This window comes from Garra rufa, chromosome 14, assembly GCF_049309525.1.
Source record: "Garra rufa chromosome 14, GarRuf1.0, whole genome shotgun sequence".
Classification (NCBI taxonomy): Eukaryota; Metazoa; Chordata; class Actinopteri; order Cypriniformes; family Cyprinidae; genus Garra; species Garra rufa.
The window spans coordinates 24,034,987-24,107,075 of NC_133374.1; the positions used below are offsets into that span (position 1 = coordinate 24,034,987).

General features: G+C 38.9%; 2 protein-coding genes across 2 annotated transcripts; both read right to left on the reverse strand.

Moving 5' to 3' along the window:
* Positions 1 to 16,019: 16,019 nt before the first annotated feature.
* On the reverse strand, positions 16,020 to 22,805 carry LOC141284662 (uncharacterized). The gene is made up of 4 exons (XM_073817654.1): positions 22,580 to 22,805; positions 20,896 to 22,435; positions 19,728 to 20,799; positions 16,020 to 18,853 (listed from the first exon to the last, which is right to left on the reverse strand). Exons 1-4 carry the CDS (start codon positions 22,781 to 22,783, stop codon positions 16,990 to 16,992), a joined length of 4,680 nt encoding a protein of 1,559 aa, XP_073673755.1. The 5' UTR covers positions 22,784 to 22,805; the 3' UTR covers positions 16,020 to 16,989.
* A 2,057-nt stretch (positions 22,806 to 24,862) lies between these two features.
* Positions 24,863 to 51,179, reverse strand: plekhg2 (pleckstrin homology domain containing, family G (with RhoGef domain) member 2). The gene is made up of 14 exons (XM_073817341.1): positions 50,780 to 51,179; positions 40,630 to 40,730; positions 32,860 to 32,926; positions 31,123 to 31,169; positions 28,778 to 28,928; positions 28,443 to 28,574; positions 26,175 to 26,357; positions 25,958 to 26,050; positions 25,763 to 25,849; positions 25,589 to 25,622; positions 25,395 to 25,487; positions 25,199 to 25,297; positions 24,943 to 24,981; positions 24,863 to 24,879 (listed from the first exon to the last, which is right to left on the reverse strand). Exons 1-14 carry the CDS (start codon positions 51,134 to 51,136, stop codon positions 24,863 to 24,865), a joined length of 1,500 nt encoding a protein of 499 aa, XP_073673442.1. The 5' UTR covers positions 51,137 to 51,179.
* Between the last annotated feature and the right edge of the window lie 20,910 nt (positions 51,180 to 72,089).

Genomic DNA, 72,089 nt, shown 5'->3' on the forward strand with positions numbered 1-72,089 from the left:
TGGTCTCTGACAGGGGACCCCAATTTGTATCCAAATTTTGGAAAGAGTTTTGTAAATTACTGGGGGCCACTGTTAGTCTCTCTTCGGGGTTCCATTCTCAAAGCAATGGTCAAACTGAGAGAGCCAACCAAGATTTGGAGAGAACGTTGCGATGTATGGTCACTAGAAACCCTTCCTCCTGGAGCCAACAACTCTCAATGGTGGAGTACGCCCACAATTCGTTACCAGTATCTTCCACGGGCCTATCCCCATTTGAAGGTAGTATAGGGTACCAGCCACCAGTTTTTCCCAGTCTGGAATCCAAAGTCGCGGTCCCCTCTGCCCACGCCTTTGTCCAGAGGTGCCATCGCACTTGGACTAGAGCCCGTGAGACTCTGCTCCAAGTGAGAGAGCGCACCAAGGCTAAAGCCGATCGCCACCGGTCTAAGCCTCCCGTATACGTCGTCGGTTCCAAAGTGTGGCTTTCTACCAAGAACATTCCTCTGCGTTCCGTCTCGAATAAACTTGCTCCCAAATTTATTGGCCCGTTTGCTGTCACCAAGATCATTAGTCCGGTGGCAGTCCGCCTCAAACTTCCTCCAGTGTACAGGAGAATTCATCCCGTGTTTCATGTTTCCAAAATTAAACCTGTTTTTTTTGCACGTATTAATCCGCCTGCCCCGGTTCCTCCACCGCCGCGGCTCGTAGACGGGGAACCCACTTATTCGGTTAATCGCATTCTGGACTCGAGACGGAGGGGACGCGGATTTCAGTACTTGGTGGACTGGGAAGGTTACGGTCCGGAGGAGAGAAGTTGGGTGCCTGCCAGAGACATCCTGGATCACTCTCTTATTGATGAATTTAATCAACAGGTGCAGGAGGCTGGGAACGTCAGGAGACGTTCTTAGGAGAGGGGGTACTGTCACGGTACATGCATCTGTTGTGTTTTTCTCTGTCTCGTGATCATGTGGTGTGTGTGTGTGTTACGTCATGCTCCCCAGCACGCTGCCAATCAGTCCTCCACAGGTGCATCTTATCATCTCCAGCTATATATACTCACCTCGTTTTCATCTCCCCTGTCGATAGTTCATTCTGGATTGGGTTCGTGTCAGGATTGTGTTGGTCGTGTCTTCGTCTCCTTGGATGTGTATTTCGTCAGTGTTCATCTGGATTTACTCACCTTCACGGGATCATCACGCCAAGTCACTGCAGTCATCAAGCCCCTGTGTCACCCAGCCGAGAGATCTCACCACGTTGCAGTTTGTTCACCTTGTTTGTCTCAAATAAACATTCCGTTTCACTGCATTTGCTTCCTCGTCTCTGTTTGCACCGTCACACTCACAGCAGGTTTGGAGATTGAGTTTATCTGTTCATGTGAGATGCAAATGCCAAAAATTAGCGGGAGCGTCACGCGTACGCGTGTATTAAAAAAATACACGTCTCCACCATTAATACATAGAGGCAAACGGAACATGCAGGATTCATATTAAACGGTCTTTTTACCTTTCAGTTTTCACAGACACTAGTCCATATCGCGATTTGAATTAAGTGACAGACCAACTTTTGATTTATCAATCCAAAAATCGACGTATTACGTGGCATTCCGCGCCATAGTAAATTCGGTTTTTATGAATGGAGTCCGCGATCCAGTCCGTGTTTTTGCGGAGGAGGCATTGTAAACGCTTGACTATGTAGAGACAGCCTGACTGCATCACATGCATTTTCAAACGTACACACACGTACATGAATATCTGGACCACGGCCAATCAGAGGGGGCGCGGGATCTGTCCTGTCTTCATCTCTGATTGCTTTAGACCACAATATGGGTCTAATGTGTGTCTGTTGCTGAGCAACAGGGAGACTTTAAGAGTGATGGAGTTTTGTTTTTTCCCCCTCGAACGGCTGGTCGCACCGGTGCAACCTTTGATTTTTTTTAGTCGCACCATTGAGAAATTAGGTCGCACTCTAGAGCCCTGACTGGCTGACACTAGTATTGTAAAGTCCATGAATTTGGTTCCGTCTGAATGGAGTGGACATGGATCTCTAAGCTGACTCCTCTGCTATATGCTAAAGTGCCAGATAAAGTGTCTTTGAACAATGATGCACCATACTAGACGTCTGAAGCACACCACTCAAAGTCTTTTGCAGTTCTGCAGTGAGAAGTTGCAGCTGTTGATGCTGACCCTCCTCCTGCTCTGGCTATCTGCCACAGGGGACACTGTCTGAGTCAGGCTCACTTGTGCATTACTAAAAGATGCTATCCTCCCACTCCCAGCTGCAAGCTGACGGTGGTTAGGCGCCAGGGCCATATACAGATTTCTTAAAAGATTTCTGACCTATTGGTTAATTTTGATAAAGCATTAATTGTTGGAAATTTTAACATCCATGTTGATAATGCAAATGATGTGTTAGGACTTGCATTTACTGACCTAATAAACTCTTTTGGAGTCAAGCAAAATGTCACCGGGCCCACTCATCGTTTTAATCTGTCACAAACTGGGACGACTGAGAGTGGGGATCCAAATGCAAGGCTTTATTATGACGATCGTAGACAGGCAGACAGGGTCAATCACCAGCGAACAACAACAGCAGAGATAATCCAGGAGCGTAATCCAACAAGACAGGCGTGGGTCAAAACCAGGTGGGCAGTCCAAAGGAAACAATGAAATGAAAACAAGAAACTAGAAAACTATGGCTAAGACTGGGAAAACAAAAACAGAACTATGGCTAGGGAAAACAACAAGGAGACTAGGAGAACCTGGGAGCAAGGAAAACGCTTGGTAATGTCCGCAACAGCAAATCAATACTTCGCAGTGTGTAAGTGTGTTGGGCTGGCTTTTATGGCAGATAGACAGGAAGCTACCATAGAGGCAGCAGAGGGAGCAGCAACAGTCAGTGGGGGTAAGGGCTCCCTCTGCTGGCCTGGCGTAACATAGCCCCCCCCCCAAGGAGCGGCTTCCAGACGCTCCAAAAAACAACAGGAAGAAACAGTCCAGGGGAGCGGTGGGGGGGCCAGGAGACTGAGGCAGAACAGGTTGGGCAAAGGCCCTCCAGAGCAGAGCAGGAGATTCAGGAGCCCTCCAGGGCAGAGCTGGAGGCAGAGCAGTCCTCCGAGGCGGAGCGGCCCTCCGGGGAGGAGCAGGAGGCGCAGGAACCCTCCAGGGCGGAGCAGGAGGCGGAGCGGCCCTCCGGGGCGGAACAGGAGGCGCAGGAACCCTACAGGGCGGAGCAGGAGGCGGAGCGGCCCTCCAGGGCGGAGCAGGAGGCGCAGGAACCCTCCAGGGCAGAGCAGGAGGCGGAGCGACCCTCCAGGGCAGAGCAGGAGGCGCAGGAACCCTCCAGGGCGGAGCAGGAGGCGCAGAAGCCCTCCAGGGCGGAACAGGAGGCGCAGAAGCCCTCCAGGGCGGAACAGGAGGCGCAGGAGCCCTCCAGGGCGGAACAGGCGGCCGCATCATGGACTGGGACCTGGGGAGAGCAGAGACAGAGGAGGCAGACAGAGCAAGGAGAGAGGTAGAGAGTTCGTAGGAGTACGCTGCCTCCATGGCCATGACTGGGCAGACAGGAACTTCAGGAACGGCTGTCGTGGTCGTGTCAGAGACGACAAGGAGCCTAGGCGGTGCAGGCAGAGCATGGAATCTTGGCGGAGCAGGCAGAGCAAGGAGTCTAGGTGGAACAGGCAGAGCAGGGAATCTAGGCAGAGCGGGCAGAGCAGGGAATCTTGGCGGCACAGGCAGAGCCAGGAACCTTGGCGGAGCAGGTAGAGCAGGGAACCCTGATGGTGCTGGCAGAGCAGGGAGCACAGGTGGTGCAGGCAGAGCGTGAAGCCTTGGCAGTGCGGGCAGAGCGTGAAGCCTTGGCGGAGCGGGCAGAGCGTGGAGTTCCGCTATGCACGCCACCTCCGAAAGAGGTATAGGCGCAGTGGACATGCGTGCAGATGAGGCCTCCAGAGCAAACTTGTGGACAGACTCATGGGCTGAAGAGGTCACTGGGGCGCAGTGTGCAGCCCACACACTCAAAATGGCGATTGCCATAACAGGTAACGCAGTTGGCAGATGAATGCCCACCGGGTCAGTGGGCGTGAGGCTTGGGAGCATTGGCTCTGCGGGACTTGGGAGCGTTGGCTCTGCATGGCTTTGGAGCGTTGGTTTTGCATGGCTTGGAACCGACGGCCTGGGTGAGACCTGACATGGCTCTGGATGCTCGGGTGAGTCCTTGCTTGACATTGAAGGCTCAGCTGTGACTTGACTTGGTGTGACTGGGACCGTTGTGACCTGACTAGGCTTTAGTGGAATAGCCGTAACTGGGCTTGGCGTTAGTGGAGCAGCAGTGACTGGACATGGCTTGACTGGACTTGATTCAGGAGGTGAAGTGGTGTCTTGATTTGATTCAGGAAGTGAAGTTGCTTGACTTAATTCAGGAAGTGAAGTTGCTTGTCTTGATTCAGGAACCTCAGCCATTACGTGATCAGACTTTGCAGGAGTAGCAGCTGTGGTGTGCTCAGGAGAAGCAGACACGACGTTCACCAGCTGTGGTTTGATTGACGTGACGTGAGTGGGCTCTGGCTTGGCAGATGTGACATTGGCGGACGCTGGTTTGGCAGACGTGATGTTAGCGGGCGCTGGCTTGGCAGACATGACGTTAGCAGGTGCTGACTTGGCAGACGTGACGTTGGCGGATGCTGGCTTGGCAGACGTGACGTTAGCGGGCGCTGGCTGGGCAGATATGACGTTAGCGGATGCTAGCTTGGCTGACGTAGCATATGCAGTCGCTGGTTTGGCTGACGTAGCATTAGCAGTTGCTGGCCTGGCTGATGTAGCTTTAGCCATCGCTGGCTTGGCTGTTTGTGCTGACAGCAGTGGTGGGTCCTCTAAGCTTGATATTAGCCGCTGATAAGCCATGAAGATGTGAGGGTGTGATGCTACCGCCCCCATTTTGACGACAGGCTCTGGCGTGGCGGCCATCTTTGCAGCAGGCTCTGGCGTGGCAGCCATATTTGCAGCAGGCTCTGGCGTGGCGGCCATCTTGACCGGGAACTCAGGAACGGAAGCCATCTTGTGAACGGACTCTGGGACGGTGGCCATCTTGGGAACTGTCTCTGGAAGGGCGGCCATCTTGTGAACAGGCTCAGGAAGGGCGGCCATCTTGTGAGCTGACTCAGGAAGGACAGCCATCTTGTGAACAGGCTCTGGATGGGCAGCCATCTTGTGAAGGGGCTCTTGAAGGGCGGCCATCTTGTGAACTGGCTCTGGAAGGACAGCTGTCTTGTGAACAGGCTTTGAAATGGCGGCCATCTTGTGAACGGGCTTTGGGATGGCAGCCATCTTGTGCTGTAGCTCTAGGCTGGCAGACATCTTGTGCTGAGGCTCGGGGCTAGCAGACATCTTGTGCTGTGGCTCAGGACTAGCAGACATCTTGTGCTGTGGCTCAGGACTAGCAGACATCTTGTGCTGTGGCTCAGGGTTAGCAGACATCTTGTGCTGAGGCTCTAGGCTGGCAGACATTTTGTGCTGTGGCTCTAGGCTGGCAGACATTTTGTGCTGTGGCTCTGTGAGTTCCATCATACACGGAGAACCAGATAACAACAGTGCATAATCAAAAAAGTCCTTCAGTGTACATCTGAATTCCCCTCCAGGCAGCATTGATTTTGTTGGTTCATTCAGTCCCATACGGAATAAGTCCTTGAAGTAAACCTCATCAAAAAATGGTATTTTATGCAACAACTCACAGAAACGGTGAACATATTCCTCGACGGGGCGATCTTCTTGTCGGAGGAGCAGAAGTTGGTCGAACGGGTCCATGTTGTGATGCTGGTGGTGAATAAAGCCGCTGGATCCAGGTGAGGCGAAGTATTCTGTCACAAACTGGGACGACTGAGAGTGGGGATCCAAATGCAAGGCTTTATTATGACGATCGTAGACAGGCAGACAGGGTCAATCACCAGCGAACAACAACAGCAGAGATAATCCAGGAGCGTAATCCAACAAGACAGGTGTGGGTCAAAACCAGGTGGGCAGTCCAAAGGAAACAATGAAATGAAAACAAGAAACTAGAAAACTATGGCTAAGACTGGGAAAACAAAAACAGAACTATGGCTAGGGAAAACAACAAGGAGACTAGGAGAACCTGGGAGCAAGGAAAACGCTTGGTAATGTCCGCAACAGCAAATCAATACTTCGCAGTGTGTAAGTGTGTTGGGCTGGCTTTTATGGCAGATAGACAGGAAGCTACCATAGAGGCAGCAGAGGGAGCAGCAACAGTCAGTGGGGGTAAGGGCTCCCTCTGCTGGCCTGGCGTAACATAATCATACACTAGATTTAATTATATCGCACGGACTTGATCTTACTGATATAGATATCGTACCTCAAAGCGATGATGTTACCGATCATTTCCTTGTATCGTGCATGCTGCGTATTACTGATATTAAGTATATAGCTCTGCGCTATCGTCTGGGCCGAACTATTGTTCCTGCTACCAAAGATAGGTTCACCTGCCTGATTTATCTCAACTGCTCTGTGTACCCATAAATACACATGAACTAGACAAAATGACTAGTAACATGGGCACTATCTTCTCTAATACATTAGAAGCTGTTGCCCCCGTCAAGCTAAAAAAGGTTAGAGAAAAACGTACTGTGCCATGTGTAACAGGGAGTCAGACTGAGACGTGCGGATCCATTTGCAGCATTTTATTGTCAAGATCGTAGTCGGGGCAAACAGGGTCAACACCAGCAAACAACAACAGCGAAGATAATCCAGAGAGTAAACCAGTAACCAAGCGTGAGTCAAAAACCAAATGGGCAGTCCAAAGTAACAACAGAAACAAACATAGAAAACAAGGCAAAACAGGAAACAAAACCAGGAATAAACTAGGAAACTCTGAAAACACGGAGACTAGGAAACTGGGGAAATGCTTAGAAATGCAGCCGGGGCAATACAAGACTTCGCGAAGAGCTGTGTGTGTGAGTGGCTTAAATGCATGAGAGTCAATGTGAAACAGATGTGTGCAGCAATCAGTGCAGTGGGAAACGAGGAGCAGGTGTGTGCAGTGATTGGTGCAGTGGCTTATGGGGATTGCAGTCCAGAATGTGTGTGCAAGAGTTCATGAAGACAGGATGGACCACATACGCTCTAACCACCTAATACAACCTGGAGGGTGGTGGAGCGGAGGCGGAACAGGGGGAGGGATGGAGGGCCAGGTCCATGTAGGGGTACTGGAACTATGAACTGAGGCGGAGCCGACGGAGGGAGAAGCCATGGCGGAGGAAGGGTTGGCTCCTGCATGGGGCCGACCGACGGAGGTGGAGCCGGTGGAGCCCGAGGGAGAACCGGAGAGTCGACGGTCCTAGGTGACACAGAGGATCCGGAGGGCCAAGGCGGAACCCAAGGCTCTGGCGACCCCGGCGGAGATGGAGGTCCGGAGGTACGCAGCGGAGCCGGAGTGACAGAGGATCGAGGCTGTGCCCACGGGAGGGAGGAGGTCCACAGAGCCGGCAGGACGGAGTGACGAGGCGCAGCCGGAGGAGTAGAGTCCAGAGGCGAAGGTGGGGCGACGACTGACCGGGGCGGAGCCGGAGAGACGATGGAGCCCGGAGGAGCTGGTGGGCCGACGGCCGACAACGGAGACGAGGGAGCACAGAGCCGGGTTGGAGCCGCAGGGTCGGAGGGCCGAGGTGGAGTCCAGGACTCTGAGACTGGAGGTGATGGTGAGGGATCCTTCAGTCTGGACACCGATGGAGACTGGCAGTCCCACGGCAAGTCCTCTGCACCGAAGGTGGGATGTGGGTGAGCAGAGGGACTGTCAGGAGACAGAGGTGGCGGGACTGGAGCAGCAGGGAGGGTGGGTGGGCATGGCCTCCGTGACCAGAACCGGGCAGACAGGAATCTCAGGACGACTGGATGGGACCAGCGGAGGCTCTGAAAGACTGGGCTGAACCAGCGGAGGCTCTGGAAGGCTGGGCGGAACCAGCGGAGGCTCTGGAAGGCTGGGCGGGACCAGCGGAGGCTCTGGAAGGCCGGGCGGGACCAGCGGAGACTCTGGAAGGCCGGGCGGGACCAGCGGAGACTCTGGAAGGCCGGGCGGGACCAGCGGAGACTCTGGAAGGCCGGGCGGGACCAGCGGAGGCTCTGGAAGTTACTATTAGTGTTCATCATCTGTTTGATTACACCATTACTGATTTTAACATTTATATCATATGTACATCAACTTGACATACAGTAGTCACCACTAATAAGCTACTAAATATATTGTAGTATCCTACATTTTGTACAGCTGCTTTGCAACGATTTGTATCATGAAAAGCGCTATACAAATAAACTTGAATTGAATTGAATTTTATAATGATCCTAAAGACAATAGCTGTGTACCAAAGTGAAGTGCGCACACTTCGAAATGCGTATTTGAAGTGCGATTGTGTCACAGCGGCGTGACACAGGCTGTCCCAATGTGAAGACAACAACACTATGTAACTTTAAGACCCAACAAGGGGAGTGACAAACAAAGGACTATTTAAACACTAATAAAGGGGCGTGGCAACTAAACAAGACAGGTGTACATAATCGAGGATAACGAGGGGGAAGTACAAATAAGGGCAAGGCAAAACCAAATAAACACTGAACAAAGGGGGAGACAAAGGAACAAACCAAATCAATGGGAACACAGGGGGGAAAACACTAGGAAAACACTACAAAACAGACTACAATACTGACAAAAAGCCAGTATTTTTTTTTTTTACACAAAGCCCACAAACAGTAAGACAATCATTATATAAAGCAATAGTCTTTCCCTATATCCCTAGATTTGTCCACAAAGGTTTTAACCAAACTTGAGCACTTCAGTATTTTGTATGCATGTTCTGCGGTGTCATACAGGTCCTTCTCAAAAAATTAGCATATTGTGATAAAGTTCATTATTTTCTGTAATGTACTGATAAACATTAGACTTTCATATATTTTAGATTCATTACACACAACTGAAGTAGTTCAAGCCTTTTATTGTTTTAATATTGATGATTTTGGCATACAGCTCATGAAAACCCAAAATTCCTATCTCAAAAAATTAGCATATCATGAAAACGAGCTATTAACCTAATCATCTGAATCAACTAATTAACTCTAAACACCTGCAAAAGATTCCTGAGGCTTTTAAAAACTCCCAGCTTGGTTCATTACTCAAAACCGCAATCATGGGTAAGACTGCCGACCTGACTGCTGTCCAGAAGGCCATCATTGACACCCTCAAGCAAGAGGGTAAGACACAGAAAGAAATTTCTGAACGAATAGGCTGTTCCCAGAGTGCTGTATCAAGGCACCTCAGTGGGAAGTCTGTGGGAAGGAAAAAGTGTGGCAGAAAACGCTGCACAACGAGAAGAGGTGACCGGACCCTGAGGAAGATTGTGGAGAAGGACCAATTCCAGACCTTGGGGGACCTGCGGAAGCAGTGGACTGAGTCTGGAGTAGAAACATCCAGAGCCACAGTGTACAAGCGTGTGCAGGAAATGGGCTACAGGTGCCGCATTCCCCAGGTCAAGCCACTTTTGAACCAGAAACAGCGGCAGAAGCGCCTGACCTGGGCTACAGAGAAGCAGCACTGGACTGTTGCTCAGTGGTCCAAAGTACTTTTTTCGGATGAAAGCAAATTTTGCATGTCATTCGGAAATCAGTGCCAGAGTCTGGAGGAAGACTGGGGAGAGGGAAATGCCAAAATGCCTGAAGTCCAGTGTCAAGTACCCACAGTCAGTGATGGTCTGGGGTGCCATGTCAGCTGCTGGTGTTGGTCCACTGTGTTTTATCAAGGGCAGGGTCAATGCAGCTAGCTATCAGGAGATTTTGGAGCACTTCATGCTTCCATCTGCTGAAAAGCTTTATGGAGATGAAGATTTCATTTTTCAGCACGACCTGGCACCTGCTCACAGTGCCAAAACCACTGGTAAATGGTTTACTGACCATGGTATTACTGTGCTCAATTGGCCTGCCAACTCTCCTGACCTGAACCCCATAGAGAATCTGTGGGATATTGTGAAGAGAAAGTTGAGAGACGCAAGACCCAACACTCTGGATGAGCTTAAGGCCGCTATCGAAGCATCCTGGGCCTCCATAACACCTCAGCAGTGCCACAGGCTGATTGCCTCCATGCCACGCCGCATTGAAGCAGTCATTTCTGCAAAAGGATTCCCGACCAAGTATTGAGTGCATAACTGAACATAATTATTTGAAGGTTGACTTTTTTGTATTAAAAACACTTTTCTTTTATTGGTCGGATGAAATATGCTAATTTTTTGAGATAGGAATTTTGGGTTTTCATGAGCTGTATGCCAAAATCATCAATATTAAAACAATAAAAGGCTTGAACTACTTCAGTTGTGTGTAATGAATATAAAATATATGAAAGTCTAATGTTTATCAGTACATTACAGAAAATAATGAACTTTATCACAATATGCTAATTTTTTGAGAAGGACCTGTATTTTCTAATGTTAAGATTGCACAACTGTCTTAATATTTTTCATTAGTGTTTCAGTTTTCTCTTGTTTTAGGACTATTCTGAATCTGGGGAAAATTGACCTGCTGGGAAAGGACTTAAAAAAACACAAGCAAGCAAATTAAATACACATTTTTTGCTGAAATTCATTGTGCTGTTTTTGTTAACAGGCATGGTTTATTTGCTCTGCCTTATCATTGTAAGTGTCCGGGACAGCTGAGGAAGTGAGTGAGATCTGGTGGAGCTACTCAGGGAGGATATCAAATTCCAGAGAGAGAGACAGAGGAGAGAAGAGCACAGGAGAGCAGGAAGAATGGTTAACGAATAAATTAACTATTCTCTCAAAGAAGAGACAACAGTGCGTACATTACATTTTTCAATGGCTTTTTTTTTAAATGTCACTTTGTCAATAAAACAGCCCAATTTCTGCAGTTTATTTTTGTGATGCAAGTAAAAAAAAAAAAGAAATGAATATGTGGCATTTTTGTCATTTATTTGTAACTGAGCTAAGTATATTGTTAATTTTTGCAGCTTATAATTTTTACACAAATTCTTTTATACATTTTTTTTTGTCCTTTAAATACTTTTTACACATTAAAACAAATCATTCTATACATTACTCAAAATACTTTTTACAACAACTTAGGTTTAACATCAGAAAAACAACATCAATTTTAAGCCCAGCCCTGCAAACCCACGGCAAACTGCCAAAACTGTCACTTGGGGGCGACTGGCCAGCACCTCCTCAGCGACTCAGGGGACAATGGGGTGGACAGTGGAACAAGGCATGTCAAACACTCTGGAGACCACTGTTAGGGTTTACGTGCTGGATGGACGAGACAAGATGCGAAGTACTATATTTAATAATCTTCTGACAGGAACAAGGCAAGAACACGGAGGACTTCCACACACGAACATACGTTAAAGACCGACGATTAACTGAAAACAGAGACTGACTTATAGGGTGAACTGATAATTACAGACAGGTGCAGGGAATCACAGAAACGAGGGCTAAACCAAATCACATAGATGAACAGGGGGAGACAACGAGAGAAACCAATGATCAAAACAGACATGACTGTGACATTACACCCCCCTCCGAATAGGTGCGTCCTCGCGCCATAGAATAAGAAAAACAAAACAGAAAAGAGGGGCGGAAAACCATAAAAACAGAGTCCAGGATGGAGGAGGCTTCGGCGGAGGACGCAACCCAAGGAGGGGGACTGAAACAAAAGTCCAAATAGCAGAACAGACAGTCCAAGGGGGCGACGATGGTGGGAGGAGCCAGGGAGGACACAGGAGTGACCCGGTGCAGGAGGAAATAAGCAGGACCCAGACCACAGCCATGATGATGGCCCACGGTGGAGCCGACGGAGGGAGGAGCCATGGTGGTGGAAAGAATGCCGACTCCAGGGGGCCGACCGACAGAGGCGGAGCAGCTGGCAGAGGAGCCCGAGGCGGAGACCTGGACTCGGAGGCTGGAGGCGGAGCAGAGGGATCCTCCAGCCGAGACGCCGATGGAAGCTGGCAGCCCCGCGGCGAGCCCACTGCACAGGTGTTGGGCTGAGGGTGAGCTGAGGGGCTGTCAGGGGACAGCGGCGGCCAGGCAGACATGGATGTGGATGACAGAGGGTGGGTGCGTGGGAATTCCAGGCAGACATGAAGATCGGGACAGAAGGATATTTCCGTGAAAAAGTCAATAAGATCCCCAGAATCTTGCTCAATCTCACCCCCAGCAGTGGGCAGGGCTCTCTATCGCCCTCTCTTGCTCCACGTCACAATCCACCGTCACGGATGTTGATGCCGGCTCTCGCACCTGGTCAGACGGGTCAGGCTCTGGCTCTGTCGCTCTCGGCTCTGGCTCCCCATCTGCGGTGGGCGCGGGCTCCAACTCCGCTTGTCAGGGTGATGGTTGGCTGGGTTCTGGGTCTGGAGTGGGGCTGACGTCCTCTTCGACAAAGTCGATGGTCCATGACGATTTGCAGGATGCCAGCACCCACTCGATGTAATCCGGCAGGCTCTCTTGAGGACCCTCCCCGGATAGCAGCGCCTTGGTGGTAGAATTCAGTCCGATGTGGTAGTCGCATAGGCTGCTATCCGGGAAGTGTGACTGGTTTGCCAGGAAGAGAAACTCATGTGCGTGGTCCTCAAGAGAGCGTTCCCCCTGCCTCAGGAGGATCAGGAGAACAGTAGGGTCCATAATAAACTGAAAAAAACAAACACTGAGAAAAAACGGAAAAGAAACGCAGGTAAAGGTGCCGGATATAAACTGTTTCGGTCGGTCTTTTCTGTTATGATTTACGTGCTGGATGGACGAGACGAGATGCGAAGTACAATAAGAACAATATTTTTAATAATCTTCTGACAGGAACAAGGCAAGAACACGGAGGACTTCCACACACGAACATACAACGTTAAAGACAGACGATTAACTGAAAACAGAGACTGACTTATAAAGGGTGAACTGATAATTACAGACAGGTGCAGGGAATCACAGAAACGAGGGCTAAACCAAATCACATAGATGAACAGGGGGAGACAACGGGAGAAACCAATGATCAAAACAGACATGACTGTGACAACCACTCTGTATGATGTTCCACTGGCCAGACACTTCTCAGAAGATCCAGCAGCACTGTCATGTCCTCCCTACTCAGACAAAAACATTACAAAACCTGTCCAGCACTGGCACATTCAGCTTTATCCTGCAGTACAGGGGTGCAATCTGATTTAGGGAAAGAAGGAAAAGAGAAATTGTTTAGAGCTATGAAAGTGATTGGTAGAAGAAATATTGAAAAACTTTAGTGAACTTGTAGTAACTACACAATGGGGAAAAGCTACTAGCCATATTTAAAACCTTAGTTAAAGGGATAGCTTATGCAAAAATGAAAATTCCAAACCTGGAACAACTTGAGGGTGAGTAAATGATTACAGAATTTTCATTTTTGGTGAACTATCCTTTAAGTAAAAGTGTTTTATTGCAAATCCCTGTTGAAAAAAAAAAAAAAAAAACAGAATATGCTGGTAAGGTAGGTTTTGGTGCTGGGATGCTGGTTTTAGCTGGTCCTGAGCTGGTCATGTGCTGGTCCTGAGCAGGAGGGACCAGCACATGACCAGCTAAGGACCAGCTTAAATCAGCTAAAACCAGCATCAAAACCTACCTAACCTAACTTTTTAAGTTGATTGCTTCATATACTGTTGGGTAGTTTAATCTACAACAATGCATCATGCTGTAAAATACTTTTCAGGATTTCTCTCCATAGAGTGGACTACTATGGTGCCCCGAGTTTAAACTTTCAAAATGCAGTTTAAATGCAGCTTCAAATGATTCCAGCCTAAGAAGAAGGATCTTATCCAGCAAAACTATCGCTAATAACTTGTCATTTTTAAATGACAATTTATTAGGGATGGGACGATAAATTGTTGCAACACGAATCGATAAATGATTTAGCATTGATTGAGATTTCTGAAAATGTCGCAATTTGTTCTCAAATCAATTCTGAGCTTAATTTTGAACAGCAGATGGCACTGCTTGATTTAGAAACAGCGGTGCTCTGCTTGTTTCCAAATCCTCAAATGCACTTAATCCTAAAATAACCATTCATACAATTCGAAAAAGTTAAAACAAATTACAAGGGTGTTCACAGTGGGGTGTGTTTACATTAATCTCACGTCAAAGCATTCGGAGGCGAGGTGAAATTACACAACTCATCTGAATGCACAAGTGCTTAGCACTCTTCTATGTGAGCGCTTAAGTGTGCAGATAAAAACTAGATTACAGACTGGTAAAATCTAAACTCAGAATGGACTCCAAAGAGAAACGCGATGAAATCGGAAGATCTTCGAATCGATCAGCGAATCGATTTACCATTCCATCCCTACTATTTAGATACTTTTTAAACTCAAACACTAGTCTTGTCTTGCCTTTTTTTCTGGTCATTTTATGTTCTCCCTCAACTTCAAAAATCTTTTTTTAAAATCACCCTACATCGCTGCAGAAGTAGCCTACCGACACAGTGTTTGAAAAGTTAACATGCAAAGAAGAACAAACACCCTTAACAAAGAAGGTAAAACAGCGATGTAGGATGCTTTTGAATTTGAGGGAGAAAATAAGATTTGAGTTTTTCGACATACCCTAACAGTCTTGAACCTGAGAAAAGCAGAGTTCAGGCAGAGCAAGACAAGATGAGCTTTTGAGGTTAAAAAGTATATAAATTGTAATAAAAAAAAAAATAAAAAAACCCGAATCGTTTCGCTAGATAAGATGCTTCTTCCTCGGCTCGAACTTCTTTAAAGAAAAACATGAATATCTTGGATGACAAGGGGGTGCGTACATTATCTGTAAATTTTTGTTCTGGAAGTGAACTTCTCCTTTAACAAATGTACTTCCTTACAGTCCACAAATTGTTGCTAACTATATCAAAGGCTACACCCAAAGGACTTGGACCGGTGTTACGGTTTAACTGGTTACCATGTTATCTGGTGACCAACTTCTGCGCCAGATGTGAAGGACCGAACGCTGCAGATTCGCCGATTCTGAAAGCACAAACTGACGTGATATTAAGCTGTCTAATAAACGCACACTTGCTCATTACATGATTTTGGTATTCTTGTAAAGATACAAATCATTGATATGATCGCCCGTAGCGGCTGAAATACGGAAAATAAACAAAAAAATATTTTTAGCACGGGTTTCAAACACGCGCTAAAAACAGTTGCGCTGTCTATTTGAGTCACATGTTTCCAAAGTATTTCTACGAGAAAAACGGCAAAAACAACGTGTAAATAACGTCATTTTTTATATTTATCAAACGAGACATCAGCTAGTCTCTGAAGAAAATGTACCATGTTTTTACTATAGTAAATAGCGATAGCGTTAATTAAACCACAGTATCCTCAAATTTACATATGTCTGGGACTCCATGAAATGTACTTCAACATAACAAACCATAAATGGTAATATCCTTATACTATAATATTAACGGTTTTATGCAACAGGAACAGTAATTGGAAACCCTTGGCGGCGTGCACTTTACTTTGGGACACATCTATTGATTAGCATGCTCAGTTGTGTTTTATTAGGGTTAGAGCTTAACTCTGCAAGTAAGTGAATCTCGTGGACCAGATCTGAGGACCCGCCCTCTAACTACAACTTAGTTTGTGGCATGCTTAGCAGACTTTGAGCGACTGGAGATGATGGATTCCAATTAGTGAAGGGACTTCTCTTTCCTGTGGTGAAGGGTAGATTGGCAGGACTTTGGCTATGTAATAAAAACACGATTAAATAAAATTGCTGCACTAAAACAATATGATTCCACCTTCCTTTGCTAAACATCTATTCATGTTTCTTTTATATTTGTCTGTAAAAGGATTTTTCATGATTACGTTATGCTATAAATTATGACTTTCATTACTTGCCATTTAGAAAAATGTGATCTTTTCTTCAGGTCTTATGCTTTTTCTCCCCTCGAGACATGCCCACACAAAATCTACCATGATATCGCTAGTTCCCATGAAAATACGTTTTGTTTTTACTAAAAACAAAGTTGTGGTAACACAGTGGCTCAATCGCTATGCAGGTTTTATTTAGGTACAGATAACAGGGAGCACATTTTCCATACAGTGTGACAATCATGGCATTTTTTGACAGTAAGTACAGAGAGCAGGTATGAACATTTGTTTTCTTTGCACCATTTCTATCAGGCAGGGTGTGGAGCATGAAGTCCTTGGGTAAACAAATCTTACAAAATACCGTTAATTGGCTTAAGCATTCAATGATTGTGATAATCGCACATCTTTAGAAATCAACAATTAATTACATTAAAAATACACTAAAAAATGACAACAAAATCAGGAGTCCATCAGCATTACCTTGTGTAAAGTGGAATGCTTTTTCATTGTGTACAGCAAACATTTTCATCAATACAAAATACCAGATCAGATGTTTTGGCGTTTGTATCAACAACAAAGCAGTGATTTATGTTCCCTTGTTACTAACCAAATTTGTATAAAACACTGGCAATAAAAATGTATTTCATCATACACAAGAATAATTTGTCTGAAACACGCTTTTTATTTCAGACGCGTCTGGACCACATTCGAGGAAAATGTGCAAAACGAAGAAACAAGCGTTAAGTGCCAGAAAACAACTACTTCATAAATAAGCTCTTTATATATCACAGCCAACTGAAATCCTTTAGTGACAGAGGCTTTAGTTCAATTACATATAATAAATTTGCATATTACAAAGTCTTAAAAGCAATAAAATAAACACTGCCAATATAGCAAAGCAGTCTCTTTATTGATGTTTTACTGGTATCTTGGCCAGGAAGTAGGGTTGAGGCTTAAAAAAATTTAAAAACACTGACCATAGCATCAACTGGCTGACACCCGTATTGTATAGTCCATGAATTTTGTTCCATCTGAGTAGAGTGAACATGGATCTCTAAGCTGACTCCTCTGCTATATGCTAAAGTGCCAGATAAAGTGTCTTTGAACAACGAGGCACCATACTAGACCTCTGGAGCACACCACTCAAAGTCTTTTGCAGTTCTGCAGTGAGAAGTTGCAGCTGTTGATGCTGACCCTCCTCCTGCTCTGGCTATCTGCCACAGGGGATAGTGTCTGAGTCAGGCTCACTTGTGCATTACTAAAAGATGCTATCCTCCCACTCCCGGCAATCTGCAAGTTGACAGTGGTGGCATAACTGGTTTTTAATGTCGCTTTGGACCCTTGATTAGGAACACTGTCTTCTGTTTTGTCCTCAGTTGGGAATTGGATGGGACTCTCTCTCATATTCATATTTGGGTTAGCTGGAGCAACATAGGGACAGATCAGAGTGCTCCGACAAGTAGATTCCGCAACCTCTATGTCGTCTTGCTCTGTCTCAGTTTTAGTATTGGGCTCTGTGTTGTATTTTGCCAACATATCATTTACATCTGGCCAGGCAATGCTTGTGAAATGTTTCCCGCTATAACTGGTCGTTGTTAGTCTGACAGGTGAAAGAGGACCAGGGCTGATAGAAGATGGGCTGCCACTGTATGAACCCCCACGAGGACTTGTTAACCCCAAATCTGAACCCACTGACCATCGTCCACTTTCTGCCCAAGATCTGCGTTCGTATCTTGTTGGACTGGGTGGTCTATCCCCTAGAGCGACAAAGGGCAAACTGGTTCCTCGTAGCCGCCTCTGGCTCTGAGAGTTGGTTGCTGAACATGAAGACGTTCCCACTGGGGTAGGAGAGATGATTCTGGGTCCTCTTTGTGTAGAGTTTGTTTCCACTTTTGTTGGAGAAGATGCATTTGTTAATGAGGGATTCCTTGGCTGCGGATTAGCAAAGCCCCATACACTTGCAGGAATGCCAATAGGGGGTGGCGAGGTGATTCTGGGGCTTTCACAAGGAGATAATGAACAAGCTGATGTTGATCTTGAGATCTCCAAAGATAGAGGTGTAAAGAAGCCACCTTGTCTGGGGGCTCTGGGATTTGGTGGCTTTGACACCAGATGACTGGAGTGGTTTGGAGCAGGTGGAGGGGAGCAGATTCGGGTGACTGGAGATGGGCAAATAGAAGGGGACTGTACACGAGAGCTAGGCTCAGAGGACGGAAAAGGACGAGCCACCCTATTGTGCAAGGTTGTTCTTTGAGAATCGTGGAAATGAGGGAGTCCACCCGCATTTGAGTGTGGTGCTTTTTTGTGGTTAGTGGCCCACCCGTTATTACTTAAACTGTTGTTATTGTTATTATTACCATTTAAACTGTAAGAAGGCTGTTCAAGAGCAGCAGAGTTTGGGCTGTTAGCAGATGGAACTGAATGTAGGCTAACTGGAGGTGCAGGAGATACTGACCGTTGACTACGGTAAGGAGGAGGGGACTGAACTGTTGCTGGACTAGATCCAAGACTGTTCGATCTGAATGGGGATGGACAAGATCGTAGGGGCTGACTCCCTGTCCCAATGCTGGGTGTACTCCTAAAACCTGAATCAGCACTTGAGTCCAAGGTGATAGGTTTAGGTGAGGGTGACCTTAGCCTTACAGAAGATGTGGGCAGAGGAGAGGAGCTTACAGGTGGGGAAGCAGACTGAAGATGTGCACCTCTCTTGGCCATGGTATGAGAAATTGTCTGACTGATACAAGAGGCAGCAAGAGACTTTGTAAGAGCTGAGGCTGTTGAGGACTGTCTAGAGTTCTGGGCACCTCTAATTGGAGAGGGGGATCGCATTCTCAGGTTTGGGCTAAAGGCAGATGGTGGTTTTGCATCTAATGGACGTCCACAACCAAAAGGAATGTTTGAAGGCTTATCATTAGGAGCCTGAGAGAAGGACTGCTTGTGAGGAGAAAGGCCAGAAGTCGAAGTATCCTGAATCTGTTCCTCGGTCCGCAGTGAAGTATGTGACACTCTGAAAGATAAAACAGATTAAAATTAAATCAAATACTTACACTGCTGTCATATAAACTACAATGGCATAACCCAGAGATACTCAAATATGGCTTGTGAAGTCCGCTTTCATTGGAGTTTAGCTCTAACCCTGATTAAAAGCAGGGGTGCCCAAACTCAGCCCTGGAGGGCCGGTGTCCTGCACATTTTAGCTCCAACTTGCCTTAACACACCTGCAGGAAAGTTTCTAGTATGCCTACTAAGTGTTTGATTTGCTGCTTCAGGTGTGTTTAATTGGGGTTGGAGCTAAACTCTGCCGGACACTGGCCCTCCAGGACCCAGTTTGGGCACCCCTGGTCTGTCCTGAAGACATTGATTAGCATGCTCAGGTGTCTTTGATTAGGTTTAGAGCTAAACTCTGCTGGAAAATGGATCTCGCAAGCCAGATTTGAGGATCTCTGGCATAACCTAAATGTCAACTGGATACACCAGGGGTGCCCAAACTCTGTCCTGGAGGGCCAGTGTCCAGCAGAGTTTAGCTCCAACCAGCTAATCAAGCCCGCACTAGGCATACTAGAAACTTCCCCTGGATGAGTGTTGAGGCAAGTTGTGCAGGACACTGGCCCTCCAGAGTTTGGGCACCCCTGGGATACACCCTATAACAGCGTTCCTCAAATCTTACCCTGGAGGGCCAATGTGCTGAGTTTAGCTCCAACCCTGATCAAACTCATCTACCTGTGATTTTATAATAATCCTGAAGACAGTGATTAGCATGGTCAGGTGTGCTTGATTAAGGTTAGAGCTAAACTATTCAGGAAAGTGGAACTTTGTGGGCCAGATTTGAGGATCCCTGCACTGTAGCTACAGCTTGGTTTGTGGCATGCTTAGCAGACTACCTTTGAGCGACTGGAGATGATGGACTCCAATTGGTGAAAGGACTTCTCTTTCCTGTGGTGGAGGGTAGATTGGAAGGTCTTTGGCTAGTAAACCTTGGTAGCTCATCCAAAGGAGGTCCACCTACAGGGGGTGTAGAGGGTGGGCTCAGAGTCTTTGAGTTATTGCTCAGGTCTTCTTTGGATTTAACATCCGGCGGACTACACTTGCCGCATGAACCAAGCAGAGGCGTCAGTTTTGTAGAGCAAGTTGTATCCTCCTGCAACTGGACTAAAGGGTATGATTGCTCTGATCCTTCAAAGATGACTACAGTGTCCAGAACACAGTTTTTCACAGAGGCTGCTGACTGTGCTGGAGGACATACACCTGGTTCACTAACAGAGGACACTGCAGGTGTTATTTCCTCCATGCTAGTGGTTTCAGTATCAGCCTGGGCCTGCTTGGAATTCAAATGTCCTGTATGCATTTCATCTTGTTTATCATCTATAGACAATATGGTTTCACAGTGCTGTACAGTTAAGTCCATTTTCTCCTCTACACTGTGAATCTCTTCTTCTAAATGTTTAATGATTAGTGGGTCAATAATAAGTTCACTACTTGGGCTAGAATTGCTCACAAAAGCAGAATTCTCTTCTTGCAATATCTCTCCTTCTTCAGTACTACTTATTGCAATGGATTTGTCCACAGCATTTAAATGGTTCTCCTGAAAGTCAGCATGCTGGTCCAATGAAAGTTCGGCTGGGTTGGATGGCATTTCTGGCTCAGCTTGAACTTGAGTTACAGAGCAAGTTGGAAGTGACAAGGATTGATCTCCCTCTTGTACTTTAGACTCACATATTTCTAAGGAGCTTTCTCTTTGGTCTGATATCACAGAGGCCTGTGATTCCATAACAGTTGTTAATGTTTGAACTGAAGTAGCAGATGAAAAATACAATGAATTAGATCCATTTGTTGAGATCTCATCTGGGGGCCCAATGACATTGCAATCATTTTCTTGGTGATATGTTGTAGACAGTTTCTCCCTTAAAATGATGTGACCAAAAGGCTCAGTAAGTGTTGATACTGAAGATTCTTCTGCAACAAAACAATAGGCAGCATTTTATTAAACATAAATTTAAAAGTTATATCACACAAAAGCATAATTGAATAATATATGGATTAGGTACTCACCCGTTGGCTGATTTAGCATTCTTACATCCCCCTGGTGCAGCTGTACTTGCCGAGACTTGGGTGAAGTGCTTCCTTTTCCCTCCACTGACCAAGCTCCCCTACTCACTCGTGTTTTCTTCTGGTGTAGTGGTACTTTCATGCTGCTTGCTTTTGCTGTGTACATGCGTGCAAGCATTTGCACTTTATTAAGAATCTTTTCTGAGTTTTCCACCAAGCATTGATTGACTGGTCCACCCTCAAAAAATCCTAAATCTGGTACCTCTTCCATTCCTTCGTAAAGGGTACGGCTACACGTTACAACCTTGCTATGACGAGACCATCGGCCAACTTTAATCTGACTGGGAAGGCTATCCAGGTTTCCATTAGAGGACATCATAGCTCTTGTTCTACTTCCGTACTGAAGAGATGTATCCGCTGTCTCTGTTCTCTGCAGATTAGATGTGTCTGAAATGTCTTGATCACATGGTGAACGTTCATGTTTATGCTGCACCTGGGTCGTTGTGCAATTTAGGGATGTTTCGTTTTTCTCAGAAGCATCTGTATGTTCACCACAGCTCTTTTCCTTTGAGAAAGGGACTTTCAGATTGTTTTTAAAGTCTTGGCCAGTTCTTTCTTTCTCCTTCCAGAGTTCCATACGGGGGTTGAACTCACAAACATCTTCATTCTTTTTATCTGCAGGCTTGCTGTTTAATAATTGTTTTTGTTCTTGCATAACATCTGAATTTGCAAGAGGAATGTCTGTATTGGCAGATTCCTCATGGTTGAAATTCTGGTCAACTTGGTCTGACATTGGGAGTAATGAAGATGCTGTGTTGGTTTCGACACAGTCTGAGCGGCTACTCTCAGACTCAGCTAGACTGTCTTGTCGAACACAAACATTGAATCGAGATACTGAATCCTTTACTAATCCAGCAGGAATATGAGAGAAGCTGTTTCTTCGGGTTGTCTGACCCTCCTCAACACTTGCCTCTGCTGCCTCATAATAGCTGCGTATCTTCTCAATAATCTGCTTGTCACTTTTGGTCAGTTTTTGCTCAGGTTCTACTTTGGGAACAGGAGAGCTGTCAGTTGTTTTTATCGTAGTAGCAATATGAGCACAAGCTGGTTTAGCCTCACACACTTCGTCATCAATGGTTTTTTCCAAATTATCAGACAGATGAGGTTCTTCATTTTTACTAACAGAGTCCTCAGTGTCTTTTTCCGCCTTTTCACTTGTGGTCTTTAACATTTCTGCTTTGGATGATTCACTCTGACTGAGCTCTGGTAATGTCAACTCCCCTGACTGATTTACTTCCTTAGAGATATGCAATAGTGATGATGATGATGCTTTCTCAAGTTCCTCTGATGGAGCAACATGTGCTTCACAGGATGGATAGCTGTCCTCATTTTTGTCTGACCCCTCTACCAGTGTTTCTTCTGGCTCTGATCTTTCGGTATCGTTGGTCTGATGTTCATTTTCATCCACCTCAGCTATTAGTGGTTTGGATTCTTCTAATCGCTGTGGCTCTGACGGCTGGACTTCCGGGGACTCTGGAGTCAACTGGCACAATGGAAAACAAAAATATGAGTAAAATGCCATTTCTTTTAACTAGAAGCTTACATTAACAGCATTTTTGCTACAAAATCACTGATGTCAATGTGTGAATATTGTTTGAGGTTTCAAAATGTCTCGTGCTATACGTACCACTTCAGACGTTAGCTCTGCCATGCCTTGTCGAGCACGGCTCTCGTTAATGAACTGCATGATTTCCTCGGTAATGGACAGTGTTGGTGGTGGAGGGAGTGGAGTCATGTCGTCCTCGTCCTGGCATAAAGCCAGATCATCACGGCCAGATTCAACTTCAATGACAGAGGATGCCAGAGTACTGGTACTGCCCGAAGAGCCCATACTATCAGCCTGTGGGCACAACTCTCCTTCACTGCCAGCCTGAAAACCCATTAAACGGACAGAAGTAACCTATGAAAAACATTTTATCACAGCTGTGATACCAAAAGTATAAACAAAGCCTATTGCTACAAGGTTGTATTATGTCGCAAAAATTATATAATCAAAAGGGTCATGGCATGAGAAATCAAATTTTCCTCAATCTTTTGGCATACAAGAGGTCTTTGTACCATTAAAACATCCTGCAAGTTTTATAGCGTAAAACCTCCCCCTTATTATAAACAAAGCATTTATTTAATCAAGCTCCAAAAACGCCTTGTTTGGATTTGAGGTGCCAGGATGACGCCTGCTAAGTGCTGTCATCTGCATAAACACTGCCTCCAGAGCAAGACATCGATGAATAGTCATCTTCTCACCATAGGCCCCACCCACTGGCATTCAGTCGCTTAGCAGCTTGACACTTGAATACGATTAATGAGTGTTGTGTCGCATCAAAAGCAAATGGAAATTACAGTCACTGCCACTATCTTGTCTACACTGGATACAGTATACAGATACACGTTTGCTTTTTTAATGACAGTCCATGTGCTTGTGTCTGTCGTCAAAAGGACAAATGGAGTGCTTCGTTTTGTAAATGAAGCACAGTGTCATGGAGAGTTCACAAAGAAACATTTATTGAAAGATGAAGTGGTACTAGATCTGATTGCAACTGCATCACAAACATCACAAACTATAAGTAAGTATCTTAATGCTTTGTCTGGAAATGGCCATTTTTTGTGATGTTGATACTGTTTTCTATGCAATGATGTTAGCCAATCATAACAGTGGCAGATTACTGACTGAAGTTTTAAAGAAGTTCACTTCCAAAACAAAAATTTACTGATAATGTACTCACCCCCTTGTCATCCAAGATCTTCCTGTCTTTCTTTCTTCTGACGATAAGAAATTGTTTTTTTGAGGAAAACATTTCAGGATTTCTCTCCATATAGTGGACTTCTATGGTGCCCATGAATTTGAACTTCCAAAATGCAGTTTAAATGCAGCTTCAAAGGACACTAAATCATCCCAGCAGAGGAAGAAGGTTCTTATTTAGCAAAATATATTATTTTCTAAAAAAAAAAAAAAAAAAAATTATATACTTTTTAACTTTGTGCATTCCGGTTCAAGACAGTTAGGGTAGGTCGAAAAACTCCCATCTCATTTTCTCCTCCAACTTCAAAATCATCCTACATCGCTGCAAAAGTACCGACCAAGTGTTTACAAAGTGAATGTACAAAGAAGATCAAATGCCCTTTACAAAAAAAAGGTAAAACAGCGATGTTGGACGATTTTGAAGTTGGAAGAGAAAATGAGGTGGGAGTTTTTTTACATACCCTAACGGTCTTGAACCGGAATATACAGAAATACACAGTAAACAGAGCTAGACAAGACATGCATTTGAGGTGAAAAAGTACAATAAAATTTTCACTAGATAAGACCTTTCTTTCTCGGCTGGGCTCATTTAGAGCCCATTGAAGCTGCATTTAAACTGCATTTTGGAAGTTCAAACTCATGGGCACCATAGAAGTCCACTATATGGAGAGAAATCCTGAAATGTTTTCCTCAAAAAACATAATTTCTTTACAACTGAAGAAACAAAGACATGAACGTCTTGGATGACAAGGGGGTGAGTAAATTATACATTTTTGTTCCAGAAGTGAGCATCTCCTTTACAGGACCCAGTCCTTAAAACAGGTTGTTTCAGAATGCAAGGCACAGAATGAGGGATGAAAATAATATTTTTCCACATATTTATGTTTTTGTGCAAAAAAAGTTTATTAACATAAGTTAACCATGAGGTACATATTAAAATAATTCAAAAACACATGTCATGACCCCTTTAAGGCTGTATGTTTAATGGAAAAAAAAAAGAAATTTTCTCATACCTTTAAAGAACCTGGATTCCATGAAGAGTGAAGCCATGGCAGATCGTAAAAAGAAAAACAGAAACAAAAATTGATTTAACTTTTTTCCTTTTTAAAGACCATTGAATTCTTTAAGTCTATATCTCTGGTCAATAATGTTTACTTTTCACATTGACTTTCAAAGCAACATCATCACTGATCAAAGAACAACAAGATAACAGAATTATAGAAAGTGAAAGAACTAAAGTTTACACTCACCACTTTGCTGGAACGCAGCTTCAATGTCTTTGGCAGGCGCTTGAGGTAGATAAAGATTAAATTTTAGACTTTAAACTTTACAAACTATTTGCCAAAGTACAAAAGTACAATAACTTGGTGTTAGCCCCAATATAACTTAAATAAAAAAGAGATATAGTTTTATATAGCTGTATAGAGCTGTGTATATACAGTAGTTCTAAATATTTTTAGAACTTTTTATTTTACACCTGTAAATCTGAGAATAGATTATATTCACCAGACTGTCTCCTCCCACGCTTGTATGGCAGGTTACCCTCTAAGAGGAGTGGAAGGCTTTTTTTGGCTTTCTCAGGAGTGTAGATGAACTCTGGTGGCTCTGTCAAAAGTTATGTAGTTCACTTTTATGAGTATTTGAAGTTTGAAGTGCGGTTTGGCAGTTATAAAGTAATTCTAATGAACACCACGTGTCAGACCTGATTGCCTTCTTCCTCTGTGGTAGCTATGAACATCATCCAGTCGTGGAGAAGGCATTGGTTTTCTTATTGGCTCCTGATCAAACTGTGGGGCTAAGTATGGTACAAAACAACAAAAATGAATAATGCACATCAAGTCACACTCACTGCCGCAAGCAACAGTTCAAAATGATAAGAATGCGAAGAATACTTACACTGACAGAAGTTGTCACCAAGAACCTGCCTTGCCTGGAAACATTATATAAATAGATATTTAGCGTTATGTTGTCCTTCTGTGAACTATGTATGACTGAACTAATGCACACATCTCAAAATGTTGGTCAGTTTGTCCTTGACATGATGCATAGTTTAACCTACAAAAAACTCACTTTTTGGGGTAAGGATGCAGGATGGTTTTCCACTATCATCCTTTTGAGGTAATGTAGCCACAGCCGCTTCTCCTCCTGGTTTTTAGCCTACAGAGAAGAATAGTAAGCAATATACATTACAAAAAGTGTCTTTTCATTACTTTTCAGTAATGAAGTTGTCAGTAGTCTGTCTGATGTGCATTTGAAATATCTTACCTGAACAATGTGTTGCTGTTTTGGGATTGTTTGGTCAGACACCTTAAAACAGAGGGGATCCTTCATGTTTTCCACTAAGAGCAGATTACAGCACTTGAAATATGAGAGGAAAAAAGAGAAAAACATAAGGCTTGCATATTTTAAATGCTTTAGGTAAAATGCTACATTCCTACTGTAGTTATATACTGAAATCTGATGACAAATGATAATGACTTACAAATATATGAGTGCTGTAAATGAAATGATCCAGCCTCTTCTTGGCAATAAGAAGCATTTTGTCAAAAAGAAAGAATGCTCTTTCCTTTTTCACACGCTGAACCCGGAAGGAACCTTCAAGTACCAGCTCTCCGAAGCCACTGAGATCAGGCCCAGTCCAGTTTAGCAACAAGCTCTCAATCTCCTATAAAAAAAGAAGACATTTGCAATAGAATTAAAGCATTCAGCGAAAAAAAATAAAATGCTGACTGTCATTAATTACTCAACCTCATGTCATTCCAAACCTGTAAATACGGTGTTCATTTTAGGACATCCTCAGTCCTCAGTCATACAACGAAAAGTGTCATGCCTCAGACTAAAAGGCTTCAGTCACAGGACAAAACGGCATTGTGCCTCAGACTGAAAGGCTTTAAGTCTCAGAAAAAATGACGTCAAGTGTCAGGACTCGTACAATTAGACATTGGATGAAACAAACTCGGATTAAAAGGCATCAGACAAACAGACATCAGACTAAACGGACTCAGTTTCTTGTTTTTTTTTTTTAAGAATTTAAAAATGATCTATTTCGTTGTCAGAAAATAAGAAAGCAAGATGAACTATTTCATTGTTTCATTAAATGCTAAACTAATTAAATTGTATACAGAGGAGAAAATGCATTTCACAAGTATTGTGTGTATGTTTAAAAAGGTTATAATATTGCAACTAGCTAGCTTGTATGTTGCCAAAGAGTACTAAAGTTACCCTTACGGAAAATAACCACGGTTTTATTACAAATAAAACTGTGGTTATACAAATGGTAATCAATACACCAAAAAAAAAAAAAACATGTTTCTACACTTTTACTATAGTAAAACCAGAGTCTGTTTAGTCTGATTCCTTTTTGTCTGATGCCTTTTAATCTTAGTCCGTTTCGTCTGATGTCTAAAGGATGTCATAAAGTGAACACCTTACGTAACACCTTTGTTCATCTTCAGAACACAAATAAAGATATTTTTGATGAAATCCGAGAGCTTTCTGACCCTGCATAGACAGCAACACAACTGACACGTTCAAAGCCTAGAAAGATAGTAAGGAGATTGTTAAAATAGTACATGTGACATCAGTGGTTCAACCATAATGTTTATGCAAAAAAAACTTTATTCAACAATTATTCACTTTACATTCGATTAAACCACTTAATGTCACATGGATTATTTTATCAATGTCTTTATTTCCTATCTAGGCCTTAAAGGAACACTCCACTTTTTTTTGGAAATAGGCTCATTCTCCAATTCCCCCGAGTTAATAAGTTGATTTTTACCGTTTTGAAATCCATTCAGCCGTTCTCCTGTTCTGACGATATCACTTTTAGCATAGCTTAGCATAGATCATTGAATCCTATGAGACCAGTAGCATCGCGTTCAAAAATGACCAACGAGTTTCGATATTTGTCCTATTTAAAACTTGACTCTTCTGTAGTTATATCGTGTACTAAGACCGGCGGAAAATGTAAAGATGCGATTTTCTAGGCCGATAAGATTAGGAACTACACTTCCATTCCGGTGTAATAGTCAAGGAAGTTTGCTGCCGTAATATGGACGCAGCAGGCGCAGTAATATCTTGCAGCACCTGAAATTAGTTCCCAGCTAGGTAACTGCCAATGTGACCGGCTTTTTGAAATTGTGACCGAACTTCAGGCGCTGTGTGATATTACTGCGCCTGCTTCGGCCATGTTGCGGCAGCAAACCTTGACTATTACGCCGGAATGGGAGTGTAGTTCCTAATCTTATTGGCCTGGAAAATCACAGCTTTACATTTTCCGCTGGTCTTAGTAGATGATATAAGTACAGAAGAATCAAGTTTTAAATAGGACAAATATAGAAACTCGTTGGTCATTTTTGAACACAATGCTATTGGTTTAATAGGATTCAATGATCTATGCTAAGCTATGCTAAAAGTGATATCGCCAGAACCGGAGAACGGCTGAATGGATTTTAAAATGGTAAACTTATTAACTCGGGGGGAGTTGGAGAATGAGCCTATTTTTTAAAAAAGTGGAGTGTTACTTTAAATGTGTCAGTTGAGTGCTCTCTTATTTCATAAAAATATCATAATTTGTCTTCCAAAGATGAATGAGGATCTTATGATTTTAGAATGACATGAGGGTGAGTAATTAAAGACAGAATTTTCATTTTTGGGTGACCTGTCTCTTTAAATAAATTGAAATATAAGAGTTACAGAATATTTGATTCTGTAAAAAGTAATTGTGAGCAATTAATGGCTTGGTTACCTGCAATCTGACTGCATGTTCCTGTTTCCTCTTCATGTCATTGATGTACCAGGCAACTGCTGTCATGGTTATAATGGCATCTTCCACCACTTCATACCCAGGATCACTTTTATCAAAGTGTTTGGAAAGTTCCTACCACAGGGGGGCGACAACATATCAACTATGCAGTCTGACCGGAGTTACATGTCTGTTTTAAAGTTTACTAGCATGGCCCCATTTGCCCCTGCTAGCAGATGCCATAGTTACAGCATCTTCCAGCAAAAACATATCATTCTGGACAGAATCAGATCTAAAATCGGCACTACTTTCAAAACATCATACTCCACTGAACTGACCTGCAGCAGGAGGTGGTATTTAAGAATCCTTTGCACCGGTTTCAGCAGGTAAGTCTCCAGAGGCAATGAGTGACACAGAGTGGCCTGCCTTTCCTGAAAGAAGCGCACCAGGCTCTCGTTCTTCATGCAGTCCCGCAGGACTGTTACGGAGCTGGACGGAAACAGGGAGGAAGACATTTAAGCAGGGTGGTCTACTGGGAGACTCATCAGTTTGGCAGCTTCGCCTGACAGCACTTCATCTTATCCTAAGGCCTGTGTTAATGCGTTCAGCTGATGGTGGTGTTAACCTACAAATGTGCTTACAAAACACTCAAGACAGGCTCTGAATGTTGAATACAACTTTTTTTTCTTGCTGTAACTTTTACCATAATTAGATGCATACGAGTACTGCCTAGTAAAATATGTATAATAACTATTATTTTAAGAATCTGAGTAAATGCAAACCATTGTATTAATATGCAACAGCTAATTCTCTAAAGGTGGATCAGAATGCACTCTAGCAGAACATCTGCTGCTGCTGCTGTCCCAGAGGCCCATGGGAATACTAAGAGAGGGGCTGAAAAGTATTTCCAAGTAGTCATCACCCAAGCATGTTTGCCTCTGATATGTCTAATTTTTCTACTAGACATATAGCTAACACAGACTAATTAAAACCACATGACATTCATCAGAAATATATCTTACATGACTATACATCACTGTGGTTGACATCGACATCACATGATTCTAATTATGCCGTCCACAAATATGCCACATACTTTTATCATTATGCAACAGTTTTCAGGGATACATGCGGGATACACCTTAAATAAGGTTTTAACTTATTTTGGCAGTTCATAATGTTATATATACATATAGAGTAAAAATACAGTTGAAGTCAAAAGTTTACATACACCTTGCAGAATCTGCAAAATGTTAATTATTTTATCATACAAAATGCATATTATTATTTAGTACTGACCTGAATAAGACATTTCACATAAAAGATGTTTACATATGGTCCACAAGAGAACATAATAGTTGAGTTTATAAAAATGGCCAGGTTCAAAAGTTTACATACATTTGATTCTTAATACTGCGTTGTTTTTGTTCAGTGATAGTTGTTTATGAGTCTCTTGTTTGTCCTGAACAGTTAAACTGCCTGCTGCTCTCCAGAAAAAACCTTCAGGTCCCACAAATTCTTTGGTTTTTCAGCATTTTTGTGTATTTGAACCCTTTCCAACTTTGATTTTGAGATCACACTGAGGACAACTTAGGGACTCATGTGCAACTATTACAGAAGGTTCAAACACTCACTGATGCTTCAGAAGAAAATTCAACTGTACGTTTTAAATATACATTTAATCATCTGTCTGAACGGTGGGTCAGCAAGATTTTAAAGTGTTTTTAAAAGAAGTCTCATATGCTCATCAAGGTTGTATTTATTTAATCAAAAATTAAGTACAGCAATACTGTAAAATATAGTTGCATTTCTATTTGAATAGATTTCAAAATGTCATTTATTCCTGTCATGGCAAAGCTAAATTTTCACCATCATTACTCCAGTCTTAAAGGATAAATAATTCCTGTTAATTTACTCATCCCCATGTTATCCAAGATGTTCACGTCTTTCTTTCTTCAGTCCAAATGAAATTAAGGTTTGTGATGAAAACATTCAGGATTTTTCTCCATATAGTGGACTAGGACACACGTGGTTAGTTCTTTGTCTGTTTATTCTGGTTAAAAAAGGGTAGGGTAGTGCAAAACTTCCAACTTCAAAATCGTCCGACAGTTTTTTATGAAGGGTGTGTTTGACTTTCTTTGCACGTTCGCTTTCTAAAACTGAGTCGGTACTTACGTCGGCACAAGCCAGTTCAAGACAAGCATCTGTGGTTAAAAAGTTTTTTGTTTTTTTTTATTGTTCCACTAGATAAGACCCATTGTTCCTTGTCTGTGTTTTCCTCAAAAACCTTCATTTCTTTTAAACTGAAGAAAGACATGAACATCTTGGATGACAAGGGGTAAGTAAATTATCAGGAAGCTTTTATTCTGGAAGTGAACTAATCCTTTAAGTGCCATGTGATCCTTCAGAAATCATTCTAATATGCTAATTTGGTGCTCAAGAAACATTTCTAATCATAATTATTGTTGTTGAAAACTGATACATTTTTTCAGAAATACATTGTAAATGTCATTGTCACTGTCATTTTTGTTCAATTTAATGATTAGCACACATGCGCGCACACACACACACACACACACACACACACACACACACACACACACACACACGCGCGTACCGACCCCAAACTTTTGAACGGTACTTTAGTGATCATATCAGAGGAATAGAAATATTCTTCACTTACTTGGGGTAATTCATGCAGTATATGGTGTAAATGTCAAAAGCTTCACTCTAAAAACAAACAAAATCATAAGTTATTGTTACAATGACTTCCATTCTTTTAACAATAGTACACTACTAATTATGGACATCACTTACTGCTCAAAAGTATACAGGGAGTTCAAGATTATGAAACCAGACAAAAAGATAACAGGCGAATAAAAATGGCACAGTCTAGACTGGCATTCACTTGGCAGTTTATGGGAGATTTTTCCACTAAATGTTTGTGTACCAAAAACAGAAGCAGCACCAGAACAAGCCTATCAAGTGAACCCCATCATCTGTTTTGGCAATGGCGAGTATACCCAGATGTGACCAGATATGGGCAGCTCAGCCGTTAAGAGTCACTGAACTACATCTGTACGAGCCTGTAAACACATCTGATGTGTGTTCTATTTGGAGCTTGATATCTAGTCTAGAGGCCTGCTTGATTTGGAACAAGTTGCAGAGATTATGGGAAAAAACTTGACTTTGAGACATTAGGTTAAATTAAGCTAAACCCTCAAAATAACCCACCAGTAATGGCTTAATCGAATGTACTCTCTGCTTCGCAGGCCAGCGCTAATTGATCCTAACAGTGGCCGTTTCAGCACGAGGTAAACATTGGGTTTTAGTGCTTGAGATAGAGACACAGCCTCAGGCGATTCAAAGGTAAAGAATGATTTCCTTTTTGAAACCATGAAACAAATAATTGCAGACAGAACCATGAGCACATTCACCCTCTCAAGCCCTCCAAACAATGATGTCCTTGTCTGGTTCCCATCCCAGCCTGGTCTGCTCATTGTTGTGTCATTGTGGTGTGGAGACAAGAACGCCAAAAGTGTCTGCAAATGCACTTAGCTGACGTGTGCATGTGTTAAAAGTTCAACGCTGTTTGCTGATATGTTTAGGTTTTGTTTCACAGAGTCCATCTGTTTCTGGCCTAAACATATCTGTGTGCTTCTGCCACACTGCCAAGCGAGGGCCCCAACATTAACAAAACTGGATTTCCCAGACAACCCAGTTGAAAAAAAAACTGCATATGCTGGTTAGGTATTTTCTGAAGTTGGTCATGAGCTGGTTTAAGCTAGTCCAACTAAGAACCAGCTTAAACCAGCTCAAATCAGCTACCATGCTTCAAAACATAGCTAACCAGCATATGCTGTTTCTTTCAACAGGGAACACTTCTAGAATGACATGAATTAAAACATTAACTCCTTGTCTTGAGATATGTGACCCTGGACCACAAGACCAGTCATAAGGGTCAATTTTTTGAAACTGAGATTTATACATTATCTGAAAGCTGAATAAAGCTTACATTTGATGTATGGTTTGTTAGGATAGGATCATATTTGGCCGAGATACAACCATTTGAAAATCAGGAAACTGAGGGTGCAAAAAAACAAAAGAAACGAAATATTGATAAAATCGCCTTCATTTGTCCAAATGAAGTTCTTAACAATGCATATTACTAATTAGAAAGTTTTGATATATCTATAATAGGAAGTTTACAAAATATCTATGGAACATGATCTTTACTTAATATCCTAATGATTTTTGGCATAAAAGAAAAATCAATAATTTTTGAACCACACAGTGCTACAAATATAACTGTACTACTTAAGACTGGTTTTGTGGTCCAGAGTCACATATGTGCATTGTGTGCCATCTAATAGTGTTTTATAAAGGAAGAAATGTATATTTCACTTAGCCATGTGCTTACCCTCTCCACAAAGCACTCTGCTATGGCTGCCGCATGTGGACTACGTTCCAGATCTTCCAAAAGCTCACTGTAAAACACAAAAATCAAGTCAGTTTTGGTGCACGATGTATATTCCTGCTCACATACACTCTTAAAAATAAAGGTTCTTTAAAAGGTTCTTCACAGCGATGCCATAGAAGAACCAGCTTTGGTTCCACAAAGAACCGTTCAGTCAAAGGTTCTTTAAAGAACCATCTCTTTCTTACCTTTTTATAATCTGAAGAACCTTCTTTCACCACAAAGAAACTTTTGTGAAACAGAAAGGTTCTTCAGATGTTAAAGGTTCCTTATGGAACCATTTAAACAAAAAGGTTCTTCTATGGCATCGTGAAGCACCTTTATTTTTAACTCTCAAAAAACCCAATGAATGGCATATAAAGACTAGTTTTCTAACATGAGACTTGGACGATTTCTTTGTTTAAATGAGGTTATTCCTTTTCTGAGGAAACATCTGGGACTGGAGTTTCAAGAAGACACTCTTGACTGAAACAGGCTCCAACTCTAGCCTGCATTTCCAAACAGCATTCATTTCTTTTTTATCATTTAGACCAAACCATTGCTTAAATGCACACAGATGGGATACTTCTCATTTTGGCTTGAATTCCTTTGAACATACCCCAATATCCCCACAGCCAAAATTGAAAACCCTTTCTACAGTGCATTCTGCTAGTCTCATTTCAGGTAGTAAATCAATGAAAAACATCAATTTTGAATTATATTGGCTAGTAACAGTGTCTGGAAGGCAATAAAGGACATTTGGGCTTGGTTTAGTGAAACAATCTCTATTGTAACTCAAAGACGAGATGGAATCGAATGGATTTTCCCTCAGTGTTATGGAGTTGATATGATCTCTTGTGGCCGGTGGGACTTTTTTTGACCGAGGATGAGTGGTTTGACATTCCCTGACTGTGTTTTGAACGAAAGTTATATGACGGCTCGAGCAGACACGCCGTATTTCATTCAGTCCATTAGTGAAACTCCCAAGAGGCCCCCAAAACCGCCAGGCTGGTCAGTCTCGAGGGAAGCCCTCCTTCCATATAGTGAAAGAAAACAACGTGACGCTCTCTAAACGCCATGGACTTTGCTTCATGTGGCTGAGGGGAAAAGTTCGGAAGGAAACCGCAGCACTCCAGCCTTCATCATCCTCTTTTCCCCTCTGAAGACGAAATTCATTTAGTGGCTGACCTTTGTGGTAGGGGGACTTCACTGTGGTTGTCAAGGAAATTGAATTGAGTTCATGCATGCTTGCTTGGATTGTCCAAAGAGCTCAGTGTTTGAGGTGCCTGAACGATGACTTGATTGTCATGAAAGGTGTGGCATAATAACAACACATAGTTTCGTCATTTGGAATCGTAAAACAATAAAGATGTTAGTGTCAATTTAAAGCCACAAATATCTGCTTTCTTGTCCGAACTGTAGTAGATAAGTTGGATTCAATTAGATCTTGGCAAATCTTGGGAGGTTTTGGCCCCTTCGCTCAAATCCCAGGAAAGTGCTGGCGGACCAATAGTTTGACACTTGAAATATGTGCATAACATTCATACTAAATACTTTCCCAGGTTCTTGTTTGCCAGATACAGTACATACAAAGAGATTTTGAAGTGTTTGCGGTATTACTTGAGATAAAATGAGAAATTTAATACAATAAGACACCACATTGGTTCTTTGACCGTGTCAGAATTGGCTACCAAACCACATAGTAGAGCAGACTACAATAAACACCAGCAAAAATAAAACAAAAATTAATTTTCAAGAGTTATGACCAGAAACAGGGAGTTACCTGCAAGAGGCCCTGAATGTAAAAAAAAAAAAAAATGCAATTCCCTTTGTCCCATTCAGTCTGCACCTCACCCTTCCCATTTTTTGGACTCAACTCAGAAGTTGTCGTCTTGTCTCGATTCATACTCTCCTCCTCATCTCATCTCTTTCTTTTGTCCTACTCCCACCATTCATCCATTAACATGGTGTGTATAACTCAAACAGAAGTTCGCAACATTACTGTTCCTTTCATCTAGCTCGTATTTCCCACAGCAGTCAAGCCTTTATTTTTGCTGGAGATACAGCATCCTATGGTGGGGGAAATTCACACAGTCATTCTTCTTTTTTTATATGCAATATACAATACAAATCCTCTGGACTAATCTACACCCATTTTTTCTCTCAAATGAGATCAAAGCAGATGGTGAGACGGTGAGGAGACACGAGGACAGTGAGACTTTAGTGTGCTTTAGGGAAAACCTGATTTGTCTTTATAAAGAAATGAGTACTTCTTATTCTGAGTGTTAAGGTGTATTTGAATCCAAAATGAAATCTAATCATGGTACAGTAACAGATTGCGACCCCATAAGAGTACGGAAAAGAGGTAAACGTTGTTATCTCACTTAATGGAGGAAATCTGTCTGGGTAGTTAAATGTGTCTCTCAATGGTCCTGTCTGAAATGGTACACATGAGACTTAGTATAGGGTGTCCCATTTTTATAAATCTTTTATGACCTAATCTTTTATGCCCTATTAGTTGATTGAGTTTTTATCTTACAATTCTGACTTTTTGTCTCACAATTGTGTTTATATCTGGCAATTCTGACTTTATTTCTCACAATTGTGAGTTTATATCTCAAAATTCTGAGAAAAATAGTCATAATTAAGAAAAAAGTCATAATTATGATTAAAAAAAAGTCTCGCAACGCAAGAAAAAAATGTGAATTGCGAGACACATTATATTTGCAAGAAATTAATTGAGTTTTCGCAATTCTGACTTTATTTCGTGCAATTCTAAGTTTATATCTTGCTATTCTGAGATTATTTCTCACAACTGCACGTTTATATCTCAGAATTCGGAGAAAAAAAGTCAACATTTAGAGAAAAAAAGTCAGAATTGCGAGATTTTTTCACAATTCTGACTTTACTTCTTGCAATTGTGAGTTTATATCTTGCAATTATGACTCTCTCTCGCAATTGCGATTTTACATCTCACAATTCTGAAAAAAAAGTCATAATTGAGAGACAAAAAGTCATAATTGCAATATAAACTTGGAATTGCGAGATGCAAACTTGCATTTGTGAGAATTTATTCTGAATTTATTTCTTGCAATTATACATTTATATCTTGCAGTTCTGAGTTTTTTTTTTTGCAATTGAGAGTTAATATAACAATTTGAAAAAAAAAGTCAGAATTACGAGAAAAAAAGTCTTGTGAAAAAAGAATTGAGATATAAACTCTGATTTGTGAGAAAGTCAATTGCGAGTTTTCGCAATTCTGACTTTATTTCTCGCAATTGCAAATTTATATCTCACAATTGTGAGAAAAAAAGTCAAAATTGAGAGAAAAAGTCAGAATTGTGAGATATAAACTCGCAATTGTGAGAAAAAAATCTGAATTGCGAGATAAAGACTCGCATTTGCGAGAAAAGTCAATCGTGAGTTTTTGCAATTCTGACTTTATTTCTTGCAATTGCGAGTTAATATGGCACAATACTGAGAAAGAAGTCAGAATTGCGAGATACAAACTTGCATCTGCAAGAAAAAAGTTTAATTTTTGCAGTTGTGAGTTTTTATCTTGCAATTATGCCTCTCTCTCTGAAATGTGAGTCAGAATTGTGAGAAATAAAGAATTTGCAAGAAAAAAAAATCTAAATTGCAAGATACAAACTCTCATTTTCAAGAAAAAAGGTTAGAATTTTGAAATACAAACTTACATTTGTGAGAAAAAAAGTCAATTGTGAGTTTTTGCAATTTTGACTTTTTTCTCGCAATTGTAAGTTTGTATCTCACATTTCTGATTTCATAACTCATAATGGCAAGTTTATATCACCCAATTCTGAGAGAAAAAAATTCGAATTATGAGATAAAAAGTCATAATAACCTTTTTTTTTTTAAATTATTCAGTGGCTTCATAACTTTCTCTGTGGTTATATGGAGATGATAATAATTAAAACTGATCTGGAAGCTTTTTAAAAACTCTTTATATATATATATATATATATATATATATATATATATATATATATATATATATATAAATCAAATAATATTTATGAATATAATTCATATCATTCACTATGAAAATTATGTGATTTTTCAAAAATTATGACTGTCCCATGGTTGTAATGGTGGATGATGGCGATAAAATGTTACTGTGCTTGGTTACCAAAGAGAAAAAAATATGAGCATATAAAAATGCTAATATCACTTTTGCGCATAATATTTTTATTGTACATTATTTTAAATATAGCAATAATTTTTGTCACTTTTGGTAATGTGTCCTTGCTCAATAAAAGTATTAATTTCTTTAAAAAATGTGCTGACCCTACATTTATGAATAGTAGTCTATACATTTGATCTGGTAGTGTATATTTATTACGTATTTAGTATGGCTTTAAAAGGTCTATCCTGAAGAGTCACTGAGGACGATGTGCAATGTGGCTGATCCTGACGTTTAAACACCCATTTGATGCCACTAGAGTGGAAAAAACAGAAGTGTGCAATTACAAATGCTAAAATAAACCAGGAACAATAAGAATTGATAATACGGTTTTAAATGAACTATTGCAAAACACAAGAATGAGTCAGCAGTGGAACGTTTTCATCACTGCAGAATAGAGAGGAGATTCCCAAGCCAGCAAAAACAGCCTGTGCTGTTGAAGTCGCTGCACAAGACAAATGCAGCATTCCAGTGCAAAGGCACAATTTACAATGCCTCACTATAACTGGACAGATGTCTGTGGGAACAAAATAAGTCCTGTCTGCTGTCCCAGGATGCACTGCTCGCTTGGCTGCACCCTCACTTTCTGACAGGTCATGTGTGGCTCGTTCACCACAGGGGCTGGAGCTCTACCTCGGAGCCCGGCTGCTTTGGCTAAGACGAAAATGACATCTGTATGTGTCCTAAAGCTCTAACCGGTGCCAAGAAAGTAGACTCAACAGAATCAAGCCTGAATACAGGGGCTGCATTCCACAGCGATGAGCAGAGGGCTTTTAAGAGTACGAACAGACAAAGAGAGAGCCTTTGTGTGTTTAAACTAAAAGAAAGGGGGGAAAAAACAAGGTCAGTCATTCGTTTTATATAGTCCTAACAACTACAGAGGCACGAGAGCTGCGTGATTTAATGGGGCAGCTCACTTAGAAATGAAAATTCTGTCATCATTTACTCGCCATCGTTGTCGTTCCAAACCCACACGCTGTTATTCTTTCTCTGAACACAATCAGAGGAATACTGAATGATTTCCAACTCCCTGTTTTCCATAAACATAAAGCTTTGTGGGACGAACAGACCAAATTTCAGTCATTATTCATTCTCATGTGATTTGAGAGCTGTGTGCTGAGTTAAATGAATTATTTGATTTCAGAGTGACTTAAATTTCAGTCTATTAATCATGTAAATATAGCATGTGGCTTCAGATTAAATGGAATTCATACACTACTGTTGAAATGTTTTTTTTTTTTTTTTTGATAAGTAAAGGAATTAATACTTTAATTCAACAAGGACACATTCATTTGATTAAAAATGACAGGAAAGATATTTACAATGTTACAAAAGATTTATATTTTCAAATAAATATTGTTTTTTTTAAAGAAACATATATTTTAAGTCAACAAGGACATGTTCATTTGAACAAAAGTGATATTAAATGATATTATTTACAATGTTACAAAAGATTTATATTTTATAAAAATGCTGTTCTTTTGAACTTTCTACTCACTAAAGAATCCTAAAAAATTAAAGAGCACGGTTATCCAATATATCACAGTTTCCAAAATATTAAGCAGCAAAACTGTTTTCAAAATTCATAATAAGAAAAGTTTCTTAAACATCAAATCAGCATATTATAATGATTTCTGAATGATCATGTGACACTAAAGACTAGAGTAATAATGCTGAAAATTCAGCTTTGCATCCTAGGAATAAATTACATTTTAAAATATATTCAAAAAGAAAACATTTTAAAAATCAATCAATCAATTCAATCAATTTTACTATTTTTGATCTAATATTGGTGAGTATTTAAAAAAAAACGTACAAAAAAACCCCTAACTTTTCTAAAAAATTATGTAGTTTTATGGACTACACTACCAGTCAAAAGTTTTTGAACAGTATGATTTTGTTTTTTAAGAAGTCTCTTTTGCAAAGTTACAAACAAAAACAGTAAAATTTCTAAATATTTTTACTGTTTAAAATAACCGTTTTCTGTTTGAATAAAATTTAAAATGTAATTTATTCCTGTGATTTCAAAGCTGAATTTTTAGCATCATTACTCAGTCACACGATCCTTCAGAAATCATTCTAATATTCTGATTTGCTGCTCAAAAAACATTTATTGTTATGTTGAAAACAGCTGAGTAGACGTTTTTCAGGTTTCTTTGATGAATAGAAAGTTCAGAAGAACATCATTTATCTGAAATAGAAATATTTTGTAACTTTATAATCACTTTTGATCAAGCATCCTTGCTAAATAAAAGTATTCATTTCTAGAATTCTGACTCCAAGCTTTTGAATATTAGAGTATATAATGTTACAAAGGCTTTTTATTTTAGATAAATGCTGATCTTTGGATCTTTCTATTCATCAAAGAATCCTGAATGTACTTAACTGTTTTAAATATTGATAATAATAATACAAAATGTTTCTTGAACAGCAAATCAGCATATTAGAATGATTTCTGAAGGATCATGTGACACTGAAGACTGGAGTAATGATGCTGAAAATTCAGATTAGATCACAGGAATAAAGTACATTTTTTATATATATATTTAAATAGAAAACAGATATTTTAAATAGTAAATAATATTTCAAAATTTTACTGTTTTTGCAGTACTTCGGATAAAATAAATATCATTATATATAAAAAAAAAAACATTAAAAATCTTACTGTTCAAAAACTTTTGACTCGTAGTGTACTTATACAGTCATTTTTGGAGCTTGACAGCCTGTGGTCACTACAAACTGTAAATTATAAAAGCTCTTTTATTTATGAGTGAACTATCCCTTTAAGAATGGTTTTCTTAAAAACTAATAACTCATTCTGCTCATTACATGCCAATACAATCTCAAGCAGAGGCCAAAAGCAGCTGCGATGGGAAGAAAAGTCCTGCCATTTTATTAAAGGAAGTTTTATTAAATAAGGTCATGAGGACACCCAAGAGTCTTGAAGATTTTCTGTTTTCAACACAGCCAAGATAATTTCCCACAAGAGCTGGCAGTAAGGCGCCATGTTCAATTTCAACGCTGCCTAATGTCATTAAAGGGAAGATGTGGAGTGGAGGTGAACCAAGATGTACGAATTATGTAAAAAAACAGGCCGTTTGAGTGGCAAGTAGCACCAACCCAGCAGCTAAAAACCATGTGTACCAGTCGGAAATAAACACAGAGTGGCATTTGCAATAAACAGTGTGAAACAGACACTGACTAAATTGTTTGGTGGACCACGCATGAACTTGCAGTGTAATAAACCATATGCTGCACCTCTTTTAAAAAGAGCTTAAGTTATGATGACGGATGAGGAAACGTCTCCTAAAGAGCATTCCAGATCAACTACAGCAGTCCAGGGACAGTCTGCTGGAAAGTATCAAAAATGGCTACACTCGTTCTTGGCAGACGTCTGCACATTGTCCCTCATGGTGGGACAGAGCAGGACCCAGGCCAGTCATTGGGTTTGAGACAAACTCATCAGACACCGCTGCCACCCAGACGGAGCCTCGAGTTCATCAGAGTTTGAAAGGAAAGAAGACACCCACCTGTTAAACTCGTAGATGTCCTCGATGTTGCAGAAGAGGGTGCTGACCTCCTCGGGTTTGAGAGGCAAGTCGCCACAGTCAATAATGCAGCCAAGATAGTCCTGAGAGAGAGAAAGCGAGAAAGCGAGAAAGATTGAGCATGGATGACCTCACAGAAACCATACTAGGCATTTTCACACTTGAATTTGTTTCCCTTGTTAGCGATTCGGACAACTCCTTTGAGACCTGTGAAATTGCTGAAATACATTTATTCCATCACGTTTTCCCATTGTAAACACGGAGTTGATTCATAATTCATAGACTAAAAAAAGTATATAAATGGTTCCGACACAGCAGGACGTGACTCTCACCCCTGCATGATCTCTCTCGACACTAAGAATCGCTGTAATGTAATTACCATGGACGCCACACTTGAGCCCCTCAATGATCTTCAGTATAAACATACAAAGCGGTGCAGGAAAGCAAAGCATGCAACTAATACAGTGGTTAAAAGGAGCCCCTCTAACAATATTTATCTTTCTTTTCTCTCTCTGCTCTTTCACCTCCGACCTCGAAAAAAGTCATAAGCTGGTCTCATGAGAAAACGGTCTCATCATCAAGCCACGTAAAATACCGGTTGGTTTGGGACGCCTGCTGAGGAACAGAGAAGCCGGGGGTCAGAAAACGTTCTCAGTTTTGAAGTGGTTGGTTAATGCTGAGTTAAAGAGAACCAATTCCACTCGGTTAAAGTTTAAGGAAGATCTGGGTCACAGTGAGAAATGTAGGATGGAAGTGAAAAGGGCTAATATGAAACTTTTGAACAGTAGTGTAACTTTACACAAAAAAGTGATTTGATCACACTAAAAAGTCAGGAGCAGTTTACATACACCTTGCAGAATGTGCAAAACGTCAATTATTTTACCAAAACGCATGTTATTTTTTTATTTAGTACTGACCGGAATAAGCTATTTTACATAAAATACATATAGTCCACAAGAAAAAAAAAAGTTGAATTTATAAAAAAGGACCCCATTCAAAAGTGTTTTTTGTTTAGTGATAGTTGTTCATGAGTCCCTTGTCTGTCCCAAACAGTTAAACTGGCCGCTTTTCTTCTGAAAAATTCTTCAGGTCCCACAAATATTTTGGTTTTTCAGCATTTTTGTGTATTTGATCCCTTTCCCACACTGATCTTTTCACACTGAGGACAACTGAGGGATTCATATGCAACTATTACAGAAGGTTCAAATGCTCACTGATGCTCCAGAAGGAAATATGATGCATTAAGCAGCCAGGGGGGTGAAAACTTTTTGAACTTGAAGATCAGGGTAAATTTAACTTATTTTGTCTTCTAGAAAACATGTAAGTATCTTCTGTAGCCTCTGAAGGGCAGTACTAAATGAAAAAATATGATATTTAGGCAAAATGAGAAAAATTTACAAATCTTTATTCTGTTCAAAAGTTTACACCCCTGGCTCTTAATGCATGTTTTTTTCTTCTGGAGCATCAGTAAGCATTTGAACCATCTGTAATAGTTGCATATGAGTCTCTCAGTTGTCCTCAGTGTGAAAAGATGAATCTCAAAATTATACAGTCATTGTTGGAAAGGGTTTAAATACACAAAAATGCTGAAAAACGAATTTGTGGGACTTGTGTTACATGCACATACATTTACAAATACATACTATATTACATATATTATTTTTACTGTATTTTTATCAAACAAATTTGCAGAATAGAATAATATAAGTGTTTTTATAAGATATATTTCTGCTTTTATATCCTCAAAAAGGGGCTCCATTTACTTTCATAATCCAAATGCCATACTACAGATTTTTCTCTACACAGAGTATAAACACCCACGGATATCAAGTAAAATCCACGCTGAGAAACTCCTTCAGGGGCTGCGGCATCATGACAAGCGTCTTTTAAGTTTTATACTACATATTTCAGTAAAAGACATCATTTATGTTACATTAAGCCACACAAGTCATTATACCCGGGGTTCCCTTTAAAGAAAATAAGAGATGAGTCTAAATTATTTCTTGTGGTAATCAACATTATACCACAAAATCCATTGAGCTTAACTTGTATTGACCCCAGAATGTTCCTTTAAAAAGATCTATAGCACAGCTGAATAATTAGCTATCATTTATACTAAGCCAATACTAAATAGTGATATTTGCAGCTTGAAGTGGTTTTCCAACACTATAATCATAATAATGGTTCTGTTAAGAAGATACATTCTTGCCTTAATGAGGAAAATGCATTTGAATTAAATTGGAAAGTTAATCATACTTTACAGCCTATTTTGTGTCCAACAGAGGCCAAAAACCAAAATAGAGCTGAGGCAAATGGTCTCAGGAGTGGGCTGGCAGAGTGAAACAGCGCTATCCATCAACACTCAATCAGTCTGTTTATCAGTGCTTGGCCTCATTAACCCTTAATAAGCAAGCCTTGGGACCAAAACCAACAAACCAACACAGACAAACAAATTCCACCAGACTGCAACGGACTAAAGTACGGGAAAGTGCCAAGAATGGCAGTTACAATCTCCTGGATAAAACTGCGCACACTGGAGCCAACAAAAGAAGGCCACCAGGCAAAACAAACTAAAAAAAGATTCAAACTGAACCGCTACAATAAATAGGTGCAAATAAACAAACTATATGAGTCCTGTAAGACAGTGGCCTGGCTTTATAAGGGCCTCTTTTGTCACCCTCAAGCCTTCTATGTGCCTCTGCATTCCTGGACTGTAAAGCGTGGGGTCTTTTTTCCCCTTTCTGTTTGTTTCCAGAGCCACAAGGCATCTGGGAAGGCAAACATGCTGAGGTGGGGGCAAAATGAGCCAGAAAATAAGGGACTGGCGCATTCAGCACCTTTACAAGGCAAGGGGAACACGGACACTGTAATTACGCTGATTTACACTCTGCTGTAGACCGGAGAGAATTCCCCCGAACGAACGGCGCTCATGAGAGTGACGCATGGCAAAACTGGAGCGCGAGATGAAGAGATGAGTGATGACACAGCTACTCGGGGAAGAGTGAAAATCCAGGAGGTGAGGGGAAATCTGAGGATTACATTGTGAGTTATGAAAGGAGAGTGTGCGAGACAAGAGGGACCGGCCGCAGACAAAGGAACCATAAGTTATGTGCACATTTTCTTGGCAGATGCCGTCTGACCGAAATGACTTACTAGAGCATACATGAAGTGTGTTATGACAGCCAGTCTGGCAAAAAGAAAAACATAAATGTTCACATATGAGATACGGACCAGAACGAGAGAAAACACCAAGACAAATAAGAAAAGAAAAGAAAAGAAAAGAAAAGAAAAGAAAAGAAAAGAAAAGAAAAGAAAAGAAAAGAAAAGAAAAGAAAAAGACAGACAGACAGGCAGATAGATATATAGACAGATAGGACAAACAGACAAAGTAAAGACAGAAAGAAAGAAAGAAAGAAAGAAAGAAAGAAAGAAAGAAAGAAAGAAAGAAAGAAAGAAAGAAAGAAAGAAAGAAAAAGAAAGAAAAAGAAAGAAAGAAAGAAAGGACAAAGAAAGAAAGAAAGAAAGAAAGAGAAAGAAAGAATGAGATAGAAAGGACAAAGAAATAAAGAAAGAAAGAAAGAAAGAAAGAAAGAAAGAAAGAAAGAAAGAGAAATAGATAGAAATGACAAAGAAAGAAAGAAAGAAAGAAAGAAAGAAAGAAAGAAAGAAAAAGACAAAAGAAAGAAATATAGATAGATAAAGAAAAGATAGAAAGAAAAAAAGAGAAAGAAAAGAAAGAAAGAGATAGAAAGGACAAAGAAAGATGAACGAAAGAAAGAAAGAAAGAAAGAAAGAAAGAAAGAAAGAAAGAAAGAAAGAAAGAAAGAAAGAAAGAAAGAAAAAGAAAGAAAGGACAAAGAAAGAAAGAAAGAGAAAGAAAGAATGAGATAGAAAGGACAAAGAAAGAAAGAAAGAAAGAAAGAAAGAAAGAAAGAAAGAGAAATAGATAGAAATGACAAAGAAAGAAAGAAAGAAAGAAAAAGACAAAAGAAAGAAATATAGATAGATAAAGAAAAGATAGAAAGAAAAAAAGAGAAAGAAAAGAAAGAAAGAGATAGAAAGGACAAAGAAAGATGAACGAAAGAAAGAAAGAAAGAAAGAAAGAAAGAAAGAAAGAAAGAAAGAAAGAAAGAAAGAAAGAAAAGTAGATGGATAAAGAAAAGACAAAATAGAAAGAAAGAAATACAGATAAAGAAAAGAAAGAAAGAAAGAAATAAAGGACAAAGAAAGAAAGAAAGAAAGAAAGAAAGAAAGAAAGAAAGAATGAAATGACAAAGAAAAGAGAAAGAAAGAAATGGATAGAAATGACAAAGAAAGAAAGAAAGAAAGAAAGAAAGAAAGAAAGAAAGAAAGAAAGAAAGAAAGAAAGAAAGAAAGAAAGAAAAATAGATAAAGAAAAGACAAAAAGGAAGAAATATAGATAGATAAAGAAAAGAAAAAGAAAGAAAGGACAAAGAAAGAAAGACAGAAAAATAGATAGATAGAGAACAGACAGACAGACAGACAGACAGACAGATATAGATAAAGAAAAGACAGAAAGAAAAGAAAGAAAGAAAGAAAAAAGATGGATAAAGAAAAGACAAAAAAGAAAGAAATATAGATAGATATATAAAGATAGATATATAAGTCAAAAAGAAAAGAAAGACAGAAAGAAAAGAAAGAAAGAAAGAAAAAAGAAACAAAGAAAGAAAGAAAAAGAAAGAAAGAAAGAAAGAGAAAGAAAGAATGAGATAGAAATGACAAAGAAAGAAAGAAAGAAAGAAAGAAAGAAAGAAAGAAAGAAAGAAAGAAAGAAAGAAAGAAAAAGACAAAAAAGAAATAAAGATAGATAAAGAAAAGATAGAAAGAAAAAAAGACAGAAAGAAAGAGAAAGAAAGAAAGAAAAAAGTAGATAGATAAAGAAAAGACAAAATAGAAAGAAAGAAATATAGATAAAGAAAAGAAAAGAAAGAAAGGAAGAAAGAAAGAAAGAAAGAAAGAAAGAAAGAAAGAAAGAAAGAAAGAAAGAAAGAAAGAAAAAGACAAAAAAAGAAAGAAAGAAAGAAAGAAAGAAAGAAAGAAAGAAAGAAAAAAGAAAAATGATAGATAAAGAAAAGACAGACAGACAGACAGATATAGATAAAGAAAAGACAGAAAGAAAATAAAGAAAGAAAGAAAGAAAGAAAGAAAGAAAAAGATAGAAAGGACAAAGAAAGAAAGAAAGAAAGAAAGAAAGAAAGAAAGAAAGAAAGAAAGAAAGAAAGGACAAAGAAAGAAAGAAAGAAAGAAAGAAAGAAAGAAAGAAAGAAAGAAAGAAAGAAAGAAAGAAAGAAAGAAAGAAAGAAAAGAGAAAAATAGATGGATAAAGAAAAGACAAAAAAGAAAGAAATATAGATAGATATATAAAGAAAAGTCAAAAAGAAAAGAAAGAAAGACAGAAAGACAGACAGACAGACAGACAGACAGACAGACAGACAGATAGATAGATAAGAAAAGACAAAGAAAAGAAAGGAAGGAAAGAAAGGAAGAAAAGAAAGGAATAAATATAGATAGACAGAATGACAGAATAGATAGACAGAAAGAAAGAATGATAGATAAATAAAGAAAAGACAGAAAGAAAAGAAAGACAAAGAAAAGAAAGAAAGAAAAATAGATAGACAGATAGGCAAAGAAAAGACGGAAAGAAAAAAGATAGACAAAGAAAAGAGAGAAACAAAAGAAAGAAAGAAAAAAGAAAGAAAGAAAGAAAGAAAGAAAGAAAGAAAGAAAGGAAACGTTATCTACAAGAGGAAGTTTGGAAAGGTGGCAGACAATAGAGAGAGACTGTACCAGAAGTTACACTCTCAGAGTCTTTGTCTGAGAAACTAGGTCAGTTTGTAGTTTGGAACAGGAGTCAGTCCCTCTCTCTCGTAAGCAGCCCCTCTCCATCTCCGCTTGTGCCCCAGAATGGGGGCTACAGCCAAACCCCCCTCGTCCCCCAATTTCCTGTCCTATTTGGCTGAAACACAGCTGAAACAGAAAAGGGGAATCTCTCAGTCCTGCTCCCCTAAACGCTCCCCACATGAATACACACACACTGGAGCTGAACCCACTGCACCTGAATGTCACCAAACAACACTTCACAAACTAATAATAACCCCAACAAACATCAGGCAAAACAGTCACACACAGCAAAGTCGTGCACTGTGAGCTCACGCTCATCTCGTTTCCAGCTAGCTTGACATCATTCTTTGTTACGCTTTCTATCAAAACCAGACGGCTCTTACTAATAGAAGCTGAGCCTGGCTCTGTATGACTCCAATCAGACATCATACACACATATCCCAAAGTCAGCACAACGTTTCTGAAACCATCCACCACTCAACCTCCATTTTGAGACCACAGATTGATAAAACAGCAGCCTTCCTCAGCATGATCTGCGTCTTTCAACAACCAATTTAAGGCTATTTGATCTGAAGGCATCTTTTCATAAAGCAGCATAAGCTCGCATGGCTTCTCTTTTTATTGGCTTATGAAAAGCTCGACTTCAAATAAACCATCAGCAAAAAGGGAAAAGGAGTTACATTTCAGGCATTCCCCAACCTCCGGCCTATGTACCCATGATTCTCTGCAATCAATCAGTCACAGAGACAAAGGATAACACACATACTCTACAGGACATACACGCACACCTGTTAATGGCTGGCACTGGCAATATTCCCATGAGTTCAAAGAATGTTCACAATTGGAATTGCAATTTTTTCCTCGCAATTCCGAGTTATCTCTGCAATTCCTCACAAGTTTCCTCACAAGTTTGTATCTAGCAATTTTGACTTTTTGTTCTTGCAATTTCGAGTTGTCATCTCACAATTCTGACTTTTTTTCTTGTAATTGCAAGTTATTTTGCTATTTTGACTTTTTTTCCTTAGAATTATGTTTTTACTTCACAATTCTGATTTGTTTCTGGCAATTCCGAGTTTTTATCTTGCAATTCTGACTTTTTTTCTCGCAATTGCGAGTCTGTCATGCAATTTTATATCTCGCAATTCTGAGTTTTTCCTCACAATTGTGGGTTTGTATCATGCAATTCTGACAAAAAAGGTCAGAATTGTGAGACAGTCACAATTATCTTTTAAAAAATTTTATTCAGTGGCAGAAACTGTATGAAACTGATTATTTATACAATTTCAACCTTTAGAAAGCTAACTCAAACAGTAATAACTCACATTTATGATCAGTGATCAATTTTTGATTACTGTCACTTTTGATCAATTCAATGCATCCTTGCTAAATAAAAATCTAAAAAAATATATATATAAAACTGACCCCAAAACAGGACAAATGTGCTAAAACAAATACAAATGAGCAGCAACTAGTACCAGTGAGGGTGATAAAAAAATTGCTGCTTATGTGCACAAGGCATAAAATATCTTGGTAGCTCATTGGAGGTCACAATGGAGGTCTGATCTTCCAGCTACCTGTGCACAGAAATATGATGAATGTGTTGAAAAGCATCCACAAAGAGTCTCTTATATTTACAGCACACTCTGATTTGTGTGTGCGTGCGTTTGAAATGTTGAGCAACAGCCTCCTTATTGTCCCGGATCATGCGAAAAGCAGCGCAGAGATGCGTTTGAAGTGACAGTCTGAATTTATTACAGCTTTCATCCAGTGCCATGACCTCCTTTGCCCCACCTGAATGTGTGATGAATGGCACAACAGAATCTCACAATGATCACATTTTAAATCGCCGCTGGCACAAGGAAAGGGCTCAGCTTTCTCTGCTGTCTGTTATATGAGTCCTGGATTACATACGGGGTGGGTGGCAGGTGAAGAGATATGATGGTTGAAATGCTGATCTGGAAGATCTTCCATGACTGAGCAATCCTAGAGCCCAAAAGAATGCACCACCATCTGGGTGGGTTTGGACCAGCAAACAATAGAATTCATTCCACAATCATTCCAAGTCTTTTTCAAAATCTTCGAATGTGAGTTTAACATTCATATAACAAAATATTCACTTCAAAGACATTTGAATTGAGATTCTTGCTTATGTAAACCTCACAGCCACCATGCTAAGGTGTTGTGATTGCTAGTGTGTTCTGAGTGGTTTCTAGGGTGTTGCTAGGTGCTCGCTGGGTTGTTTTGGGTGGTTTCTATGGTGTTCCTAGCTGTTCGCTGAGGTGTTTTGGGTGGTTTCTAGGCTGTTGCTAGGTGTTTGCTAGGCTGGTCTGGTTTGTTTCTAGGTTGTTGCTACAGTAGCTGTTCGGTGGGTATTTTGGGTGGTTTCTAGGTTGTTGCTAGGTTGTTCTGGCTGACTTCTAAGTTGTTTTGGGTTTTTTACTGTGTTGCTAGCTGTTCACTGTGGTATTTTGGGTGGTTTCTAGGTTGTTGCTAGGGGATTGCTAAGTTGTTTTGGATTCCTACAGTGTTGCTAGCTTTTTGCTGTGATGTTTTCCGTGGTTTCTAGGCAGTTGCTAGGTGTTTGATAGGTTGTTCTGTTTTGTTTCTAGGGTGTTGCTACAGTAGCTGTTTGCTCAGGTATTTTGGGTGGTTACTAGGTTGTTGCTAGGGGATTGCTAAGTTGTTTTGGATTCCTACAGTGTTGCTAGCTTTTTGCTGTGATGTTTTCCGTGGTTTCTAGGCAGTTGCTAGGTGTTTGATAGGTTGTTCTGTTTTGTTTCTAGGTTGTTGCTACAGTAGCTGTTCGCTTGGTTATAATGGGTGGTTTCTAGGTTGTTGCTAGGTTGTTCTGGCTGACATCTAAGTTGTTTTAGGTTTCTACTGTGTTGCTAGCTGTTCATAGGTGTTTGATAGGTTATTCTGTTTTGTTTCTAGGGTGTTGCTACAGTAGCTGTTCACTCAGCTGTTTCAGGTTTCAAGGTTGTTGCTAGGTGCTTGTTAGACTGTCTTGGGTTGTTTATTGGATGTTGCTATAGTAGCTGGCCACTGGGATATTTTGGCTGGTTTCTAGACTGGTGCTAGGGGCTTGCTAAGTTGTTTTGGGTTCATACAGTGTTGCTAGTTGTTTGCTGTAGTGTTCTAGCTGGCTTCTAAGGCTTGCTAGATGTTGGTTTCTAGGCTGTTGCTAGATGTTAGCAGGTTGTTCCGGTTTGTTTCTAGGGTGTTGCTATAGTAGCTGTTTGCTTGGGTGTTTTGGTTGGTTTCTAGGTTGTTCTGGCTGGCTTTTAATGTGTTGCTAGGTGTTCGTTGTGTTTTGGTTGGTTTCTAAGCTGTTGCTAGGTTGTGTTGTTCTGGTTTGTTTCTAGGGTGTTGCTACAGTAGCTGTTCACTGTGGTGTTTTGGTTGGTTTCTAGGTTGTTCTGTCTGGCTTCTAAGGTGTTGCTAGCACTTCACCATGGTGTTTTTGATGGTTTCTAGGCTGTTGCTAAGTTGTTCTGGTTGTTTCTAGGGTGTTGCTGCAGTAGCTGTTTGCTCTAAGTTGTTCTGGCATACTTCTAAGGTGTTGCTAGCTTCTTGCTGTGGTGTTTATGATGGTTTCTAGGCTGTTGCTAGATGGTCATTAGGTTGTTGTGTCTGGACTCTAAGGTGTTGCTAGCTGTTCGTTGTGGTGTTTTGGTTGGTTCCTAGGTTGTTCTGGCTTCTAGGGTGTTGCTAGGTATTTGCTGTGGTGTTTTTGATGGTTTGTAGGCTACAGTATTACAAACCAATTAAGTTGTTAAGTTGTTCTGGCTGGCTTCTAAGGTGTTGCCAGCTGTTCGCTATGGTGTTTTGGGTGGTTACTAGACTGTTGCGAGGTTGTGTTGTTCTGGGTTGTTTCTGGAATGTTGCTACAGTAGCTGTTCGCAGTCATTTTGGAGGTTTCTAGGGTTATCTAGATGGTCAAGTCAAGAGAGCCCACCTTGCCTCAAAAATTAATTTGAGAAATGTTTTTGTAATGAGTCAAGAGGACCAAATCATCATTGGAATTCTTTTGTGTTTCACAGAAGTAAGAAATGCATATAGGTTTGAGAGCAACATTAGAATGAGTACTTTTTTTGAAGTAAGAAAGTAAGAAAAGCATATAGGTTTGAGAGCAACATTAGAATGAGTACTTTTTTGGTCAACCAACCCTTCAAGGTTAAAATGATTAAAAAAAATTATGTCAACATTGTTACTGTGTTACAGCATGAAACATCATAGGAGCAGAGATCAGTATGTGTCTGGTCCTTACCTCCACAATGCTCTTGAGGTCCCTCACGTAAGCCTGCTCGGTCTCCACTATCTCCAGCGCCACCCTCTCCAGACGAGTGAGTTTGGGCAGCGGTGTTATGCAGCCAGGGAGGGGACCGGCTCCCGTAAGCAGGGAGAGAGGGGTGAGGTCCAGGCTGATGTCAGAGCCATTACGCTGTGGCCCGGGGTAGGCCGGCACGGCTCCGTAGGGGAGTGATGAAGAAGAGGAGGAAGAGTGCCCATCCTGCAGCGAGGCAGATGAGGCAGAGGAGCTGAGACTGGCTCCACGGTCACTGTCGGAGCACACCGTGTTAACAGAAGTGCAGCTCCCGCGGGACGCGCCCCCTGAGGAGGCCATGCGGCTCACGATCCCACTCAGCGAGGACACAGAGGAGGGGCGCTTGGCAGCTGCAGCAGAGAGAAACAGAAACAATTTAGTGAGAAGATACTAGTAATCACTGCATAATACAGAATTTTTGTTTTACTGAATGAAAAAAAAAACATGTTAAGACAATGTTAGGAACTATTATGAAAAACAAAATCACAAATGAGATCTCGTTCATATTTCAGTTGTTCCTTTAAGATAAGAGCAAAGGAGACTTTGGCTTAAATCTTCTGCTTCTTGAAGACCCCAGTAAGCTCTCAACAGTGTCTCAAAACTATGCTCAAGCTACCAAAGTCTGCATGCAAAAATCAAAGATTTTAATACTTACTATCAATTTCTTATTACCAACAACACATTTGAGCATTTCTCATCCAATACTTCACATTGCATTACTTTATTTTATTATTATTTATTTTATGTATTATTTATTTATTTTTGATGATCTTGTCTTTGGTCTGACATTCTCTGGTTTTCTTAGTTTTTCATTTATGGATTTCCTCAATTTGGTTAGGTTAGGTGTTATGTGTTAAGTTACGTTACAAGTTACATGAAGGTACTTGTTAAGTTAAACTTAAAGTAAGTTAAGTTATGTTACAAGTTAAGGTAAGATACAAGTTAAGTTACATAAGTTAAAAGTTACATGTTATGTTACAAGTTGTTACGTTATGTGTTAAGTTCAACTTAACTTCAAGTTAAAATGCGTTAAGTTTTATTAAGTTACGTTACAAGTTACATTACAAGTTAAATTACAAGTTAAGTTATATGTTATGTTATAAGTCAAGTTACGTTGTGTTACAAGTTAAGTTATGTTACAAGTTAGAAGTGACATGTTAAGTTACAAGTTCAGTTATGTTACGTGTTAAGTTAAACTTAAGTTAAGTTTTAAGTTAAGTTACGTTAAGTTACGTTACAAGTTAAGGTAAAAGTTAAGTTACATCATGTTACAAGTTAAGTTACGTTACATGTTAGAAGTTACATGTTAAGTTCCAAGTTAGGTTACATTACGTGTTAAGTTAAACGTAAGTTTTAAGTTAAGTTACGGTAAGTTATGTTAAGTTATGGTAAGTTACAACTTAAGTTACAAGTTAAGATGCAAGTTTCGTTATGTTAAGTTACATGTGGAGTTACAAGTTAAGTCTATCTATCCACACACCTATATATTTTTGTCTTTATATATCTTAAATGTATCTATATAGTTTTTTATATTATTTGAAATGTAACAAATGTTTAAACAATACAACAATTATAAAATGTTATATATAATTAACACAAATATATTTGAAAAATAATAAATATATATTAATATAATACATATTATTATGCAAAGATAATATTTATTAAATATATTTTTTATACAAGTTAAGGTACAAAGTAAGTACAAAGACAAAATTTAAGGGCTTAGAAGTGGGTTTCCTGCAAAAAAAAGTGTTTCTGCCTGCCTCAAAGGTGTGACTGTGCAAATATGCGTCAAACTGGCTTGCAGCAAACCCACAAAAGCTGTCAATCTAACAGTGCCGTGCACGCCCTGTATAGACAGGAAACAAAAATCACAACTTCCTGACTGCAATTTGTTGGACGATTAAACCTGAGAACACAGAAGTCATTCAATCAGCCGTGCCCTCAGACGACCAGAACATCTAAAACAAAACAGTAGCGTTCTGCCTGAAGAGCCATATCAAAACTGAACACAACAGTCTGGTCGTCAAGGCAAACGTGCACAGGCTGGTACAGAGCGTTGTGAGGATTGCCATTGTTTAAAGCCTGAATGCTATGCTGTGCTTGTCACAATGGTGGCCCAGTTACAGAGCGCAAGCCGGCGGAGACGAACAATCCTCCATTTCCTCTGACTTAGCAGGCAGGGCGACGCAGTCAACTGTTACGCTCCCTTCCTCGCCAAGTCTGCCTATCATCTATCAAATATTCCAACTGACCGTTAGCTGGAAAAGCTTGCGGCCTTTTCTCATTCCCTGCATTCATACAAGGTTTGAAAGCACTTTGGTATTACCGATTGCCTGAATTTGATTTAAACACACTCATAAAGTGCATGAAGGCATGTGTTTATCTTCTGCTGGACCCAATCCAAGACCAGCACTGCTATGGCGGCAGTCGCACATGAAAAAATGTGATTGTAAAATCCTCCATGGCTAGACATACATCAGCAAAATGGCCATCTTTTGCTTTTCGTTTGATGCCTATCTCGAGATCAGCTGTACTGGGTGCAAAAGCATTCAGGAGAACATTCAAAGAACAGCATAAATTCAGCCAGACAGAGACAGATGCATGAAGTGTGACAATGTAAACCCAGTGCATCCTCTGGAACAAAAGCAAACAGACAGCGTTCTCCATCACTACTTGGGCATGAAGTCAGAAGCTTTCATGTGGCATGGAAGAACCATCAACGGCGATGTTCTTCACCCAAAACCTCATTGCTATGAATTCCGTTATCCAACATTAAGTTTAAAGAGCCTCTAAGCACACAGCACAAATTAAACTGGATAAATCGGTCAGGATGTCCAACAAAACCCAACCATCTCTAGATAAGACTGATGAACATGTGCGAGAGCCAACACACATATACTGTTCTTCATAATTATATGATTCTTAATGGAAAATGGAATGGCTTGATGAATTGTGCAGCTGCTTTAGAAATCTGAAATAATACATTAGAGCTAATTGCCTATATTTTCATAATGACATCGATCCGCTTATGTAAATAATAATGTAAAAAACACCTTAATTTGATCTGTGTCCATAATTGCAATAAATTATTAGACACTGATACGTACTTATTATGATTTCCAGTAATTGTGGTATTTTCATCATATAAATCTCTTGCATGCTGTTCAACTCTTTTATTTTGTCTTTCATACTCCAATAAAGAGTCTAACAAGGCTCACCTAACAGAGAATCAGGCCTGTTATATCGATCACGGCAGTCTGTGGAGATCATTTGGTTAGACGAGTGAAAGCCAAGAGAAAGAGATCACATACCTGATCCGCAAGGCACTGCAGCATCAGCTGGAACGACCACCAATGTGGTTAGCTGTGAATTATGTCTTCTCACTGTAGTTTAGTTAGTCCTCATAACTAATTCAAAGCAAACGGCTATCTCCGTCTACTGAATTCCATCAGAGACTGAAAGTACCTCATCAGTCATACAGCAAACAGGAACCACGCACCATATCTAACGTGCGCAAATAATGCGTGTTGAGCTTGTTGCACACTTCTCTCTCATAGAGAGATTTCCTGTCTAGGTGTGTATTAGCGAACAGGCCACAAAACCACAAAGAGCTGCCAAACCTAGTCCTTGCCGGAAAACACTGAAGAGCACTTATGTGTTCGAGAAACAAGACAATACAGCCATTTATTTAGTGTAAATTAGGTAGATTAAACTTCATGAAAACATGTCTAGGGCACATTTTACTTCGAAGTCAAGAAAAATGTGCAGGAAAATGAAAACTGAAGGGGGAAATACACTTAAATGTCATATATGCAAATTTTGATGGTCCTAAACATGCTTGATTTTCATTAAAAAAAAATTCTGGTCCTCGATTCTGATTGGCTGAGAGGAGTGCGATATTCTAGTGATATCGGAAGTCCAACCGTTTCACTGTATGACTCCGCTTGTGGTATTTCCACACTGGGTGTCATGGCGGACCCACAAATCCATTATAATTTTAGAAGTAATACTGTTTTTGTGCCATGGAATGTAGTTTTAAGAGTTTTTAGGCGAGAATGTACTTATTTAGACTTCAAATATGCAGTTTGGTAATAAAGATAACGTCTATTTGAAAACTTTCATCAACGTTTTCGGAGATGTGAGCTCCAGGCCGCCAACGACCGCTCAGCACTCATGAATCTGACGAGAGGAGCCTTACCTCGGCCAGATCTTTCGGAATTTGCTGCTACGTTATGAATTTTATGCTGTATATCAGAGCGCTGCCTTTGTACTTTTGACTGAACTGCCTAGCAACTTTTTTGATTGCTGTTGTTGTTTATTAAATATTATTGTAGTGCTGTATATTAAATATTAATGTAGTTTTTAGGCGAGAATTTACTTGTTTAGACATCAATGTTTTCGAAAATGTGAGCTCCAGGCCATTTAGCACTCATAAACCCGCCGAGAGCAGCCTTACCTCGGCCAATTCTTCTGGAATTTGCCATTGGCTCTGATGTCACTATAGTGGTTAAACATGAAAAAAAAAATCATTTTGGGTAACGTTTAGTCTCATAAATCGATTATTTGATCCACAGCAAATATGTTTGGCTGAGGGCAAAATCTCATCACGTTATAAATTTAATGCCGTATATCAGAGCGCTGCCTTTGTATTTTTGACTGAATTGCCTTGCAACTTTTTTAATGGCTGTTGTTGTTTATTAAATATTTTTATTCAATAAATAATCAACAAATGCACTGAGCAGCGCTGTCATCGGAAATCACTCTTAACAGCTGAAAGGATATTACGACAAAGATATTGCTTTACTCAGTGGAAATTCAAACTAATGTTTTATTGTGAATATGAGATTGAGCTGAAGAATGAATGCTGTATCAGATGCAGACACATTTCTCTCTCAATCACAATACTCTACATAATACAGTGAGATTTTAATACAGTAATACAATAAGCATTTAATGAAGCAACTCAACGTTCCTCTGTTACTAGTTCTAAAGTGACATTTTCAAATTAGTAACACAGACTTGGGCTCAGCTGTTAAACTGTCAAACTGAGATTTGAATCAGTGGCAGAAGGACGTAGTTCAAACAAAAGAGGGTTTTTAAAGACACTCCATTGTTGTCTCTTTTTTATTTAATCGAACTGTTGTATAAACGCAACATCACAGTCGTAGCCATGTGATATGGCTGTATATCAGCATGCTGTGTTTACCTACAGCACTTAGCCTAAACATAAAATACAGAAAACGGTTATTTTAAATTTAGAAATATTACTATTTTTACTATATTTTTGAGCAAAAAAAAAAAAAAAAATGCACAAAATGGCCATATTGGTCTCTCAATTCGTTCCCAATACTTTTGAACAAGCTTGCACAAGTTAACACAAGTTTTAACTTGTGTTGTGTGTTAACTTGTGTAACATCCACCCCCTTTATTGTAAAAACAACAGAAATCGGTCTAAAAAACAACAACAAAAAACTTCAACTTATGTTATACCCTACTTTCTTGCCATTGTGTAGTGTTAGAATTAGTAACGTTTAGGTGCCTGAGCTTGAGCACAGCATATTTCTGAACGTCTGGTATGCCTATTTATAGAAATACATTCTTAAATTCCAACACAGACATTCAAGAGAGTTTAAAACAGGAATGACTCACAAAATAACAGAACAAGATGGAGCTGAGCTCAAGCAGTGAGTGTTTATCTGTACTGGCGTATCTGAGTGCTCATCCGTCTGTTGAGATACTTCCTGTATGCCGTGCCAGTCTGCACCTGACGGCCCCGTCACAGGAAGTGGTGAAACCAAATACAAGCAGTTCTCTCCAAAGGTGCTCAGAGCTCAACACCACCCAATCATCACATGCCAGCTGAGGTCAAGAGCAACTTGATTTGGGTCAAACGCCTAAAGATGTTTGTATCATGACATTTTTATTTGAAACCTGGCCACATATATATTGCTCTTTCAGGATGTTATGCATAGCATGTTGACGGCAACTTGACGTATTCCAGATTCTAAACATGCCTCTTGGTCTCTACTGCATGATCAGAACTATTTCAATCAGGAATTGTTTAGAAAGCCCAATCCAAAGAGAGGTGACCAACCCTAAACAATTGTGATTGTCAGCACATTTCCAACAGTTCGGTTTGTTTGAATTGATAATGTAAGCAGCCATTCTTTGTAAAGTAGGAGAGGCTGAGGTCCAAAAATATCAAGAGGGAGATGTGAACCTGATAACTGCTAGCATTTCATTCCTAATAGACACTCTTATCTCAGGCATGCTTGATGGCTTATCTCCATTGGAAATTGTGCAATATCTCAGAAAAGATATCTTTCGTCATTTTCCCAGGCTCTCGTTTGTGGTTTTGAACTCAACCACAGCATACAGTAGAAGTTAACAAAAGCAACTTCAAAATCAGACTGAATGAACGTTTCCTGTCAGTAACTTTTCACTGGGATGTTACATCATCACGCTCAGATTTCCAAACATTGATATTAACTGAGTGACATCTGACCTTGGTTGCTCTTTTTTTTCTGGCTGTCGCGGCCCGCCCCCTCAGGCATGGTGTGATTATATCACAGGAAGTTGAAACCTGCAAATCAAATGCAAAGTGTTAAAAAGTGTTTCAGTTCATCTAATGTTATATCAAAAGGTAATCAAAAAATGTGTGATTAAAAAAAAAATCATTGGGTAGCACTGTCTCCTCACAGCAAGAAGGACTGATTGTAAGTTAAATTTTTTATTTAATTTTTGCAATTAAATTAAACTAAATTAAATTAAATTAAATTAAAGACATTACATTAAATTAAACAAATAAATTAAAATAAATAAACCATTGGGTAGCACTGTCACTTCAACAAGAAGTTTAGCTTGGAAAAAATAAAAAAATAATAAAAAATAAAAATCGTTGGGTAGGACTGTCTCCTCACAGCAAAAAGATCTGATTGCAAAATAAAATAAATTAAGGGTGAATATAAAATATTGAATGTAAAATAAAAGAAATTCAGCTTGGAAAAAAAAATAACAATAATAAAATAAAATGAAAAGCTCAGTAAACAGCACCACGAAACCAATGCTTGTCAAATTAATAAATAAATAACTAAATAAAAAAACTCATTGGGTAGCATTGTCACCTCACAACAAGAAGGTTTACTTGGAAAAAAAAAGAAATTAAATTAAATTATAAAATAAAATAAAATTAATAACTTTAAATTATTAACATTAAATTAAATAATACAATTTAATTAAATTAAATTAAATAATTATTTGGGTACCACTGTCTCCACACAGAAAGGTTAGTTAATAAAATAAAATAAAATAAAATAAAATAAAATAAAATAAAATAAAATAAAATAAAATAAAATAAAATAAAATAAAATAAAATAAAATAAAAAAATAAAGAAGTTCAGCTTGAAAAAAAAGAGACTAAAAAAATAATAATAAAATAAAATGAAAAGCTCTGTAAGCACCACCTCACACCAATGCCTGTCAAATTAATAAATAAATAACTAAATAATTTAATAAAATAAAACTAATAAAACTCAAACTAAATTAATTTAAATAAAATAATAAAATTAAAAATTAAATAAATCATTGGGTAGCACAGTCACCTCACAACAAGAAGTTCTGCTTGGAAAAAATGTAATTAAAACATAAAATAAATATAAAATAAAATAAAATAGAATAAAAAGCTCAGTGAGTAGCACCTCATAGCCATGTCTGTCAAAGAAATAAATAAATAGTAAGTGACACATCTGTAGGACAAAAGCATGTCCTGCAGACGTGTTTCAGACACAATTCAGAATATTATAACCACTTAACAAATGGAGAACATACTCCCATAAGTTTAGACTGAGAAAAACTACAGCAAATTGCCTCTTTCGTTATCAGTGCTAAAGTGCCTTCCGCTTCTTTCACGAGAAGAGGAAGACAATAAAAAAAAATCTAGAGGAAAAAAATACCAAAGGTCTGAGCCAAAGCAATTAAAGAGCTGAAACTCGATAGACGCTGTTTGACAAAGACTGGGGGTGTAGCTCTTCGTCTCACACTTTCTCTCTCTCTTACAAAATCAAACGTATGTAATGGTTGGCAGAGACACAAAAATCTGCAGCTCTCTTTCCCAAATGTTGAGCATGTGTCCTGTCAGCGCAATTGGTGCTGGAACTTCAGGAAAGGGAAACAATCAGTATAGACAGGGCTCCTCTATGATGTGTTAATGTTTATCATATCCCGACAAGCCGTCTCCCGTGTCACCTGCCCCGGCCTTCACTCCACAGGCTCCCCGCTGTCCGTCACTCAGAGGACAGCACCAGCAGGAGACAGAAACATCTGAGGGAAAGCTTTAACTGTCCAGTCACCCTCCATAACTTAGAAATGAGACAGAAAGAGTTCACAGCATAGGGGAGAAGTTCCCCATACGTGTTCTGCTCTGATGTCCCACAATAAAATTGACACTGCTCTTTTTCTACGCTTTGATTTATGAATTTCAATAAAGAGGTTTCCATCATCTAAAACAGGGCTTCTCGCTTAAGGACCCAGAACGAACAGCAGGCAAGTGGCCAGACATTGTAACAAAAATGATTAATCGCAAATAAAATCTCCTAAAAACTAAAACTGGGAAATAATTTATAAAAAACATTTTTTTTTCTAAATATGTTTGTTTAAAATATAATTAAAAAGATAAAATAAAATTAAAAAATCATTGAGTAGCACCTTCAACTCACAGCAAGGAGGTCTGTTTATGAAAAAACTAAACTAAAATAAAATAAAATACATTTAAAAAAATCAAATAAAATTAATTTAAATTAAAAGAAAATCATTAGGTAGCACTGTCAAATCACAGCAAGAAGGTCAGTTTAAAAAATTAAAATAATAAAAAATCATTAAGTAGCACTGTCAACTCACAGCAAGTTTATAAAATAAAATACAATAATAAAATAAAAAAGTAATTGGGTAGTACTGTCATCTCACAGCAAGAAGGTATGTTTATAAAATAAAATAAAATAAAATAAAATAAAATAAAATAAAATAAAATAAAATAAAATAAAATAAAATAAAATAAAATAAAATAAAATAAAATAAAATAAAATAAAATAAAATAAAATAAAATAAAATAAAAAGTCATTGGGTACCGCTGTCAACTCACAGCAAGAAGGCCTAATTATTAAAAATAAAAAAATAAAAAAATAAAAATAAAATAAAATAAAATAAAATAAAATAAAATAAAATAAAATAAAAAGTCATTGGGTAGTACTGTCAACTCACAGTAAGAAGGCATAATTATAAAAAAAATAATAATAATAAATAAATAAATAAATAAATAAAATAAAAAGTCATTGGGTAGTACTGTCAACTCACAGCAAGAAGGTCTGATTAATTAACAATAAATTCATCAAATTAAATCAAATTAAATTAAATTAAAAAAAATTAAGTAGTGCTGTCAAATCACAGGAAGGTCAGCTTATAAAATAAAATAATTTAAATTAAAAAAACCATTGAGTAGCACTGTCGACTCACAGCAAGAAAGTCAGTTTATAAAAATATGTATATATAATAATAAAAAAAAAATAAATAATAATAATAATTGGGTACCACTGTCAAATCACAGCAAAAAGGTCAGTTTATAAAATAAAATAAAATAATTAAAAAAAAAATTGGATAGCACTGTTAAATCATAGCAAGAAGGTCTGTTTATAAAAAAAAAATAATTAAAAAAAAATGTAAAAACTTAATTTGAGTAGCACTGTCAGCTCATTAAATAGCGCTGTCAAATCACAGCAAGAAAGTCAGTTTATAAAATAATATTAATAAAATGAATTTAAATAAAAAAAATTATTGGGTAGCACTGTCAAATCATAGCAAAAAGGTCTGTTTATAAAATATTATTAATATAATTCATTTAAATTAAATTAAATTATTAAGTAGCACTTCAAATCACAGGAAGGTCAGTTTCTAAAGTAATATTAATATAATTAATTTAAATAAAATAAAAAATATTGGGTAGCACTGTCAAATTACAGGAAGGTCAGTTTATAAAATAATATTAATATAATTTAAATGAAAAAAATCATTGAGTAGCACTGTCAACTCACAGCAAGAAGGTCAGTTTATAGAAATATATATATATATATATAATAAAATAAAATAAAAATCATTGGGTACCACTGTCAAATCACAGCAAGAAGGTCTGATTATTAATAATAAAAAAAAAAAAACAAACAAACATTGACTAGCACTGTCAACTTAAAGCAAGAAGGTCGGATTATAAATAAAAAAAAATATATATATATATATATATAAAATAAAATATATATATACTGTATATATAACTGATAGCACTGTCGACTCACAGCAAGGTGTTTATAAAAAAAACTAAAATTAAATAAAATTAAATAAAAAAACACTGAGTAGCACTGTCAACTCACAGCAAGAAGGTCAGTTTATAGAAATATATATATATATATATATATATATATATATATATATATATATATATATATATATATATATATATAATAAAATAAAATAAAAATCATTGGGTACCACTGTCAACTCACAGCAAGAAGGTCAGTTTATAGAAATATATATATATATATATATATATATATATATATATATATATATATATAATAAAATAAAATAAAAATCATTGGGTACCACTGTCAAATCACAGCAAGAAGGTCAGTTTATAAAATAAAATAAAATAAAATAATAAATTAAAAAAATAATTGTGTTAAAAATCATAGCAAGAAGGTCTGTTTATGAAAAATAAAATAATAAAAATAAAAATAAAAAATGTAAAAAAATAATTTAAGTAGCGCTGTCAAATCACAGCAAGAAGATCAGTTTATAAAATAATATTAATAAAATTAATTTACGTAAAAAAAATGATTGGGTAGCACTGTCAACTCATAGCAAGAAGGTCAGTTTATAAAACTATAAAACAAAATAAAATAAAAAATAAACCATTAGGTAGTAGTCCACTCACAGCAAGGTCTGTTTATAAAAAAAAAAAACTAAAAAAATAAATAAATAATAATAATAATAATAAAAATAAAATTAATAAAAAAAAAAAAATTGGTACCACTGTTGGTACCACTGTTAACTCACAGCAAGAAGGTCTGATTATTAATAATAATAAAAATAAATAAATTTAAAAACATTGAGTAGCACTGTCAACTTACAGCAAGAAGGTCGGATTATAAATAAAATATATATATATATATAAAATAAAATATATATATACTGTATATATAACTGAGTAGCACTGTCGACTCACAGCAAGGTCTGTTTATAAAAAAAAACTAAAATTAAATAAAATTAAATAAAAAAACACTGAGTAGCACTGTCAACTCACAGCAAGAAGGTTAGATGCTTAAAATAAAATAAAAAATGAAAAAAGAGACTATCTTTCTAAATAAGTTCTTTCTAAACAAATAAAATAAAATAATAACAAACTAAAAGCAACTGTTTTAAATGCTATAAGTGAATTCAGGCATCACAACATTAAAATATACAGTATAAAAATATTTTTAAAACTAAACAGATTTTTCCAAATAAATAAATAAATGAATTCAAGCTAGTAAATTGTACATCTTTTGAATCAACAATGTAATCATACTCAACAAATAATGATAAATAATCATTTTTAAATATCCAAAACTGTCTAATACAGATAAATTAAGAAAATCTGCAAAATTGTCAGATAACCAATATGGTATGGCCCTCCTGTCAGAACAGATGTGCAACATAATTTTGGGTCACGATTCACTGATCAACAAGCACCAATCTAAAATGTTGGATCATTTAGCCCAGAGAGACAGAGTCGGTCTGGGCGAGATGTAGCTCCTGTTATTTAGGCAGCTCTGTTTGTGTCCATACTTTAGTTGCAGTGAAACACTCAGAGCCAAGCGTAATGATCTGTTTTGGATGTCTCGTAACCAGACTAAATTAAAAATTACCCTGGCACTTTTCCACGCACTGTCCTTCAGAGTGTTTCTCACCACAGTCCCCCGGGTCCTTTAGGGCCCATTTCCAGCTCTGCCTCATTAAAGGCATCTCACTTCCTGTAACTGCGAGAATGAAGGTTGTAGAACACTACAAGCCTTTGCGGTTCAAACCCCATGTACTTTCTTGGCTCCAGAGCTTGTTTGCTGCGAAATTCCCGAATTCCAGAAAAGGAATTGTGGTAAAAATTAACTCGCTTTCCGACAACAGTTTCTAATAGCGAATAAATGTTTCCGTCGGGGGGGGGGACAGCAAGTATTTTTGAGGCCGAGTGGATGAGAGCCAACATCTGGTTAGCCAGCGCAGAGGTTAGAATGAGGTTAGCGAGACTCAAACTCTCCCTAATGCAGAGCAGCCAGTCTCCATACGTCTTCCAAACACCCTGACGTGCACCTCGAGCGAAATTGCAACTTTGTCATAATGAAAAATGTCGAGCGGGAGGCCTTTTTCCACCCTGTAATTTTCATTACAGTTGCATCTCTCGTGGCATCATTCCAGGTGCATCCGTACGCGCCGCACTCTGACAGTCACAGAGACAAAACTACCCGCTGACAGAGTCCTGTTACATGAGAGCACAGCTGGACAGCTGTGTGCGTGTTCTTGCCTGCACATGTGTATGTGTGTTTTGGGGAGTTTTCTGTTGCGTGTCTAAAGGGTAGAAGAGCTGGATGACAATTATATGTTAGTGTGAAGGAGTTCACTGTTTCTTGTATTGTAATAGAAAAAAAATCAGTCACCGACGAAACACAGCAGAACACTGAAAAATAAAGGTTTCAACATGGGCTTTTGCAGACATGTTATAAAACAGGGATTCCCAAACTGCAGGGGATTCATATGGAAGCCTGTTTTTATGATTTTTCAACTTACAATTTAGACGTTTTCTCGCAATTCTGAGAAAATTAAGTATAAACTCAGATTTGTGGGAGAAAAAAAATCTGAAAAAGAGGGGAAATCTTAGAATTCTTTACATCTTACAATTCTGACGAAAAGAGAATTGGGTCATTCCATGTCAACTCAACCAGAGGTCCTTGGCTCAATTTTTTAGACATGTAAAGTGATGAAAGCCAAAATATTAAATGTCATGGATGAATATTTACTGAGTAATCCACTATTTTGAGTAATCCACAACTTTCACCTGACACAAGTGAAATTACAGGGGTGTAAAAATGACTTCAGAAAGATGGCAGCGTCATAATGTTATTTTTACACAGAGATTAGTAGGTCTGTTAATAAAATCTGTTGACTTTAGCGATCTTCGTTGAATTATGTGCCAATGGTGACCGTTCAAAATAAGGAAATAGCAATTTAAGTTTTTTTTCTCCAAAGTTTGCATGCCTGTGACTCAAGAAGTATGAAAGATATCTCAATGCCCTCTTAAGTAATTGGGTCGTAACAAACTTTCCTTTTGGCTATTTATTTTTTAAGGCCCTCTTAAAAAATAAAGGTGTTCACGATGCCATAGAAGAACATTTTTTGTCTAAATGGTTCCATTTAGAACCTTTAGCATCTGAAGAACCTTTCTGTTTCAAAAAAGTTCTTTGTGGTAAAAGAAGGTTCTTCAGATTGTAAAAAGGTAAGAAAGAGATGGTTCTTTAAAGAACCTTTGACTGAATGGTTCTTTGTGGAACCAAATATGGTTCTTCTATGGCATCGCTGTGAAGAACCTTTTAAGGCACCTTTATTTTCAGAGATGCGAGATATAAACTTAGAATTTAAAGAAAAAAGTCAGAATTGTGAGATGTAAATTTAGAATTGTGAGAATTAGAATTTTATTCCCTGGTGAAAAGTTGATGAAAAGCTAACAATTAAAGACACGTGGCTAAGTTTTTGCACTAAGTGAAAATAGCAATGGATTCTATTTACACCATGTAAAAATAGCAGAATTTTCTTCCCAATAATATTAGTTAGATGCTATTATTACTAGATGCAGATATACTACAGTTTTGTGGTACATTATAAAACAGTATGCAATAATAACATATTGAGTGTAAATTATCATTTTTAAAAAATGTATTCTGCCTGATCTGAAAAGGTCACTAGAGGCGGTAAATCAGTTAACACTTGTAATCGTTTTTGTACACTGTTATGATTACAGTTCCATATGTTTCATTTTCTGGACGTAACAAACTTGCTCAGCAGCTCAGCTGGAACGGAATTGGACTTAGGATGTGGAATGCGTGGGTAAAACGCCTTTTACAAAAAAAAAAAAGGTAAAACAGCAATGTAGGATGATTTTGAAGTTGGAGAAGAATGATGGGAGTTTTTCAAAATACCCTAACTGTCATGAACCGGAATGCACAGAGTTGATGCAGAGCTAGACAAGATGAGCATTTGAGGTTAAAAAGTATAAAAATTGTAAAAATAATTTTTAGATAAGACCTTTTCTTCCTTCAGCTGGGATCGTTTAGAGACCTTTAAAGCTGCATTTATACTGTATTTTGGATGTTCAAACTCAAGGGCACCATTGAAGTCCACTATATGGAGAAAAATGCTTTTTTTATACGACTGAATAAAAAAAGACATTAACATCTTGGATGACAAGGGGGTGAGTAAATTATCTGTACATTTTTGTTCTGGAAGTAAACTTCTCCTTTAAGACAAAAAATATTTTGTATTGTAAACTAGTGAACCAGGGCCCGTATTCACAAAACATCTTAAGGCTAAAAGTAGCTCATAACTTGCCGATTTAGGAGAAAATCTTAAAAATAATGGGCGTGTCAGTCCTAAATTTAGGACTCATAAGTTTTTGCTCTAAGAGTGTTTCACAAAGCGTTTAGCGTTAAAACTAGCTTCTAAATCTGTGCAACGTAAAGACTGATTTATACTACGCGTCCGTAAGTTCGCTTGGGTTTGTGAAATCCCTCATTTCGCGTGGCGGTGTGCACGGCTTCTAGAGTGAAGTGTTCGTGTGTCACCTCATTGCTCACAAAATTTTTTAAAGCTGTTTTGGCTGAACAGGTACGCCGGTACAAACAACTCTATAATCCATCAATGCGTGACCATAGGAATAGTCAGATGGCAAAAAACTCATCGTGGAAAGGACGAAAACTTTTGCAAAAAAAAGTTTGTGAAACTGTACATTTTAACACTGTTGTGTTGGTTTTACTGTTGAAGACTGCTGTAATAAAAATATTTCTCATAATTTGCTTTTGTTAGTGTTTCACATACTTATACATACTTATTTTCATAGGCGTAATTCACAATGGGTGGGACGCTTTTTGCAAAGCTCGATACTGTCCCACCACTTTTTTGAACATCTCGCGGGCCGCGGCACGGACGTACCTAATGCTGATGAAACATTCCTTTCTGTTAAATAAGGTGCTGATGCTGGAATCTGTATTTTTTTCTGAAATCATTCTCAGTGCGGCTCGTGTTCAGTGTTCACACTCGAGTGCTTCAATCCCTCGTTTATGACTCATTACGGTTAAAAATCAAAACAAAATACACACAAATGTGTCTCTGATATAGGATCACTGATGAACATATTTAATTTTATTAAGGGATGAAAAAAGTTGTGTGACTGCGGGTTAAAACCGAAACCCTCAGACTCATTTAACGATCATTCTACCACTAGACTATTGGATATTACTAATAATTGTTGCATATCTATGCATTTCACTGCATCATTTATCTCAAGGCTAATAATATATTATTAAAGTACATGTAAGAATAAAATTATCATGTTAAAAACGAGTTTAATGTCAATACATTATGTACGCATGATCAGAGCCTGTAACCACAAAACATTTCATCTTACCACTAAGAGTTCTCCGAAATGGCAGTAAAAGTTTTTAGCTAAGAGTTTTCTCTTAAAACCTATTCACGAAGCTGCTGAGACAAACTTTCACTAAGGAATAGAGAGAAGTCTTAAGCTAAAAGTAAGGGCGGGGTTGACCTCGTTACTATGGATGATGTCGACATGCTTAATAACTATGCACACAATGATTGGCTGATAGGGGAGGAGTCTCTGTCAGACATTTATTCATAGAAATATTGTAACGTGCACTATAAAGGTTTTAAAATAAAAATGTTGCCATATTCAAATAAAGGTTTTAAAATGCAGGCCAAGTGTCACTAATTAAACGTGCCTTCAGCCTCATGTGCGCTCCTCGTATACAGTTAGCGGCTATGCAAATAAACAGCCTTTTAATTAACAGGGTAGAATAATCATAGGTGATAGTAAGGCATGTAAACGTAAAAGAAAACCAAACTGGACGCGAGAACAACTCTTACTTCTTGCTCAACTTGTTCATGAAAACAAGGATATAATCAAGGGGAAATTTGGAGTTGGGATAACCTCAAAAACTAAAAAAGATGTGTGGGAAAATACATGTGTGTAAATAAATGCAGCTTTTTTGTCCAGAAGCAAAGATGACTGTGAAAAGCGCTGGTATTCTTTGCAAAGTCAGGCAAATTAAGGCAGAGATTGCACAATTTAAGTGACAAACAACTGCTACAGCTAAACGGACATTACTTTCAAGTTGCCGATAATGTTTTCATGTAACCTTAGTTGTTATGCTATTGCAGATTGAAATCCTTAGCCTCATTAAAATATTTATTGCATTCATAAGGAGCTGCCATTCGAGGATTGTCAAAACCTTGATCTGTGAGTGGCGTTATTGGGTTGTTTCTATTTGTTGCAATTCTGCAGCAGTCCTTCGCGATTAAGACCGCGCCTTCTGAAAAGCTCATTTTCATCCAATGCTTCTAAAATGTTTCTGTTCCGAGGCAGACAGCCGGCAACAGCCATTTTAGGATAGTTTTAGGACTTGATTTTAGTGACGTAGGAGTCCTCTCCACTACTCCTAACATTTCGCAGATTTAGGAGCTAATTTCAGTGCTAAAACGCTTTGCGAAATACTCTTAGAGCAAAAATTAGGAGTCCTAAATTTAGGATTGTTTTAAGCATTATTTTCAAGATTTTCTCCTAAATCGCTAAGCTATGAGATAGGCTACTTTTATCCTTAGGATCTTTTAGGAACAGGGGCCCAGAATTTGGGGATGTGCGAGCGCAAGCAGCACAGGCTTGCGGTGCAAAAGAACCAGTCGAGTATAAATCAGCCTAAATCAGGTTTAAATCACAAGATCAAATCCTAACCTTCCTAATATTGCTGTTGCTGGCGATCTGCCTCGGAACTTAAACTATTTAGAAACACTCTGCATGTATATGTACGCATATTCCCACACATTTTTTTTTTTTTTAGTCTTGGAGGTTATCCCAGCTCCAAATTTTCATTTGATTATATCGTTGGGCAAGAAGTAACAGCTGTTCTTGCGTCCAGTTTGGTTTTGTTTTACGTTTGCGTATCTCGCTATCAGCCATGATTATTCTATGATGAATAGAAAAATAACTTTTTTTACGTCGGCACCGATAGCCTAGCGGTTAGTGCGTCAATATATGGCGTAACTCCGCTCAAGTCCTCGGATGTTGCGACACATGCCACTTCCTCATCAGGTAGATTGACCCTTGCCATCGATGGCAATACCTGGTCCCACTCACGACAACACAGGCACTCACTTTCAGTCAGCATGGGTTGGCAAGCCCCACCAGCTCGAATCTGCTCTCCTCATCCCTTCTGTCCCAGGCAGTTCAGACACGCTTTCTTGTCTTTCTCGTTCCAAAACCTCAGCTTCAGTGAATTCTGGTTCAAATTGATACGGTTCAGGATCTGCACCAAAGTAAATATCTTCTAAATTGTCTCTCACAAATGTCTCCATGGCGAGGAACGCTGCCTGTGCATGCAGTTGGTCACGTTGGATATGTTGACGGAAGTAAGCATTTCAACATGTGCTGTGTGATATTAATGCGCCTGCTTCGGTCATATTACGGCAGCAAACTTCCTTGACTGTTACGCCGGAATGGGAGTGTAGTTCCTAATCTTATCGGCCTGGAAAACCGCAGCTTTACATTTCCGCTGGTCTTAGTACACGATATAACTACAGAAGAGTCAAGTTTTAAATAGGACAAATATCGAAACTCGTTGGTCATTTTTGAACGCGATGCTATTGGTCTAATAGGATTCAATGATTTATGCTAAGCTATGCTAAGAGTGATATCGCCAGAACAGGAGAACGGCTGAATGGATTTCAAAACGGTAAAACTCAACTTATTAACTCGGGGGGAGTTGGAGAATGAGCCTATTTCCAAAAAAAGTGGAGTATTCCTTTAAGAGAAAACTCTTAGCTAAAAACTTTTACTGCTATTTAGGAGAACTCTTAGTGCTAAGATAAAATCTTTTGTGAATACGGGCCCAGATCACATGACGAAAATGTACCTGTGGGAAGTTTTTCGCGAGACGCTAAATACATACCAATAATGTTTTTTCATATGAACGTAAATATGGTACGTTTTATGTGACATTGGTTTTGTACATGTCACTGCAGCGATTTGAAATATCCATTAAGTGGCTTACGGTTCTTAAGATTACATAAGGTTGCTTAAGGTTCTTAAAAGATTACATTTTCTTAGTATCCACCTTATTTTTACCCGTAAGAGTGGGCATGGCCATTTGTAAATTTTATGGGTCTGGCTTACGGTCTCATCCGCATTCCAGTTATTTTTAGTGGTACAAAACTCGTTTGGCTGCTTGATATTGGAAATTGGTGTGTCTTACCATATTATTTTAATGTATTATCTTAATTATGAACACACTGGTTTGTAGTGCAAACAGTTTTACCGTTTACTGCACGTTGTTATTCTTCTCGTTTTTTCCCTATAGCGGTTAATGAATCAGAAGTCTTGACCACATGCTTACCTCCGCGTTGAAGAATAAGGTGGATAAAGAACTTTCCAAGAATGTTTTTCTGCTGTAAAGAACCTTTTATGAGAGGAAGGATTTCATAGTGTTTAAAGGTTCTTTTTTAAAACCACAGATGCCAATAAAGAACTTTTATTCACTAAACATGTCAGATACTTATTTATTTTCTTCCTAGTTATTTTGCACCCAAAAACACAAAGCAGAAGCAGAGCTTCTGGTTTTAACTACAGTATAAAAAGCATTAAAAACTATTACTTTTGACACTGAACTGTAAAGAATTATCAACAGATGAATTCACATTGCAAACAGAGCCCACTACTGTAAACACAGTCACACCCAACGCAATGTCCATCTATTTAAACTGCCCGACACACATAAACAGAGGTTCATGTGAGCGTGTGGAGGCGTTGAGATGTGTTTAGATGTTTAACAGCTGACCTGTTCACAAACCGAGGTCAATGCTGATGCACCCAAACATAAATAAACAGAAGTGTGACTATTGTAGCTTGTGTGGGTCAGTCCTGGGCCTGCTGCTCTATTGTCTCACACAGAGAGTTTTGAAGGTTATTGTTTCTTTTCCAGCTGACCTTCACATTTCCCTCTGGATCTGGACCATAGCACTGCCATCCACCTCTACACTCCCCCGTCAACGTGTCTGCCCACCACCAGCGCCACATTTTTTTAGCTTTTCCTTGTTCGGTTAGACAACAAAGGCTTCACAAACAATGGATAATGCGCGGCTGGGGTGGTCACCCATATTTACACATACGCTGGTGAGGAAATGCAGTGGGCATGAAAGTAAAGGGGCAGTGAGGAGGGAGGGACAGTAATGCAGGCCACGCTGTATGTGGTCCTCAATCACATGAGCTTCAAGCCTTTTGTTTTAAGCCCTTATAATAATAATAAGTGGGGGTTGTAAAATATGGTAATGATATAATTGTTTTTCAGAGCAAATCATAATTGACTTGAAATGGAAAAACAATTATAACTGAAGACATGGACATGTCACTTCTGTTTTTAGGAGTCACACCCAAAATCATCATATTTCCAGAATTCTGGTTTGCGTGACAACAGAACAAATGTATCTGGTTACATAAATAAGTCACTTTAAAACCAAGCATTTGCCAATTGGTCACATCCGGAGTGGATTCCAGACTAAGCCCAAATGCAGCAACTAAAAATTTAGTCAGAATTAAGTTGTGGGTAAAATCATGTCTATGATTTGTGACAGATGCTTCAACTATACTCAGATTATACAGTTGAGGTCAAAAATTTACATCCCCCTTTCAGAATCTGCTAAATCTGAAACATGGAGGTATCTTCTGTAGCCTCTGAGGGGCAGTACTAAATGAAAAAATATGATATTTAGGCAAAATAAGAAAAATTTACACATCTCCATTCTGTTCAAAAGTTTTTACCCCCGGGCTCTTATTGCATCGTTTTTCCTTCTGGAGCATCAGAGAGTGTTTAAACCTTCTGTAATAGTTGTAATAGTGTAAAAACTGTAAATACTGTAATAGTGTAAAAACTGATATTCAACCAAACAAAATAATAATAATAAAAAAAAACTTTTTTATTAACACAGATCTTCTTTTGGATGATAGCTCAATATTTTCTGGAATTATGCCGATAATCATAATGATAATAAGACAATATTTTGCTGAACGTGTTATTGTGCTGGTATTTTGACAGTTTTAGGAAAGCCGTGGACAGCAGACTCCCAAAGCTTTTGATATTCTTCACATTCTGTGCAGTGGTTAGTTTGCAGGAGAAACAGAAACAAACTTTGAGGTTTAAATTGATTATTACCTTTTACAGGCATTTTTTCCTTTATAAGGCCTTTTTCCCTAACCTAATTAAATGTCTATCATCCTTTGTGTCAAATTCTTAAATTTAATCAACAAATTGAAATAGTAAGAGACACTTTATGGCTGTTACCAATCAAATAAAATCAGTATCAACAAAATTTGGGTTTGCAATGCAGAGATGGCACAAAATCTGCATCTGAAGTAGAATTTAAACAGGAATGCATTTAAATAATTAAATAAAAATAAACATTTAATACTGATATTTGGTTTTGGGTAAAAAAAAAAGAAAAAAACATTTAAGTATAAACCTAAAACTGCCAGTAGATGGCAGTAAATCACTGTGTGAGTGAGTCCCTGGGTCATTAATTCAACTTATTCGTTCAAACGGCTGATTGATTCGGTAACGAAACACTGTTGTGTGTTGTTGAGAGACACAAACAGTTCTGGTGTTTGTTTGGAACTATTTTCGCTGACAAAATAAAGCAAAAACTGGAACTTGAGTCTGAAATGTAAGTCACTTAATATTAACTTCTTGTTTATTGAACTGTTCATCAAATTAATGTCACATTTGCAAACTTGCTAATATTTGGAGAAAAAAAGTCACTCTTCATGTGATCAGATTATATACATATAAAAGACATAAAAAGTCAAACAGAAAATTTTGCCCCCTTGTCTTGAACTCAG

Coding starts and splice junctions, on each gene's coding strand:
- LOC141284662 (XM_073817654.1), bottom strand. CDS start 22,783: ATGGGCTCTTCGGGCAGTACCAGTACTCTGGCATCCTCTGTCATTGAA. Junction 20,800..20,895: donor AATGCTAAATCAGCCAACGG/GTGAGTACCTAA, acceptor GTTTTGTTGCAG/AAGAATCTTCAGTATCAACA. Junction 18,854..19,727: donor TCATCTCCAGTCGCTCAAAG/GTAGTCTGCTAA, acceptor TTTATCTTTCAG/AGTGTCACATACTTCACTGC.
- plekhg2 (XM_073817341.1), bottom strand. CDS start 51,136: ATGGCCTCCTCAGGGGGCGCGTCCCGCGGGAGCTGCACTTCTGTTAAC. Junction 32,927..40,629: donor GACATCTACGAGTTTAACAG/GTGGGTGTCTTC, acceptor TGTGTTTTACAG/TGAGCTTTTGGAAGATCTGG. Junction 25,298..25,394: donor CAGAGGAAGAAGGCAATCAG/GTCTGACACGTG, acceptor AACTTTTGACAG/AGCCACCAGAGTTCATCTAC.